The sequence below is a fragment of the Spinacia oleracea genome, chromosome 4, assembly GCF_020520425.1.
Source record: "Spinacia oleracea cultivar Varoflay chromosome 4, BTI_SOV_V1, whole genome shotgun sequence".
In the NCBI taxonomy this organism is placed as follows: Eukaryota; Viridiplantae; Streptophyta; class Magnoliopsida; order Caryophyllales; family Amaranthaceae; genus Spinacia; species Spinacia oleracea.
In genome coordinates, this window is record NC_079490.1 from 42,956,290 (window position 1) to 43,028,378 (window position 72,089).

Below are 72,089 nucleotides of genomic sequence, written 5' to 3' on the forward strand. Positions count from 1 at the left end.
CACTTGTTGCATAGGTTTAGTTATCATGCTTTGCCAATCTTAATATCTTTTTCATCGAACGATATTCGAGATAGGATGATAAGATCTTTTGAGTTTGTTTATTATGTGATCTAGTCTTTCTTACTTCGATAGTGGTTCTACGCATTTTGCAATGAAGAGCCATCAAGTTAGCAGACATGTGATCCACCCAAGTTCAATGAAGAACTCATTAATATAAACAACTCTGTTTTATTGCTTCTTAGGCAATAAGTACTTTTACTTCAACTGTTTAGGTTGCTAGTGATGCTTTGTTTGGATTTACTTATCCAAGCAGTTCACAGACATGTGGAAGACTTTCCAGCTGTATCTTAGAACATAGAAATTAATATTTTAATTTCCCACGCAACAACTCATGGTCTCCAACCCATGTTGCCATTTTCAAAACACGATGCTCTATAGCTCGTCCTTGCCAATGGTTAACTCCAAGGGAATCTTGCTTGATCCTTTGCCAGTGTTTTATGCGTGTAGCATCAATATTTAGCATATCTTTATTTCCATTAATCAAGAACTATTCCTATGTACCTTTTTAAGTACCATAAGTTTTTCTTGATCTCAATCTAGTTGATCTTCACTTAGATCAATAGAGATTGGTATATGTTCCTCATATTATATCATACATGATAAATTCTTTTGCAGAATAATTCTCAATTGAATTCTATTCATGTAACTTTAGCTCATTCAATTTCAGTAGATACTGAATCCAGCTAAATTCTTTGACATATAATATAGGTTAAGAATCTCACTTAGATCCTTTGATGTTTTAACTTAGTAAATGCTTATACATAGTTCAAACATTCTTTACCTGGATTTATTCACATGGGTCGAATATCTCCAATGGAGTCTTTCGTGTTTGATTTAGTAAATGTCATTACTTAATCTAAAACATTAATATAAGATCTTTGTAAATAGATCTTAATACCCAGTATGTACTAAGTTTCGCCTTGGTCCATCATTGATGAATAATCTCAAATCTAAGTCATTAGCATTTGAATGTTATTTCTCAATAGAGAGATATGTGTGTGATACACATAGGACCAATTAATTTTTACGTACTCCCACTAAACTTCTTATATGTCTATAAGAATTATGTACATCTTATGAAACTAAAATACTTATTAGCTTCACTAAAATACAATTCCAATTCCCAATTGCTTGCTTAAATCTGTACTTAGATTTTATAAGCTAGCTTTCCTTTTTCAAGCATTTATTTGGATCCACAAATCCTATGACATACCATGTACATAGTTTATTCCAACATTTGATTCAGGAATACGTTTTTGTTATCCAATTGCTATATGTACCAATATGCAATCATTGCTTGAATTATAGACTTGAGCATTTCGATTATGCATGAGGTTTCAACACAATCCACACCGTGAATTTGCTTGTAACCTTTTAGCAACTAATCTAGCTTTGTGTTGTGAACACAATTTCATGTTTGATGGTTTTTATCCTTAAAACAAACTTGCAACCAATAGGTGTGAAACTATTCTTGCAAATCAACAAAATTTCAATTTTGTCATCAAAACATTGAGTACGTTTTATGGCCTCTAACCATTTAAAACGTTTGAGTCTATATATGGCCTCTAACCATTTTAGGGAATCTGAGTTTCGTCATAGCTTTCTTACAAGTCACAAACTCATTAATCTACATGATAATAGTTTGACTGCAAGTTTGTAGGTTTCTTCACTATCTAATAGAAGAATTGCATAGTTTCAGGGACCTGAACTCCATGTTTCTTCACTATAGAAGAATCTCATAGTTTCAGTGATTTGAACTCTATGCCTACTTGGGTATAGAACATCAAAGAATATCAATAGCCACTTGAAAGTCCTTTGAATATTCTGTTCTCCTTGAAGCACTTGTAAAGTCTTCTAAGAGAAGTCTATTCTTTAAAGCCACTTGTAAAGTCCTTACAGAATAAGTTCGGATTTTCTGAAGCACTTCGAAAAGCCTCCAGAATGTCCGTTTATGTTTGTTGTTCGCCTCGAAAACTTTCGAGGTCTATTTTCGCCCACTTGTCATTTTGGAAACGAATCTCCAAAAGGACATTATTTCGAGCAAACAAACATTATGTTCTCAAAAATTCGTGGTAGAAACAATACCCTTGTGTCTCATTTGAATAAATCACAATGAAACATATATCTATACTTGGGCCTTAGTTTGTCGAATGACAAACACTAAGCTCCCACTGAGTTTTGCAACTCTCTAGATATATTTTATGAAAAGTTATTCTGAAATTACTTTTCAATAGCTTTGACGAATTTTGGTTTAGTTTGGTGGTAGTTGAGCATTTTGTTTTAGAAATTATAGGAAAAGTCTTTATGATCCATCATTGATCGAATCAAGTACTAATTGACTTCGATTATTCCAACTAAGATATGCCATATCTTATGGACCTAGATTGTGAAATTACAACACACAATCATTGATGATCATATTTGGTCTCAAGTAATCATCAACATGATCTAACCTAGATCTTCATGATTTCTTGCCAAGTGGATTTTATACTTCTGAATCTTTGAACTAGCCAAACAGATTCAACTTAGATCACATTTGAGTAAATAAACCTATATTCACTCAAATCCATGTGAAATAATAAAGTCATAAAATCTTTCTTTAGCTTTGAACTATACTGTCTAGGCGTTCTAACAATAGTTCATATCTTTTGTTACTTTTAACAAGTAAGACTAGTCGTCTTAAATTGATCTAGAAATCAATGAACTTTCAAAAGGTCCATCAAAATAGAGCTTTTGAATGTTAACTTGTTGATATGGTCTAAGCAACAATGCCAAAGATTAGTGGAACTCAAATCAAGGGGTTGATTTGAACCTAGTAAAGTTCTTTAAAGAGTTGTTTGTTTTAATCAAGCAAATTGACTCAACCCGTAAATGACCATTTCATTCAAATAAACAAACAAACAAGAATTGTTTTTGTTCTTCTGAATGTGAGTCTTTCTGTGGTTGAAGCAGAAATTTAGGTATGTTGATTATGGAACAAAATAGCCATTTAGTTCCAGCCTTGAAAGGACTTAAAACAACCTAGATGACCCTACATCTAATGTAGCATTGCCATGCTTCATTTCCCACTTGTAGGCCATTAGTGTAGCCTAGCTTCCATTATTTGAGTTATTACCGAAGTAAGAACCTCAAGCGGTATATGATACCAAGGAAGTTTGATTGCTAGGTCACTTCTCTTTAAACATAAACTTATAGGTAGAAACGGAATCGTAAATTCCTTTCATTTGTTCCTCGTTTTCCTATTTCTTGTACCCTTTCTTATAGTCTTAAGAATTGAATTCTTTAGTGTTGACTTTTATACTTTGTTAGACATGTCCAATGTCACCAACAAGGTTCTTTACCATTTTAATTTATGTTGAATATTTTGTTTCAACTAGATGATCTTAGCAGAAGCTTCTAAAGTTCTCTAAGTATCGATCTATTCGAATGTCTAGGGACTAGACTCATTCGAGAATTAAATGGAAAAAAGATTTTAGGTTGTTAACCATTGGTAAAGCTGAGCGTTTAAACTCAATGCTTTATGATCTCAAAACTACATTGTATTTTGAATTCACAAGCACCAATTGGTTTGCCATTCGATTTTGATATTCGAAAACAACCATAAAAGTCGCGAAAAGAAACGTACATTTTAAATTGCTCATTTTCTCTCATTTCCGTGAATCGTTCTTGGATTCACTACCAATCGAGGAAATTTACTGTTACCTTTCTAAAAGGATTTACTGCAGTGCAAGATATTTAATTATAAACAATAATTAAAACATACATTGAAGCATGCAAAGTCTAAACATTTATCATGAGTAATAACTTGAAAATTAAAGCAATCATGCAATTTCAACAAGTTATTAGCATTTTATTCGAATTTATTGTTCCGGCAGGTGTGAATAAAATGATTCCAAGATCCTAAAATCATTGAAGAACTAAGCACAGTTTGTCGACTTAATCCTAAAACATCTTAGGTAAGCAAAAACCTTTTGCTAATAGTCTAAAAACTATTCTTGGTTGATAGGTACGTCTAAGAACTTATTAGGTAAATCTATCGATTTTGCCACGACATAAAAGGACTCCTTACTTATATCGTTTAGTTTCACCAAAACTAACATGTACTCAAAATTATTTGTGTACCTTGCCCCTTTAGGACCAATAAGTAACACCTCGCTGAGCGAAAACTATTACTAGATTGATGTAAAGGATATCCAAGCAAGTGTATATTTTGGCATGGCACCTTTTAACTCAATTTTTAAGTTTGGAACTTAAGGCTCTTACTATGTTGGTTAGATTTTAAGTGAACTAAAATCCTTAATCATGCAACATAATCAAGCTTTTGATCTCATGCATTTTAAGACATATTTAAAAGCAATAAATAACTTAAAACATGCATAAGATAAATGTGATCTAGTATGGCCCGACTTCATCTTGAAGATTTAACTTCAAAGTCCGTCTTGAAAATCTCCGTGGGAGGCACCATTTTCTTCAAATAGGATAAGCTATAATTAAAACTAATTACAACTATTTGATGGTACGCAGACCATATTTGAATTGAAAAACAACTTTGGTACTTTAGACCAATTACATTCAAATTAATGGTACGCAGACCATATTTTCTATCCTATTTGGGCCATACTAGTCACTTCATAACCTGCAAAACAGTACATATACAATATATACCATTCACCCATTCATTATCATGAATGGCCCACATAGCTGGTTAGTAAAACACATTATGCATCACGTAAACATTTGCAGCAATTAATCAAGGGCACCAATAATCTACCAATTATTCAGTCCTTATTAATTCTAATCAAGTTGTTTTAACCTTAAGGATTTGTAGACCTAATCAAGAGTTTATGACTAAAAGCGCTCCCACTTAAACCAATAAATTCATATGCTTTACTAATTTTAAACATAAAAATGTATTTCTAGTCTAACCGGAAACATACAAATTTAATTAAAATTTAAAGCTCATATAAATTTATAATTGAATCCAAAAGTTTAATTTAATTTCAGTCGTATTTAAATTAATTCATGATTTTAATTTTAGTAAAATAATTAGAATAAATAAAATTTATTATAATTACAATATTCAAAATTAAAATCCAAGAAAATAATTTAAATTATTAATTTTAAAATTAATTAAAATTACGTAAACTGGAAATTTCAAATTAAAATTTCAAAACGATCTAATCGCAAAGCAACAACCCCACGCAACGTACGCCCATGGGCCACACGCACACAGCCATCGCTGGCCATGTGCGCGCAGCCCATGCGCTGCGTCGCATAGCTGCTGCTGCTGTCCTTCGCAATGCATCACGCGAGCTGGTGCTCGCTGCGCGCGCGCCAGCGCTCGATGCACGCGAGCCATCGCTCGCTGCGTTCGCTCGCCAGCGCTCGCTGCATGCGAGCCAGCGCTCGCTGCGCGCGCTCGCCAGCGCTCGCTTTATGCGGGCCAGCGCTTGCTGCGCGCTCTTGCCAGCGCTCGCTTTGCGCGCTCGATCCTGCGAGCCATCGCTCGCTGCGCGAGGCATCGACGCTGGGCGGAGCACTCGTGGCACGCGAGCTTGCGCTCGCTGCGCGCGAGGCTCCGCACGCTTTGCGCGAGGCAGTGCGCGCTGTGGCGCAGCTCGCTTGCTGCCCACACGCGACTGCTGTGCCTGCTTTCGCCCTCGCCCATTCGTCCATTGCTCACGGCCCACGACACAAGGTAGGGCTGCTGCCTTGTGCTCGTGCACCATGGCCTTGCTCATTGCATTCGTGCCGCATGGGCGACGAGCTCCCTTGCTCGTCGTCACATGCCCGCACTATACAACACCCCTTAAGGGTAACACGTAGCGTCCATTGCTTTGTGCGTGCAAGTTATATGAACGAATCGCATAAAATTTAAAAAATTTATATTTAAAATTAATGACAAATTAATAAATAATATTAATTTCATAATTTTAGGGCGAAAAAATCGAAAATTTATTATTCAATTGATTTCCGATTAACATGGATTCAAGTCTAGGTCATAAAAATTTAAAATTTATCATAAATTTACAATTTTTATGGTGGTTTTTAATCATAGGTATCTAATTAAATTATAATTAATTATGAAAATCAAATTAATTCTAAATTATTCTAATTTTCAACAAATTAATCATAATTACAAATTAGATTGCATAATTAACAAGGCTAGGCATTCAAACTTGTTAAACATATACAGTAGGTCAATCAAAAATTCAAGATTTATCAACAAGAATCGCAAATATTTAATTTAACATCTTAAATTTACGAAATTTTGCATTCGAAAAACTAAAACCTCCGAAAAGTCATAGTTAGGCTTCGAATTTGAGAATTCTGGGTTCGGCAGAGAATCACTATTTTTGTCAAAATTTTAGAATGCCTTTTACATGCGGAATTGACACAAAAATCACTCGATTTGGATGAGTAACGAAGAAACTGCCGAAAAACTGCGTACGTATAATTAAATAAACGCAATTTGCAATTAATTAACAATTACGAAAATTAATCACCCCTTTTAATTCTTGCAAATTTGTAATATTTAACCATGTTCATGCAATTTAGATTATGAAAATAATAAGAGGCTCGTGATACCACTGTTAGGTTATGATACATATGACAATTCATAAATCATGCGGAAAAACCATAAAGCCAGGAAAACATATTATTTACACATAATCATTTAGCATAGTTTAGATGCATACACTTTGTTGCGTGCCTTCCCTAGCTGCGCCCGAACCGAACAAGAACAAGTCTTTAGGACTCCAAGTGTCGTCCCTCCGTAGATAGTCCACAGCACGTCCGGATCCGCCTTAAGATTGACCAACTAGAATCGCCCTTAAGGTACTATTATTTTCGGCACTTTTAGGCAAATGTGTGACTGAATTTTTCTCTCAAAAACTCACTTTGAATACTTGAAAACTCGTTGTAAATATGTGACCCTAGGCACCTATTTATAGAGTTATGGAAAAGGATTTGGAATCCTATTAGGATACTAATTTATTTAATTATAATCCTACTAGGACTCTAATTAAATAAACTAAATCTTTTAGGATTAGATTTAATCATATGACGAATCCCGGTAGCCTTAGGATTCGAGTAACACACTTCGAGTAATACGCTAGCACCGCACGCAGGCCTTGCGGCCCACGCACAGCGCCAGCCCACTCGTCGCAGCCCCGCGCGCGCGCCCAAGCTTCGGCTGGGCCTGGCTTTTGCGCTGGGCCTGGTCGTATGCTTGGCGTGTGGTTGTTGCGCTTGGCTTGCTGGGCAATGGCCCGGCTTCGTGTTGGGCCTTCGTCTGGCAGGCCTCGTCCGATGCTAATTCGTACGATGCGCTTCCGATTAAATTCTCGATTCCGGAATTCATTTCCGATACGAACAATATTTAATATTTCCGATTCCGGAATTAATTTCCGTTTCGAACAAATATTTAATATTTCCGTTTCCGGAACTATTTTCCGATTCCGATAATATTTCCGATTCTGACAATATTTCCGTTTCCGGCAATATTTCCGATTCCGGCAATATTTCCATTTCCGATAATATTTTCCGATACGTACCATGTTTCCGTTTCCGGCAACATCTACGACTTGGATAATATTTATATTTCCGATACGATCCATATTTCCGTTTCCGGCAATATCATCGTTTCCGGAGTATTCATTTCTTGCCTGTGACGATCTCAGCTCCCACTGAAACCAAGATCCGTCGATTCCGAATATCCATAGATGGAGTATTTAATGCCTTTAAATACTTGATCCGTTTACGTACTATTTGTGTGACCCTACGGGTTCAGTCAAGAGTAAGCTGTGGATTAATATCATTAATTCCACTTGAACTGAAGCGGCCTCTAGCTAGGCATTCAGCTCACTTGATCTCACTGAATTATTAACTTGTTAATTAATACTGAACCGCATTTATTAGACTTAACATTGAATGCATACTTGGACCAAGGGCATTATTTCCTTCATACAGTTCACTTGATCTCACGGAATTATTAACTTGTATAATTAATACTGAACCGCATTTATTAGACTTATCATTAAATGCATACTTGGACCAAGGGAATTATTTCCTTCACTCTCCCACTTGTCCTTAAGGACAAGTGTGCATTTCCTAATTCCTCTGTCACTCGATGCTTGCTCTTGAACATAAGGTAAGAGTTGTCATCCTTGTTATGTCTAGAGGTGTTTCTCGGTTTCAGAGTTCAACTGATCAAATAAACAGATAATCATAGCCTATGATTCATCTGAGCACGACCATGCATTTTACTGTTTCTAGCTCTCCGAGTGGCCTTGTACAACTTTCAGCATCTCATGATTTATGGGAGGACAATCCCAATCTTGCAATCTTGAGATTAAACTTCGATTGATAGGTGATTACCTGAGCGTTGCCTTTATAGCCTCCTTTTACGGTGCAACGGTTGACAACGTCAAATTAAGCAGTTCTCAGACAAGTAATCTCAAATCACTCAGGTATTCAGGATTAGTGTCTAATAATTTTAATGAAATTTACTTATGACATATTTTCATCTCTTACAGTAAAGTTTCATAGGTATGTCCGATACTAGTCTTGCCAAAGTAAGTATCTATGCAAATGATTACGACATTGCCATGTCCACTTAGTTCAAGAAACAGAACTACTAGTCATCTTGCATTCTAGTCGTCTAACGTTTTCTATGCGTCCATCTTTATAGAAAACTCCGACCAGGGACCTTTTTCAACTTTTGGCATTCAAGTTCACTTGATAGACATTTCTTAGTCACATGACTGGTCCTGATAGTCTATCTTGAATATATTGTCAAATTGAAGAGACTCATCATTTAATACTAAACCAAGATTAAATGAAATATGAAAATACATTTCATATATCATAAATGTTCAACCCCAATGTTTTAAAACCATGGGCCTCAAACCCATCTTTAAAACAATTAATGGAATTCAAAGCTATGCTTGATTTTCAGTGCCACAGCGTGAGTGTTGTTTCTCACTTGTTGCATAGGTTTAGTTATCATGCTTTGCCAATCTTAATATCCTTTTCATCGAATGTTCTTTGAGATATGATGATAAGATCTTTTGAGTATGTTTATTTTGTGATCTAGTCTTTCTTGCTACAAGAGTGGTTCTACGCATTTTGCAATGAAGAACCATCAAGTCAGCAGACATGTGATCTACCCAAGTTCAGTGAAGAACTCTTTAACATAAACAACCATGTTTTATTGCTTCTTAGGCAATAATTACTTTTACTTCAACTGTATAGGTTGCTAGTGATGCTTTGTTTGGATTTACTTATTCAAGCAGTTCAAAGATATGTGGAAGACTTTCAGCTTTATCTTAGAACATAGAAATTAATATTTAATTTCCCACGCAACAACTCATGGTCTTTAATCCATGTTGCCATTTTAAAACACGATGCTCTTTAGCTCGTCCTTGTCAATGGTTAACTCCACAGGAATCTTGTTTGATCCTTTGCCAGTGTTTATGCGTGTAGCATCAATATTTAGCATATCTTTATTTCCTTGAATCAAGAACTATTCCTATGTACCTTTTCAAGTACCATAAGTTTTTCTTGATCTCAATCTAGTTGATCTTTACTTAGATAAATAGAGATTGGTATATGTTCGTCATGCCTAAAGTCATACGATACATTTTTGGCGATCCTCATATTATAGCATACATGATAAATTCGTTTGCAGAATAATTCCCAATTGAATTCTATTCATGTAACTTTAGCTCATCTAGTTTCAGTAGATACTAAATCCAGCTAAATTCTTTGACATATAATATAGGTTAAGAATCTGATTTAGATCCTTTGATGTTTAACTTAGTAAATGCTTATACATAGTTCAAACATTCATTACTTAGATTTATTCACATGGGTCGAATGTCTCCTAATGGAGTCTTTCTTGTTTGATTTAGTAAATGCCATTACTTAATCCAAAACAATATTATAAGATCTTTGTAAATAGATCTTAATACCCAATATGTACTAAGTTTCGCCATGGTCCATCGTTGATGAATAATTTCAAATCTAAGTCATTAGCATTTGAATGTTATTTCACAATAGAGAGATATGTGTGTGATACACATAGGACCAATTGAGTTTTACGTACTCTCACTAAACTTCTTATATATCTATAAGAATCATGTACATTTTATGAAACTAAAATAGTTATTAGCTTCACTAAAATAAAATTCCCAATTGCTTGCTTAAATCTGTACTTAGATTTCATAAGCTTGCTTTTGTTTTCAAGTATTTATTTGGATCCACAAATCCTATGACATGCCATGTACATAGTTTCTTCCAACATTTGACTGAGGAAGATGTTTTGTCATCCAATTGCCATATACCAATATGCAATCATTGCTTGAATTATAGACTTGAGCATTACGATTATGCATGAGGTTTCAATACAATCCATGCCATGAATTTGCTTGTAACCTTTAGAAACTAATCTAGCTTTGTGTGTGAACACAATTCCATGTTTGATGGTTTTTATCCTTAAAACCAATTTACAACCAATAGGTGTGAAACTATTCTTGCAAATCAACAAAATGTCAATTTTGTCATCAAAACATTGGTTATGTTTTATGGCCTTTAACCATCTAAAACATTTGAGTCTATATATGGCCTCGAACCATTTTAGGGAATCTAGGTTTCGTCATAGCTTTCTTACAAGTCACAAACTCATTAATCTACATGATAATAGTTTGACTGTAAGTTGTAGGTTTCTTAACTATCTAATAGAAGAATCTCATAGTTTCAGTGACTTGAACTCTATACCTACTTGGGTATAGAACATCAAACAATAGAATATCAATAGCCACTTGAAAGTCCTTTGAATATTCCGTTCTCCTTGAAGCACTTGTAAAGTCTTCTAAGAGATGTCTATTCTTTAAAGCCACTTCTAAAGTCCTTAAAGAATAAATGTTCGGATTTTCTGAAGAACTTCGAAAAGCCTTCGGAATGTTCGTTTATGTTTGTTGTTCGCCTCGAAGAATTTCGAGGTCTATTTTCTCCCGCTTGTCATTTTGGAAACGAATCTCCAAAAGGACACTATTTCGAGCAAACAAACATTATGTTCTCAAAAATACGTGGTAGAAACAATACCCTTGTGTCTCATTTGAATAAATCACAATGAAACGTATATCTACACTTGGGCCTTAGTTTGTCGAATAACAAACACTAAGCTCCCACTAAGTTTAACAACTCTTTAGATATATATTATGAAAAGATATTTTGAAATTACTTTTCAATAGCTTTGACGAATTTGGTTTAGTTTGTGGTAGTTGAGCATTTTGTTTTAGAAATTATAGGAAAAGTCTTTATGATTCATCATTGATCGAATCAAGAACTAATTGACTTCGATCATTCCAACGTAGATATGCCATATCTTATGGAGCTAGATCGTGAAATTACAACACACAATCATTGATGATCATTTTTGGTCTTAAAGTAATCATAGTTATGATTTCTTGCCAAGTGGATTTTATACTTCTGAATCTTTGAACTAGCCAAACAGATTCAAACTTATATCACTTTGAGTAAATAAACCTATATTCACTCAAATCTATGTGAAATAATAAAGTCATAAAATCTTTCTTTAGCTTTGAACTCTATTGTCTAGGCGTTCTAACAATAGTTCATATCTTTTGTTACTTTCAACAAGTAAGACTAGCTTGTCTTGAATTGATCTAGAAATCAACCAACTTTCAAAAGTCCAAAAAAATAGAGCTTTTGAATGTTAATTTGTTGACATGGTCTAAGCAACAATGCTAAAGGTTTGTGGAACTCAAATCAAGAGATTGATTTGAACCTAGTAAAGTCTTTATAGTTAAAGAGTTGTTTGTTTTAATCAAGCATACGTGACTCAACCCGTAAATGACCATTTCATTCAAACAAACAAACATTGTTTTTGTTCTTCTGAATGTGAGTCTTTCTGTGTTTGAAGCAGAAATTTAGGTATGCTGATTATGGAACAAAATAGCCATTAAGTTCCAGCCTTTGAAAGGACTTAAAACAAACTAGATGACCCTACAACTAATGTAGCATTGCCATACTTCATTTCCTACTTGTAGGTCATTAGTGTAGCCTAGCTTCCATTGTTTGAGTTATTACCGAAGTAAGAACCTCAAGCGGTGTATGATACCAAGGAAGTTTGATTGCTAGGTCACTTCTCTTTAAACATAAACTTATAGGTAGAAACGAAATCGTAAAATTTCTTTCATTTGTTCCTTGTTTTCCTATTTCTTGCACCATTTCTTATAGCCTTAAGAATTAACTTCTCTAGTGTTGACTTTTACACTTTCTTAGACATGTCCAGTGTCACTCCAACAAGGTCCTAACCATCTAATTTATGTTTAACATTTTGCTTCAACTAGATGATCTTACTAGAAGCTTCTAAAGTTCTCTAAGCATCAATCTATTTGAATGTCTAGGGACTAGACTCATTCGAGAATTAAATGGACAAAGATATTAGGTTGTTAACCATTGGTAAAGCTGAGCGTTTAAACTCAATGCTTTATGATCTCAAAACTACATTGTATTTTGAATTCACAAGCACCAATCGGTTTTCCATTCGATTTTGATACTCGAAAACAACCATAAAAGTCGCTAAAAGAAACGTACATTTTAAATTGCTCATTTTCTCTCATTTCCGTGAATCGTTCTTGGATTCACTACCAATCGAGGAAATTTACTGTTACCTTTCTAAAAGGATTTACTACAGTGCAAGATATTTAATTATAAACAATAATTAAAACATACTTTGAAGCATGCAAAGTCTAAACATTTATCATGAGTAATAACTTGAAAATTAAAGCAATCATGCAATTTAAACAAGTCATTGACATTTTATTCGAATTTATTGTTCCGGCAGGTGTGAATAAAATGATTCCAATATCCTAAAAATCATTGAAGAATTAAGCACATTATGTATTTAGAATCAATTCTAAAATATTTTTGGTAAGCAAATCCTTTGCTAATAGTCTAGAAACTACTCTTGGTTGATAGGTACGTCTAAGAACTTATTTGGTAAACCTATCTCATTTTCCACGACATAAAAGGACTCCTTACTTATATCGTTGAGTTTCACCAAAACTAACTTGTACTCACAATTATTTGTGTACCTTACCCCTTTAGAATCAATAAGTAACACCTCACTATGGCGGAAAACTATTACTAAGATTGATGTAAAGGTTATCCAAGTAAGTGTTATTTTGGCATGACACCTTTTAACTCAATTTTTAAAGTTTGGAACTTAAGGCTTTCACTATGTTGGTTAGATTTTAAGTGAACTAAAATCCTTAATCATGCAACATAATCAAGCTATAATCTCATGCATAATTAAGACATATTTAAAGCAATAAATAACTTAAAACATGCATAAGATATAAATGTGATCTAGTATGGTTCGACTTCATCTTGAAGCTTCAACTTCAATGTACGTCTTGAAAATGGATTGGAAACTCCGTCTTGAATTTCACCATGGGAGGCGCCATTTTCTTCAAATAGGATAAGCTATAATTAAACTAATTACAACTATTTGATGGTACGCAGACCATATTTAAAAGCAATAAAATTTGGTACTTTAGACCAATATTACATTCAAATTAATGGTACGCAGACCATATTTTCTATCCTATTTGGGCCATACTAGTCACTTTTCAATAACCTGCAAAACAGTACATATACATTATATACCATTCACCCATTCATTATCATGAATGACCCACATAGATGGTTAGTAGAACATGTTATGCATCACATAAATATTTGCAGCAATTAATCAAGGGCACCAATAATCTACCAATTATTCAGTCCTTATTAATTCTAATCAAGTTGTTTAACCTTAAAGGAATGTAGACCTAATCAAGAGTTTATGACTAAAATGCTCCCACTTGAACCAATAAATTCACATGATTTACTAATTTTAAACATAAAAATGTATTTCCTAGTCTAACCGGAAACATACAAATTTAATTAAAATTTAAAGCTCATATAAATTTATAATTGAATCCATTTAATTTATTTTCATTTGAATTAAAATGAATTTAAATTAATTCAAGGTTTTAATTTTAGTAAAATAATTAGTATAAATTAAATTTTATAATAATTAGATTATTCAAAATTAAATTCCGAGAAAACAAATTAAATTATAAATTTTAAAATTAATTAAAATTGTTTCCGAACTGAAAATTTAAAATTAAAATCAAAACGCGTCAATCGTAACAAGACGAGGCACTTGGGCTTGTGCCCAAGCCCCGTCGAGTGCACGAGGCAGCAACGCCCCTCGACTGGTCGTACGGCATCACACGAGTAGGCCACACGCATCGCAGCCAGCCCAGGCCACGCTGCGCGCAGCCTGCCTCACTCGACGCGTCTGGTTGCTTCGCTGGGCACGACAGCGGGCGATGTGGCGCAGCACGCTCGCTGCCCACACGCGACTGCTCGCCTGGCTCACGAAAATGCCCATCGCCCATCGCCCACTCGCCCACGCTGCACACAACACTCGACACAAGGGCAGCGTGCTGCCTTGTGCTCGTGTGCCATGGCCCTTGCTCGCTGTATTGTACCGCATGGGCGATGAGCTCCCTTGCTCGTCGTCGCATGCCCACACTATACAACACCTCTTAAGGGTAACACGAAGCGTCCTTTGCTTTGTGCGTGCAAGTTTTATGAGCGAATTTCATAAAAATTAAAACTTTTATTTCAAAATTAATGACAAATTAATAAAGCATATTAATTTCATAATTTTAGGGCGAAAAATCGAAAATTTATTAATCAATTAATTTCCGATTATCATGGATTCAAATCTAGGTCATAAAAATCTAAAATTTATCATAAATTAACAATTTTTATGGTGGTTTTTAATCATGGATACCTAATTAAATCGTTAATTAATTATCAAAATCAAATAAAATTCTAAATTATTCGAAATTCAACAAATTAATTAAAATTACAAATTAGGTTGTATAATTAACAAGCTTAGGCATTCAAATTTGTTAAACATATACATTAACAACAAGAATCGCAAATATTCAAGATTTAACAACAAGAATCGCAAATATTCAATTTAACATCTTAAAATTACAAACTTTTGCGTTCGAAAAATTAAAACCTCCGAAAAGTCATAGTTAGGCTTCGAATTTGGGAATTCTGGGTTCGGCCGAAATTTTTTTAGAATGCCTTTTACATGCGGAATGGACACAAAAATCACTCGATTTCATTGAGTAACGAAGAAACTGCCGAAAAACTGCGTACATATAATTAAATAAACGCAATTTGCAATTAATTAACAATTACGAAAATTAATCACCCTTTTTAATTCTTTGCAAATTTGTAAAATTTAACCATGTTAAGCAATTATTATGGAATTAATTAAAGGCTCGTGATACCACTGTTAGGTTATGAAACATATAAACGAATATAAATCATGCGGAAAAACCATAAACGCCAGGATTCCAAATTAATTGCCACATAACAATTAGCATAATTAGGATGTATACTCTTTGTAGCGTGCCCTCCCTTGCTGCGCTCGAACCGAACAAGAAAAAGTCTTTAGGACTCCAAGTGTCGTCCCTCCGTAGAAAGTCCACAACACGTCCAGATCCGCCTTAAGATTGACCAACTAGAATCGCCCTTAAGGTACTAAAATATTCGGCTATTATGGGCAAGTGTATGACTGAATTTTTGCTCAAATTCTTACCTTTGAATACTTCAAACTCGTTATAAATTATGAGCCTTGAACTCATATTTATAGGCCATGGAATAAGCAATCGAATCCTACTAGGATACGAATTAATTAAATTAGAATCCTAGCAGAACTCTAAATTAATTAATCTATCTTTTTAGGATTAGGAAATTCAATCAACAAATGAATCCTATACGCTTTAGGTTTCGTAAGTGAACACAAAAACACACGCACGCACAGCAGCCCACGAGGGGCGTCATGCGCGCGCGCAGCCCGAACACTTGCAGCCCACTCGCCACGAAGCCCACACGCTGCCGCTGCCTTGGGCGCGCGCTGGGCCTGCCTTGCGGTGGGCCTGGCGCAGCCTTGGGCTGGCATGTTGTGGCGCGCGTTTCCTTTGCTGGACGAGGGCCTGGTTTCGTGCTGGGCCTTCGTCTAGCAAGCTCGTCCGATGCTAATTCGTACGACGCGCTTCCGATTAATTTCCCGATTTCGGAATTCATTTCCGATACGAACAATATTTAACATTTTCGATTCCGGAATTAATTTCCGTCTCGAACAAATATTTAATATTTCCGTTTCCTGAATTATTTTCCGATTCCCATAATATTTCCGATTCTGACAATATTTCCGTTTCCGGCAATATTTCCGATTCCGGCAATATTTTCATTTCCGATAATATTTTCTGATACGTACCATGTTTCCGTTTCCGGCAACATCCACGACTTGGATAATATTTATATTTCCGATACGATCCATATTTCCGTTTCCGGCAATATCATCGTTTACGGAGTATTCATTTACTTGCCTTTGACGATCTCAGCTCCCACTGAAACCAAGATCCGTCGATTCCGAATATGTATTAGATAGAGTATTCAATGCCATTAAATACTTGATCCGTTTACGTACTATTTGTGTGACCCTACGGGTTCAGTCAAGAGTAAGCTGTGGATTAATATCATTAATCCACTTGAACTGAAGCGGCCTCTAGCTAGGCATACAGTTCACTTGATCTCACTGAATTATTAACTTGTATAATTAATACTGAACCGCATTTATTAGACTTATCATTAAATGCATACTTGGACCAAAGGCATTATTTCCTTCACGAGATGCTGTAAGGAGAGGATATATACACTACCAATTAAAAAAATAAAATTATGTTATGTAGAAAAAATTATTCTCAAAGTTTCTTTACAGAAAAATTAGACTTAAAAATAATTGGGTGATGTATTTTTATTACAGAGTTATTTGTTTCACTGAATTTTGTGTAAACAATTTAAATTAAAATATGATTTATTTGTGAAAATATAAAAATGTGGCATAATAAAATACTTGAAAGGAAAAATAAAGTAAGTGATTAATAAGGATTCTATTTGGTCGTGCTTAAGTATTTGATCGTAAATATTTGACTTTTTGTCGATTGTGATTAAATCTGGTTTACGAACTAATTTTCTTTTGCTTTTTTAATTTATTTTACAATTAGTGTTATATAAATGGTGAGCAATATTAAATTTGATTGATTGATTGATCTTTTTTATTTTTAGAGATTGCATGAATCAATCCATGATTTGTATTAGACTTTCTTAGTTGGTGATTTGCATTAAATAATCGCTTTTTAAATTTATTAAATTTCAATAAGCTTTTTTAATTAATTCAATTTGATGATAAAGTTATGGAGGGTATTTATATATCATAGACTTTACATTTACCTATACTCCGTACTTACTAAAATACATATAACAGTTATTCACCAACTTAAGAAAATATATATGATGATCAATTGAACAACATTAATTTATAAGTGTTTTAGTCTTTTAAAACATTTTCTACAACATGACAACATAGGAAGCGTAGTAATTGGAAAAAATGAGTAATTTTCCACCATTTTGTAAGTGATAGAGTTAATTTTTTCTTTAACAAACAAGTCTAAAATTAAATCAAAATAATTGTATATAAATTGGTTAGAATTTTATATCTGACTTATCCCTCAAATTTTAAACTACCTCCGTAATAACATTCAATTCTAGAAGGAAACATATCCCTTCAAATAATCCTATGATTTTTTTTCTTCTAAACGGTACAATTTAAATATTCAATTATATGAAACCATTTACGAAGTTACAAAGAAATATTTACGAATTACAAAACAAATTTAATTATACATGCAATTATAAAAATTCAAAAATAAAATTTAAGTTAAAAATAGTTTCATGTTTTACTTATTTTTAATTTAAATTAATAATCAAATTAAATGAAACATCCCGGAACATCGTCCGGGTCAATAACTTCCATATGGGTGTCTTGCCAGTTGTGAGGGGGTCGAAAAAGCACGAGGCTAATGCATGACCTCGTCCCTCATGGGCGTGACGTCGTCAGATCAAGTGTAATTGGATTTCCTGTGAGTTTACACCCAATCGATTAGTAATATAGGAGTCGCCATTCAGTTTTTAACGACAATGAGAAAAACTGACAAAACCCGGTTATCGTGACATAAAGGGAGTGCAATTATGTTCGACCAAGACGGCCATAGGTTCCCTTGTGATCCCTGGTGTGGGGATCGCTCAACGTACACCCGCAGGGCAGAGATTGAGAGTTCGGGGGACTGTAGCTACCGAGAGGAGTGCTCATCGATAATACTCCAGAGGCAGGTTATCCTTACTAGCTCAACATAAATAATTGAAGGGACATGCGTTAAACTATTAAACTATTCTGAATTGATTTTAGCAATATGCAACACATAACACTAAATCGATCGTGATTATCTTATTTAGATTGATTTAAGGTACCTAGCATGATAATTCAATTGTCCAAGGTATTATCTTATTAGGCGTGATAGATCAATCAAGTTAATAGTTTGACAATTTTATAAAAGGGTGATGAAAGCGATTAAATCATACGAGGGACACATTACAACGCACCCTTGAGAGGTGCGTTGTGGTTCTCAGAAAACTAACCACTTGGCTTTGCTATTTCTCCTTTTATTTAACGAATCTCGGGTTTCTAAGCATTGTTCAAGTATTTAGGCTTAATTCATCAAGCTACAAGGGGCAGGATGCGTTCTGTTCAACTTTTGGGTCGATTGCGACAGAACGCTGGATCAATTTCGCAGCGTGAGGCTTAGACTTAAGGCTAGAGTCAATACTCAGGTTATGCAATTGTGTGTCCTCTTTTCACGTCGGTTTTAGGCTGTATTTATAGGAAAATGGTATGTGGAAAGATAGATTTTAAGATACGAATCCAAAAAGAATCTGGAGATAAAACCGCCCCAGGCATTTTCAGCGCCTAGGGCTGGGCGCCAAAGATTTCGGCGCCCAGATCCAGGCGTTGAAAATGGGATCTGGGCCGAGTTTTTTGTCAGATTTGGACTCTTAGAATACGGAGCTTTTGAGATTTATCCGAGTCTTTTAGTGCGTATTAACTTTATGACGGAATGCGTCTGGGCCCGTTACGAACTCTAGGTTCGTTAGGAATTTAATTAATACGTAACTCTTATTTTCGAATTATACCAGGAATGCAAATCCTATCTCTTTTAGGATTTATGTTGGAGTGCAACATCTAATTCTGACAGGTTTCTATCTTTTATGACTTTGCCACTTTTAACAACTACCTTTTACAGTAGTTACTATTCTTAGCAGGTTTCTATAAATAGCAGTTTTGGCTGAAATGAAAGGGTGATTGAGATTCGTCATTTTATAGGAGATGCGTTGCTAAGTGGAGATTTATATTCTCATCATCGAACCTTCCCTTTCGGGAATGGGGGACAAAAGTAGGTGCCTATAGTTAGCCCCCACTTTGACGGAGTCTCGAGATGAGACGATGGTCAAAGTACTAGACGGAGTGCGTCATACAAGCCATGGCATAGGTGACCTGTTTTGCGAGGGTCTCACGAGCCCCGGAGTGATAACATTTGACTTAAGGGTCATCACTTGAAGTGTTAACACATTCCTCACGCGTCATTGGAATTTTTTAACTGATAGTATAGAAACTCCCTCACTTTGTCATTGGAAGTATCTAAAGATGTTTTTGGAATCAAAGCTATAAAGTGTAACTAGGCCTGGCCAAGCCCAATCACGAGGTAAAACGTTTTTAAAAGATTCTCATTTTCAGGGTTAGCTAAACGAGAAAACCCCCTTGTTTTTATAGGACGTAAAACGAAGGAAAATCCAGCACATCGTTCTTTTTTGGAAAAACGGAAAACCAATCCTTTGATTTTTGAAAAAGGAAAACCATCCTTTGATTTTTGGAAAAGGGAAACCATCCTTTGATTTTTGGAAAAGGGAAACCATCCTTTGATTTTTGGAAAAAAGAAACAATCCTTTGATTTTTGGAAAAGGGAAACCATCTTTTGATTTTTGGAAAAAGATAAACCATCTTTTGATTTTTGGAAAAAGATAAACCATCTTTTGATTTTTGGAAAAAGATAAACCATCCTTTGATTTTTGGAAAAGGGAAACCATCCTTTGATTTTTGGAAAAGATAAACCATCTTTTGATTTTTGGAAAAAGATAAACCATCTTTTGATTTTTGGAAAAAGATAAACCATCTTTTGATTTTTGGAAAAAGATAAACCATCTTTTGATTTTTGGAAAAAGATAAACCATCTTTTGATTTTTGGAAAAAGATAAACCATATTTTGATTTTTGGAAAAAGATAAACCAGGAAAAGTTATCGCTGTAGCGACTAAGGACCTGCGCGGTTAGTGGCGCAGACCCCGCCCGCTGAAGATGGGCGAGCCTGTCCGCTGAGGGTGGCCGCCCCGTCCGATAGAAGTGGACGAATCTGTTTTAATGTTTTGAAAATAAGGACCTACGCGGTTTGTGACGTAGACCCCGCCGGCTGAAGATGGCGAGCCTGTTTTTGTTTTTGAAGATTTTATTTTCTTTTCATTTTCGAAAACTGAGGACCTGCGCGGTTAGTGACGTAGACCCCGCCCGCTGAAGGTGAGCGAACCTGAATTTGTCTTTTCGATTTGGGACTCACGGGGTACGTGCCGCGATCTTGCCCGATTGAGGTGGGCAAGTCCCTATTTCATTTATTCTTGTGATTTCTTTTGAAAATTTCTTTTTATTCATTTTTGTAAGAGCGAATTCTTTCGAGGGATGCTCGGATTTAGTTGCAACCTGAATGTGGGTCGACAACGTGCTTAGACGGACCATTGTCTCGTGGTCATCATCTTTCATGGTTTTGAGCTAGTCTTTACGGCTCAATTCTGCCACTACCTGGGTCCTTGATTAGGGAACTATGTATAAGTATCAACTGCGACCTTTGTCTTGAGGTCGTAATCCGGTTTTATCTTTTGAGATTATCCAGACACGGGACTTCGTACAGCGTAGTCTGGGAATATTGTTTTAACTTTGCATACTCTCTTTTGAAATATATATTTTCTTTCGAGCCCCCAAGCACTCGTGCTTGACGGTCATTTCTTGTCAAAGAGGTTCCTTGGGGACACGCATTTTGTAATGTCCTTGATCGTGTTTGGGATCGTGCTCGTAAGTGCGAGCGATCTTTGTAGTGGTGTGCTACTCTTAACAAAGCCGTGAGGTGCGACTTTCAGTAAAGAAATCGGCAATTTTCGAGTCGAATGGATACGGCAGGACCCTATAGAAGTTAGGGCTTCTTTTGGGTCTGGGCTCATTTTCGGCGCCCAGGCCTGGGCGTTAGAAATAATTCACGCCCAGGTGGGGCGTTGAAAATATTGCTTGGGCTGGTCTTTTGATGACACAGTTGGCCTCTTGTTCGTTCGTTTATTTCACTTGGAAATTCTACGTATTCTCTTCTCTTTTGTTTTTCTTTATTTTTGGAACGTAGAATTTTATTAGAGATCACAGTGAGTTGAGTGATCGTGATGATTTCTCGAGAAGCCGTAGCCGATTGGTGGACTACGGTGTTTGTCGCTTTGGGGCGATTATTTAAAGGAACTGTCGTTCTTCAAGCGTACAGTTATTGCAATAGTTGGGCGAGTCTATATGGCCCGAGGAACATGCCTTGAGGCGTAAGACTTTGATCGCGTATATATATTTTTTATTTTGCTACGGTCGTTTCGTAGCTTGGAGCCCCCAAGTATGCATGTTGGGATGCTTCCTTTTGGCGTACGATTTTTGTAGGTTCTTTCGAGAAAGATGCCTTGGGGTCCCGCTCGTGTAGGTGCGAGCTATCCCTTCCGTGGTAGGTAATATTTTGCTACCTTTAATCCTTAATGTAGAAGTCGTGTGGTTTGCATTTTGAATTTGGGCAATAAGTAGTCTTTGCCTCATACTCTTGGTCGTGCCCGCATTAGTTCAATATGCCTTACTCTTTTTTTTTAGACTTGTACCGTGGGATGGTTGAACTTATGGTGCGACGTAGGCTTGTGTGGCCTAACAACGTGTCTTAGAACATTCCTCCAGGTGTTGGGATATCATTATTATTTTTTGCATTGGAGTACTTCATCACGCCTCGTTCAGGTGCTCAAACAAGTGTAGCACCTTCTGCGTGGGTGTGCACGGCTTATTATTTCGTTCGATGCGAGGATTCATAGATGTTTCTTTCTTTTTCTTTTTTTTATCCTTGATTTTTCTTTCGCTTTTGCTTTGGAACGACGTAGACTGTGTAACGGGCGCTTGTAGGGCGAGCGTTATGTGCAGTAGTTTGATCGGAGTTTTGGTGACTCGCGATTTTCAGTTACCCTTGTTAGTGGGGTGACTTTATATATTCTAAGTAGCACTTAGAATTTGGGAGGGGGTTGTAGCCATTCTAAGGTTCGTTTTACACGATCAAACCATAGGATTGTGCCCCTATGACATGTGTATAGCATTAGCGTCGAGAATTTGCGATAAAATCGTCATTTCGAGCATTTTTAGAGTGTTTTTCTCAAGCCCCCAATTGTAGCTACGGGATTGGCTTGGTGCTATAATGCTTGGCATACGTTTTTATGCATTCATGGTGACATGGATCATGAATAGTTTGAACCAGACTCGTTTAGTGCGAGGTACGTTCGAGTAGTAATTTGCTACTTCTCTTGTCAATGTCGTATTGTGCGACATTGCCATGGTCAAGGTAGTCACATGTTGAAGTGTGCCTTGACCAAAAGCTAGGTGCCTTTCTTTACCCATAAACATATTTAGAAATCTTTTTGACTCACTTGCAACATCGAGATAAACGCATACTTAGCTTAAACCAAAGACACTTTATTATGTCCAATGAAGTCTTTGAAAATTATTTGAAATCCGAGTCCTACTGTGTACAATCCGAGGTGTCCTAAGTAAGTTGACTTATAGAAGGGTTCGTACAGGATTACATGAGTGAATCAAAATACTGTTACGATTTTTGGAATGCTGTCTAAGGATTTGCTGGAAGCCAGGGTGCAGGCGTCAAGATATTACTTGTGCCCGTGTGGCACATGCTTTAGGCTTTTAGGGCCATCATTTCCAGAATTGCGGGAATATAAACCGTTTTCAAATTGACTTAGATTTACTTGGTGTATGTCGGCACAAAGGGTCAAGGTATACTTAGTTCTTTCCCTAGCTCTTTCATTTCAGTTTTTAGCCCCCAGTTGCTATTATGTCTTCTCATTAATGATGCTTTCAGATTTCGATTTTAGATGCCCGTGTCATATGTCTGAGCAGGGTGAGCCTTGGTTAAGTGCCAAGTCCTATTGACAATATCTGATTTTTTCAAAGGGGATCCGCAAGCATTTGAATTACCATGAACGGGTGCCCTGAGTTCGAAGGAACGATGGGGCGATGCCGTAGAACAATCCTCTTTATTGCAATCTTACTGCCTTTACTACTTGTTGGCGATTATGACTGTGTCTAGTGGTGAAAGAAGGTCTTTAAGTGAGTTACTTTGCTTTAGGGAGGGTCAAGTCGAGTACTTTAGAGGTCATGGACGCTCGCGCTAGCCTCCATTCAATTGAGGCAAAGCGGTCTTTTGAGTATTGGCTAAGTGCCTAGGAGTGTGAGTGCTCCTTCTGGCAAGGGTACGTGCCCTTATTATTTTTCGATGTGCGCTCATTTTGGCATCTTGATGACTTGGATTCTTCCTTTGACTTAAATTTTCTTTCGGTTTGGATTGCAAGTAATTAAATTTCAATAAGGGACTCTATTTTTTATTCTTGTTATTCCATAGGCTTTAACATTTTTGCAAATTGGTTGGACCGAATCATGGCTTGCCTACGTATCCACCTTAAATAGATTTAATTTGGAATCAGGTCTTGCGTAGTTCTTAGCAAGAAAATGGTTTCTTAGAATGCCGATTTTAAATAAGTACGTTCGAGTGGAATCGTAATGTTTGAAATAGGGTGAAATAAGTGTACGAAAATTTTGGAGCGCTAGCTAGCGCGCGTATTTTGCATATTTTATATGATCTTCTACCCCCAAGTGTTCGTTATTCTTCCGCATGTATATAGGAAAACATACGAACACTTTTAGGAATTGGGAGTTGAAAAGCGATAAGCAAGAACGGCGCCCAGGGCTGGGCGTTATTACTTTTGGCGCCCAGGCCCGGGCGTTGAAACGTGTTCTGGGCTGCCTTTTTGCGCTGCTCCTTTTCGTTTTGTGCCAAATATTTTGCGAATCTTTTTTGTGCGCTAAATGCTTCTTTTTCTTTTTAGACGAACTTTAAAGGCGCTTTGCAAAGTTTCTTTTTTATTTTTTTTTATTTTTTTACGTTAAGCGTAGAATGTACTTTTCATTTGTCTTTTTTTTATTCGTGACTCAAGACGGCTTGAAAGATGGGTTGAATGAGATAGGATAATCTGTATAGATATTAGTCAAGCATGAGGATTGGAAAGGGTAGAAGATCGTAGAACTTTTACGTAGTTTTTGTGGTATGATTTGGATTGGTTGACTCAATTCTTTTCCTTCGTTTACTTGGGTAAATTTCGCACTTTGGGAGGTACGGGCTAAGTATTTCATGGCTCGCTCTTTTCGCTCTCCCTTTTCTCTTTCTCTTTTTTTTCTTTTTTGCTTGGGACTTCTCCCCCTTTTTATTTGGGCTAAAAGGTAGATGGTTGTGGTCTTTGAGTCACGAGGCAAGACTGAGTGAGCCTCGTTTGGTAGGCCTATAGTGGACCTTTAATTTTAGCAGGCCTAGGGTGTACCTTTAAATTGTCTTACTTTGCAAGCGTATTTAGTCGTTTCTTAAAATGTGCAAATAGCGTAGATTCAAAATGTTGTTTTTACTTTATTGAAATTTAACGAAAGAATTACATCGAAAATAATTTTTTTTGCTTCTTTTCAGATTCCAGTTTCCAGGATTTAATTGGAAGGTGTGATTTAGACTCGAACTTTCATTAAATTTTCTGATTATAACCCGTGTATGAATACAAGGAGGTGGCCTAGACTCAAAATAATGACGTGGCGTAAGCCTATAATACTTGACCAAGCAACTTTCAGACTTAGGCTAATTGGACCATAACTTTCGTTGGTTGACACTTTAGATTTTAACCCTTGGGTGTTCATTTGTCATGCGCCATTTTGCTTAATGTTGGCAAGGTAGTTAGTTGGGGAGATCGAATTTTCATTTTTGTAAGACTAGAATCATTAGTGCGGCTTCCCTCTTAGTGTGTATTGCTTTACCCCGATGGTAGCCTTATGGCATGCCGATTTGGGTATTTTTGGTTCGTCATGTTGCATCCATGGAAAATCTTTTAGTCCGTACTTAGGAGTACTTCAAGGAGCGAGTGGCTCGAGAGGACTATGATAGTCGTGACCCAATGTGATCATAAGCCTTGAGGCCATTAATTTTTTTTCTTGCCAATGGTATCGACACCTTAGGCTCATTTTGGGGGTTGTGCGACTATGGAGGAACGATTTTCAGAATGTGACTGTTTTCATTTTGCAAATACTTGAATTACATAATATATTCTTTTTATTGGTGAGAGAGAGTATTGAAGCCGTAGATTCTTAGCAAGGGATGACAATTACATATGGGTGCTTATTGATTTCTTTTAAATGTTAGGAAGGGAGACTCAATATGGTTTAACCTTTTAACTTGCAGAACGACACCAAGCATTAGGACCGATTCTATGTATAAGACAACTAAGACTTAGGATTTAGGTTGTACTTTGGCATAGCTTAGTCTAGACTCGGATTTATTTATTTTTTATTCGAACGTTATTTTTCCTTGAAAATTTTATTTGAACACCATTTTTTGAATACTTTTGCCCATGTGACATTCAAGGTCATTTAATTAGCATGCTCGGTTTTGGTGCCGAACATTGTCGTCATAGGAGGCCTAATGATGACACAAGGAGTTGTTTATTTTATAAGTCGTTCTTAGAATCAAGTGCCTTTTTTCATACGTCTTCGTAGCAAATTTGTTACGAATTTTTTTTATTGCTACGTATACTTTATGCGCGGGTACCGAGGCTGCTGTGCCTGACCAAAAGGCCAGGCAGCAACTTCGGCACCCAGCTCTGGGCGTCGAAAATGATTGGCGCCCAGCCAGGGGCGCTGAAAATGCGTCCCTGACTGGTACTCGTATTCTGTTCACGTATCCTTTTTGTATATACGACTTAATTTTGCGTGCTTGCCTAATAACGTCCTTTACGCGTTGCGCAGCGTTGTGGAATCCGTTACAGGCCGTCCTGAGCGTCGCTTATTTTTGTGGCGATCGCCCGGGGTTGCGTAACACGTATTTTGGTATAACTCTTTAGCCAATTGGTGTTTATGAATGTTTGGGCAAGTTTTAGGGTCGTTGGTTCTCTAGTATTATTTGTCACACACAATCACATAATTCGCTACACATAACTAACATTACAACATGAAGCAAAATAATATGTCACGTAGTTTATGATAGGCTTCTATGGGTAATATTTGCGTCGGCTTGGTACTGCTTTTATCGTCGATCCAACACATGCCCCGGTCGAAGTAGTGCATTCACGAGCGAATTTCGTCCCAAGAGGCCAATCACGATGTAAGCCAAGGGGGCATGCACCAATGAGAGGGACCTAATGGGCGAGCGATTGGGTTTGGGACAGGTGTACTACTAGCGAAAGTGCCGAGTGGACAACATTCGAAGCGTATGCACCCCCCGGATGGCGATGGGTATCCTTATTCCCAACTCCCGAGATGAAACATGCCAAGGGAGCCAAGATTCGTTATGCGGTTCTGTCCGTTCACATTAATATGCTGATTTTCAGGTCGTCCCAACTTGATAGGGAAATAAACGCGGGGTAGGATCGTTTCACCCTTCAGCTATTTTGATTACCTACGAGCACGAGTATTTCATTAACATCCCCAGCGGAGTCGCCACTGTGAGGGGGTCGAAAAAGCACGAGGCTAATGCATGACCTCGTCCCTCGTGGGCGTGACGTCGTCAGATCAAGTGTAATTGGATTTCCTGTGAGTTTACACCCAATCGACTAGTAATATAGGAGTCGCCATTCAGTTTTTAACGACAATGAGAAAAACTGACAAAACCCGGTTATCGTGACATAAAGGGAGTGCAATTATGTTCGACCACGACGGCCATAGGTTCCCTTGTGATCCCTGGTGTGGGGATCGCTCAACGTACACCCGTAGGGCAGAGATTGAGAGTTCGGGGGACTGTAGCTACCGAGAGCAGTGCTCATCGATAATACTCCAGAGGCAGGTTATCCTTACTAGCTCAGCATAAATAATTGAAGGGACATGCGTTAAACTATTAAACTATTCTGAATTGATTTTAGCAATATGCAACACATAACACTAAATCGATCGTGATTATCTTATTTAGATTGATTTAAGGTACCTAGCATGATAATTCAATTGTCCAAGGTATTATCTTATTAGGCGTGATAGATCATTCAAGTTAATAGTTTGACAATTTTAGAAAAGGGTGATGAAAGCGATTAAATCATACGAGGGACGCATTACAACGCACCCTTGAGAGGTGCGTTGTGGTTCTCAGAAAACTAACCACTTGGCTTTGCTATTTCTCCTTTTATTTAACGAATCTCGGGTTTCTAAGCAATGTTCCAGTATTTAGGCTTAATTCATCAAGCTACAAGGGGCAGGATGCGTTCTGTTCGACTTTTGGGTCGATTGCGATAGAACGCTGGATCAATTTCGCAGCGTGAGGCTTAGGCTTAAGGCTAGAGTCAATACTCAGGTTATGCAATTGTGTGTCCTCTTTTCACGTCGGTTTTAGGCTGTATTTATAGGAAAAGGGTGTGTGGAAAGATAGATTTTAAGATACGAATCCAAAAATAATCTGGAGATAAAACCGCCCCAGGCATTTTCAGCGCCTAGGGCTGGGCGCCAAAGATTTCGGCGCCCAGATCCAGGCGTTGAAAATGGGATCTGGGCCGAGTTTTTTGTCAGATTTGGACTCTTAGAATACGGAGCTTTTGAGATTTATCCGAGTCTTTTAGTGCGTATTAACTTTATGACGGAATGCGTCTGGGCCCGTTATGAACTCTAGGTTCGTTAGGAATTTAATTAATACGTAACTCTTATTTTCGAATTATACCAGGAATGCAAATTCTATCTCTTTTAGGATTTATGTTGGAGTGCAACACCTAATTCTGACAGGTTTCTATCTTTTATGACTTTGCCACTTTTAACAACTACCTTTTACGGCAGTTACTATTCTTAGCAGGTTTCTATAAATAGCAGTTTTGGCTGAAATGAAAGGGTGATTGAGATTCGTCATTTTATAGGAGATGCGTTGCCAAGTGGAGATTTATGTTCTCATCATCGAACCTTCCCTTTCGGGAATGGGGGACAAAAGTAGGTGCCTACACCAGTCCCCATAGAGGATCAACAATACCCGTAAAATTGCTGAGAACATGAGCACTAAACCAAAATTGATCACAATGGATACTGCAGGGGATAAAAAAATTGCAATTACGTATCCAAATATTCTACATACTCTGTCAGTGAATGAATTTCATCAACGCGATAAAAATATCAAAGCCACTTCTATGAGTCAAATACGTATGTTGATAAACATCTGCTAAAGATAAATAGAGGAAGAAGAACCTGAAATAGGAAAAGGTGTTCACAATCTTACGCCCAAAATTAAGTGCAAATAGTGGCAGTCGGCTTCAGTTCAAATATTATTCAACATTAATCTTCCATTGTTGAAATTTAAATCAAACAATTAGCCTTCAGTTCAACAACAATATCTTAAAATCAAGTTAACACTGATAAATTGAGTCTATTAAAATAATAAAAACAGCATAGGGTAAAATGTTGGATATCAAATTACCAATTCGTCAAGTTCAATGAGAATGAAATCGGATCTAGATAAGATAAAATCAATAAATAGAAATGAAAAAGTTGAATCAGATGAGAGAAAAGGGAATGTACCCAAAAGATGATTCGATAATGCAATTTAGATCTCCGTCGCTCAAACCACCCGCGTTGCCGGATGCTACAAAGACTGGGCTTTTCTTTTGGGTGGCTAAGGGGGGCATGAGCCAGATAGCAGGAATTTGTTTTTCCGCCTTTAGACCATCTGTAAAATAATTTCTTCCCCATCATTCCCCTTCTCAACCTCACTTCCTAATAACTTTATTTTACCTTGTAGATTTTCTTTTATTTTTCTTTCGTGTAGAGAGAGTCACGAAAGGCAAGACAATCTAATCTAATCTAATCTAATATATATAAGGAGGCATATTTGCTGAATTATTAGAGTGCCACCTAGGATTATTAATGATTTCGGCCAATGAAAAATAAGATTTCTAATTTATTTTTGAATTAAAAAAATCGAGTGCCACGTAGATAAATAAATAGGTGCCACGTAGAAATTTTAATTAATTAATTACTAATATATACGACTCCATCCAAAATCAAACACTCTAATAATTAAAAAATAAATCTAAAATAAAATTCATCCAAAATCAAACACTGATCTAAAATAAAATTTAATCCAAAATCAAACACTAATCCAATAATAGAGCGCCACGTAGGAAATCTAATGGCTTTGGCCTATGAAAAATAAGATGTCGAAATTGTTTTAAGGAGGCATATTTGTTGAATTATTAGAGCGAGGCATATGAAATTTAATGATTTCGGCCAATGAACAATAAGATTTTTAATTTATATTTGAATTAAAAAAATCGAGTATCGCGTAGATAATTAATTAGGTGCCACATATATATTTTAATTAATTAATTACTAATATATACAACTCCATCCAAAATGAAACACTCTATTAATTATAAAATAAATATAAAATAAAATTCATCCAAAGTCAAACACTAATCTGAAATAAAATTCATTCCAAAACCAAACACTAACCAACCATAGAGCGCTTTCCGCCAATGAAAAATTAAAATTTGAAATTATTTTCGAATTAAAAATTCATTATAATTGAACCATTCCTCAAAACGTGAGTAATTATGATTGCTCGTTTGAAGATTAGTTGGCTTTGATGCTCGCTAAACGTCGCACCGTAAAAGGAGACTATAAAGCAGTTATTGAGCGTACTATGAATCAAAGTGAGTATTCATAGATTGCAAGACTGGATTGTCCTCCTATCTTTGATAGGATATGGGTTTTGTAACGTAACAAGGCCTCTCGGAGAGTTAGATACTGTAAAACAATGCATGGCCGTGCTCAGAATGGTTAAGGCTTAACCTTCTGTAAAAGTTTAACAGTTGAACTCAAAATCCGAGGAACACTTCTGGACCTAATAAGGATGGCTTAGATCTTACCTTATGTTCAGCAAGTAACACTAAGCGACAAAGGAATGTGAATGCACACTTGTCTGGATGACAAGTGGGAGACTGAAGGAAATATGTCCTTCATCCAATGTGCATTAGTCTAATACCAAGGTTTAGATTAATTACGAACAATTAATTCAGTGAGATCAAGTGATCAGAACAGCTGGCTGGAGCAATGTTTCCGATCAGTAGTTCTAATCTATATTAGGCTCACAGCTTACTCTTGACTGAACCTATAAGGTCACACCATGGTCATGTAACAGATCACCGGATTAAATGAATCGAAAATTCATTTAATAGCTTTTCGGGAAACTAGTTCGGATAAACATAAATATATGATATGACGTTGGATCAGAATCGTATATCGTATTGTGTATATTCGTAAGCTAGGAGAAACGAATAATCGTATTGTAATAGCCCTGATTTTATGTAGCTCTTAATATGATCTTATTGTCTTAAACATGTTATTAGAATTCCTTCTTAAACCTAAATTGAGACCAAGATCTTGAAATTTGATTAATTGGTGAATAAAGTTGAATTTTTTTTAATATTATATTTAAGATAGTCTTCGAATTGATTTCCGAGTTTAGCCTCGAGATAATTTATGGAATAAAATTCGTTTGAAGATTTGAGATTTTGTTACTCCGAAGAAAATCATTTAAATCGAATGATAATTGAAATTAAAGATTTTGTCTTAAGAATGAATAATATTTTTGCTAAGTTATTATCCCTAAATAAATGTATTTTTAAGTTAGTTTGGAAAAAATATATATATATATATATATAATCTTACTTAGATAAATTGGGAGTTAATATATATTTAAGCCTTTTGTAAAATGAACAAATAATTAAAATTTTCATTCATAATTTATAAACACAACCATTTCCACTCAAATTTTTGGATCCTCTTATTCTCAATAAATCAGGAAACTTCTCAACTCTCAACTCTCATTTTCTCTCTCCACACCTTCGACACTCCTCTCTCTCTGTCCAGCTTCGCGCACCACCACCGCCTCCGTCGCACTTCATTCTCCCTCGCCAGTGTGCTTCTGGTGATGTGTGTGTCGTTGTGTTGTGGTTGATTCTGGACTTCTATCTCTTCTCCTCCCTCGTCTTGCTCCGTCGCCTGCCGCCGTCGCCGCTTCCGACGGTTGTCGTGACCTTGCGTGTCATCTCTACTGCTACTCCATTTATATGGTAATATCTTCAGCCCTTTTCATTTCAATCAATTAATTAAATTTAGTAATTGAAAACCCCCAAATCACAAACCCTAACTAATTGATTTCTCTCTCCTCTTATTGTGATGCGACGACCACTCCTCCGACGTTGTCGTTGTTGTGTTGGTGGTGTGTTGTTCTTGGTGTTGGAATGTGTTTTCCGATCTCCCTGCCCTCTCTTCGGCCCTGCCTCTCCGCTCACCTGAGCCGCCGCGACCCTGCTCCCTGCCGGCGTGGTTGCTGCTTCTATTGTTGTTGATCCGGAAGCTCATGTTGCTAATTCTGCCTTCTATGTTAAGGGTATAACTCAACCCACACTTTATTCTATCTACTTTTCAGTTTATCCATTCCATAAAGTTATGAGAATTCAATTTGTTATTGATTATTAATTTGATTTCATAGAAATGATTTTCTGAATATCGAATTAAACAGGTTTTGATAATGTAGTTGAGAAATTCGGATTTTTGTTTCGAGAAAGTTTTTGAATAGCTATGTAATTAAGATTTTCCAATTAAATAATTTGATCTATTAATATTCATCAAGTATATATATAATTTAATTGTTGAACTATGTTTTCAATTTCCGATTATAATTAGCCATCCAATACGGCTTTCTTAAAATAAAATATGTATTATGTTAGTTCTAAATTAAGTTTTTCGAAAATCAATTAAGATTTCAAAAAGAATTCATTAAGTTCTAGATAGATTAGAGTGAGTAGTTTATTAATTTAAGTCTTTCTTGTTGAGGTGAATTGATGAAGAATGGTTTAAGAAGATTTGAGTCATAAAGTTAAGCGGAGAATGATGACCGAATGAGAATCATTGGAGCTAAGGTGCTTAGGAGTTGAGGTACACATTGTCCAACCAACTTCAATGTTTGAAATTATATTTTGTGTTTAAGTACTATGAATATTTGTAAATATATGTATGTATGGATTTTGAATGGTGCTTGCGAATTAAACCGTGCTTTGAAAATTAATTTGTGATTTGCAAATTGAATCGAGTTTTGCAAATGGAATTGCGTTTCGAAAACTGAATTGTGTATTCCGAATTGATTATGCTTTGCAAATTAGACTGAATGTTTTAAGAATCTTTATTCTTTTGAATGGTTATTTGTGCCAAATGGGAATTCAAGTGAGGGATGTTTTTGTTGAAAGGTTGTGTGAGTAGATAATTGTGTTGATCCAGTCATGGTAAATTATGAGACATGTGAATGATTCAAAAGGGTTGTAAATAAGGGGTTAATCATAAATTGAGGGCGTTATTGATTAGGAAAGAGTCATGTGCGTGATGGGAGTAATCTAACTCGAGTCCCTAAGAAATTGAGGGTTGAATGATTAACTTTATTGTAAAATTTAGAATAATCTAAGGCATGATTGAAAATGATCTTGAAAGATCTTATCTTCAAGGAAACATATTTATAATTTTATTAAATTATATTCTCTTTGAAATTCTTGAATCGAACGTTTTTCTTTTCTTAAAATTGTGGATTATGAGTTAAACTAATTTTGAATAACTATAAAGATCTTAATTAATATAGCTATAATTAAGTGTAATCTGTTATGCACGTGTTTTCTTGAAGAAAGTGTTTTCTTTTACAAACGAGGATGGTGCTTCCAATTAAATGTCACAAAACGAATTTTTGACATAATGATGTTAGAACACTTTCTAAAAAAAATGATTTTTGTTATAAAGAACATTGAAATGTTTTGAATTCCCAACTAAACTAAGACGTTTATGAAAATAATAATTATAAAAGAAACTGATAGTTATTTCAATTCCTTATTCAATAAGATTGTTTTAATATAAAGAATTAATCAAATGTTTTATAAATCTCATTTCAGACACACTAAGCTCACCTAGTTAAACTTAATAATTAGGAATAAATAATGATCGCAGTTTGAGTACTATAACATTGAATCATACTAGAATATAATTAATGATTAGAAGGTAATGGTATTTTTTTGTTGTTGTAAAATAATATACTAGCAAGCTAAGTTAGGAGTTATATCAAACTCGAACATAGAATTGTCTTAATATGGAGTTCGGGTTTTTCATAAGTTGAGGAATGGTAAATATAGGAATATCTAATGAGTCTAACTCAAGGTAACATTTATGGGTATTGTCTATGTGTATGGTAACTAAAATTCATGAATTCAACTAATTAAATCAAAGGCGATTGTGAGAAGATATGTAGAATTGAGAAAGAAGCTGATACATGATTGAGGGAATGAAACTTAAGCTTTGAGAACGAAATTATATAGATTAGCATCAAAGTAATTATAGTAATTATGTAAGGGAAATTAGTTGTGTATGTGTGGCGTGATGCTCACATGCGTTAGTGATAAGCATCTTAATTGCAGGCGAGTGAAATGCTCGTAGCTGCCGTCTTGCAGGCGAGCGAAATGCTCGTAGCTGCCGTCTCGCAGGCGAGTGAAATGCTCGTAGCTGCCGTCTTGCAGGCGAGTTAAATTCTCGTAGCTGCCGTCTTGCAGGCAAGTTCGATACTTGCAGTTGCCGTCCTGATTAGACATGCAAGCATATTGGTTAGTAGGAGGGTGACGACCCTTATAGTTTAGAGTCAGACGGTCATGATGATCATAATTCGTATTCGTTTTTCCCGACCGTAAATTAATATGTTATTATTGAGTGCACACTACCTGTTAGAGCAATGTTGGTTTGGTGAGTGAAATGATACCATGTGTATATTGGAACATAATGAACCTATGTATTGGAATTATGTCTGTAAGAATATTGCGAAGTAAAACTTGGCAATGTTGTGGCAATGAGTGTTACATTGAGTTAAGAATGTATATATTATGAGTTTTACTTTGTGGCATATTTCATGGTTTGAAAAAGGTACATTTGAAGAAATATATGGGTTGTCGATATGAGTAAGCGTCAGATGAAGTATGGTTGGAAATGATCAAGAATATGAAAATAATTAGATGAGTCATAAGTCATGAGACTAACTTGGGATGAAATGTGAATTTGGAAGTTATGTGAGGAGATTATGATATATGGATATGTCGTGTTCCAAACTATTGATTGAAGGATAATGGTGTTAGGTTATGATACATATGACATTACATAGATCATGCGGAAACAACCATTAACCCAGGACAACATATTATTTACACATAATCATATAGCATAATTTAGATGCATACTCTTTGTTGCGTGCCCTCCCTAGCTGCGCCCGAACCGAACAAGAACAAGTCTTTAGGACTCCAAGTGTCGTCCCTCCGTAGATAGTCCACAGCACGTCCGGATCCGCCTTAAGATTGACCAACTAGGATCGCCCTTAAGGTACTAGAAAATTTCGGCACTTTATGAGCAAGATGTGTGTTTTAATTTTCTCTCAAAAAACTCACTTTTGAATACTTTGAAACTCGTTATAAATTGTGAGCCCTAGCCTCATATTTATAGGGGTATGGAAAGGGAATCGAAATCCTATTCAGATACAAATTAATTAAACCTGGAATCCTACAAGAACTCTAATTTAATTAATTTATCAAATAGAATTAGGAATTTAATCATTAACCGAACTCTGCATGTTTTAGGAAACGTGCACGAACACAAACACTTGCACACACACGCACGGCAGCCACGATGGGCCCCCATGCGTGCGCGCGAGCAGCAGCCCACGCAGCGCCCGCGCGCGCTGCGCGCTGCGCGTGCTGTGCGCGCTGTGCGCGCTGCGCAGCCTGCTGGGCCTGGCCTTGCGCTGGGCCTGGCGTGGCTGTTTGTGCGGCGCGCTTGGCTTGCTGGGCGATGGCCTGGCTTCGTACTGGGCCTCGTCCGGCAGGCCTCGTCCGATGCTTATTCGTACGATGCGCTTCCGATTAAATTTTCCGATTCCGGAATTCATTTCCGATACGAACAATATTTAATATTTCCGATTCCGGAATTAATTTCCGTTTCGAACAAATATTTAATATTTCCGTTTCCGGAATTATTTTCCGATTCCGGTAATATTTCCGATTCTGACAATATTTCCGTTTCCGGCAATATTTCCGATTCTGGCAATATTTCCATTTCCGATAATATTTTCCGATACGTACCATGTTTCCGTTTCCGGCAACATCTACGACTTGGATAATATTTATATTTCCGATACGATCCATATTTCCGTTTCCGGCAATATCATCGTTTCCGTAGTATTCATTTCTTGCCTGTGACGATCTTAGCTCCCACTGAAACCAAGATCCGTCGGTCCCGAATATTCATAGATGGAGTATTTAATGCCATTAAATACTTGATCCGTTTACGTACTATTTGTGTGACCCTACGGGTTCAGTCAAGAGTAAGCTGTGGATTAATATCATTAATTCCACTTGAACTGAAGCGGCCTCTAGCTAGGCATTCAGCTCACTTGATCTCACTGAATTATTAACTTGTTAATTAATACTGAACCGCATTTATTAGACTTAACATAGAATGCATACTTGGACCAAGGGCATTATTTCCTTCAGTCTCCCACTTGTCCTTAGGGACAAGTGTGCATTTCCTAATTCCTTTGTCGCTCGATGCTTGCTCTTGAACATAAGGTAAGGGTTGTCATCCTTATTATGTCCAGAGGTGTTCCTCGGTTTCAGAGTTCAACTGATCAAATAAACAGATAATCATAGCCTATGATTCATCCGAGCACGGCCATGCATTTCACAGTTTCTAGCTCTCCGAGTGGCCTTGTACAACTTTTAAGCATCTCATCCCGATTTATGGGAGGACAATCCCAATCTTGCGATCTTGAGATTAGACTTCGTTTGATAGGTGATTACCTGAGCGTTGCCTTTATAGCCTCCTTTTACGGTGCGACGGTTGGTCAACGTCAAAGCAACCAGTTCTCAAACAAGTAATCTCAAATCACTCAGGTATTGAGGATTTAGTGTCTAATAATTTAATGAAATTTACTTATGACAGATTTTCATCTCTTACAGTAAAGTTTCATAGGTCTTGTCCGATACTAGTCTTCCCAAAGTAAGTATCTATGAAAACGATTATGACATTGCCATGTCCACATAGTTCAAGAAACAGAACTACTAGTCATCTTGCATTCTAATCGTCTAACGTTTTCTATGCGTCCAATTTTATAGAAAACTCCGATTAGGGACCATTTTCAACTTTTGACATTCAAGTTCACTTGATAGACATTTCTTAGTCACAGGACTGGTCCTGACAGTCTATCTTGAATATATTGTCAAATTGAAGGGACTCATCATTTAATACTAAACCAAGATTAAATGGAATATGAAAATATATTTCATATATGATAAATGTTCAACCCAAATGTTTTATAACCATGGGCCTCAAACCCATCTTCTAAAACAATTCATGGAATTCAAAGCTATGCTTGATTTCCAGTGCTACAACGTGAGTGTTGCTTCTCACTTGTTGCATAGGTTTAGTTATCATGCTTTTCCAATCTTAATATCCTTTTCATCGAATGTTCTTCGAGATATGATGATAAGATCTTTTCGAGTTTGTTTATTATGTGATCTAGTCTTTCTTACTTCGATGGTGGTTTTACTCATTTTGCAATGAAGAACCATCAAGTTAGCAGACGTTTTTCTTGCTTCAAGAGTGGTTCTACGCATTTTTCAATGAAGAACCATCAAGCCAGCAGATAGGTGATCTACCCAAGTTCAGTGAAGAACTTTAAACAACCCTGTTTTATTGCTTCTTAGGCAATAATCACTTTTACTTAAACTGTATAGGTTGCTAGTGATGCTTTGTTTGGATTTACCTATCCAAGCAGTTCATAGATATGTGGAAGACTCTTCAACTATATCTTAGAACATAGAAATTATTATTTTAATTTCCCACGCAACAACTCATGGTCTCCAATCCATGTTGCCATTTCAAAACACGATGCTCTATAGCTCGTCCTTATCAATGGTTAACTCCAAAGGGTCTTGCTTGATCCTTTGCCAGTGTTTATGCGTGTAGCATCAATATTTAGCATATCTTTATTTCCTTGAATCAAGAACTATTCCTATGTACCTTTTCAAGTACCATAAGTATTCTTGATCTCAATCTAGTTGATCTTCACTTAGATCAATAGAGATTGGTATATGTTCGTCATGCCTAAAGTCATACGATACGTTTTTGGCGATCCTCATATTATATCATACATGATAAATTCTTTTGCAGAATAATTCCCAATTGAATTCTATTCATGTAACTTCAGCTCATCTAGTTTCAGTAGATACTAAATCCAGCTAAATTCTTTGACATATAATATAGGTTTAAGAATCTTACTTAGATTCTTTGATGTTTAACTTAGTAAATGCTTATACATAGTTCAAACATCCTTTACTTAGATTTATTCATATGGGTCGAATATCTCCAATGGAGTCTTTCGTGTTTGATTTAGTAAATGCCATTACTTAATCCAAAACAATATCATAAGATCTTTGTAAATAGATTTTAATACCCAGTATGTACTAAGTTTCGCCATGGTCCATCATTGATGAATAATTTCAAATCTAAGTCATTAGTATTTGAATGTTATTTCACAATAGAGAGATATGTGTGTGATACACATAGGACCAATTAAGTTTTACGTACTCCCACTAAACTTCTTATATCTCTATAAGAATCATGTATATTTTATGAAACTAAAATACTTATTAGCTTCACTAAAATACAATTCCAATTCCCAATTGCTTGCTTAAATCTGTACTTAGATTTTATAAGCTAGCTTTCCTTTTTCAAGCATTTATTTGGATCCACAAATCCTATGACATACCATGTACATAGTTTATTCCAACATTTGATTCAGGAATACGTTTTTGTTATCCAATTGCTATATGTACCAATATGCAATCATTGCTTGATTTATAGACTTGAGCATTACGATTATGCATGAGGTTTCAACACAATCCATGTCATGAATTTGCTTGTAACCTTTAGCAACTAATCTAGCTTTGCGTGTAAACACAATTTTATGTTTGATGGTTTTTATCCTTAAAACAAACTTGCAACCAATAGGTGTGAAACTATTCTTGCAAATCAACAAAATTTTAATTTTGTCATCAAAACATTGAGTATGTTTTATGGCCTTTAACCATCTAAAACATTTGAGTCTATATATGGCCTCTAACCATTTTAGGGAATCTGGGTTTCGTCATAGCTTTCTTACAGGTCACAAACTCATTAATCTACATGATAATAGTTTGACTGTAAGTTGTAGGTTTCTTCACTATCTAATAGAAGAATTGCATAGTTTCAGTGACCTGAACTCTATGCCTACTTTGGGTATAGAACATCAAACAAATAGAATATCAATAGCCACTTAAAAGTCCTTTGAATATTCTGTTCTCCTTGAAGCACTTGTAAAGTCTTCTAAGAGATGTCTATTCTTTAAAGCCACTTCTAAAGCCCTTAAAGAATAAGTTCGGATTTTCTGAAGCACTTCGAAAAGCCTCCGGAATGTCCGTTTATGTTTGTTGTTCGCCTCGAAGACTTTCGAGGTCTATTTTCTCCCACTTGTCATTTTGGAAACGAATCTCCAAAAGGACATCATTTCGAGCAAACAAACATTATGTTCTCAAAAATTCGTGGTAGAAACAATACCCTTGCGTCTCATCACAATGAAACATATATCTATACTTGGGCCTTAGTTTGTTGAATAACAAACACTAAGCTCCCACTGAGTTTAAGAACTCTTTAGATATATTATGAAAAGATATTCTGAAATTACTTTTCAATAGCTTTGACGAATTTGGTTTAGTTTGGTGGTAGTTGAGCATTTTGTTTTAGAAATTATAGGAAAAGTCTTTATGATTCATCATTGATCGAATCAAGTACTAATTGACTTCGATTATTCCAACTACGATATGCCATATCTTATGGACCTAGATTGTGAAATTACAACACACAATCACTGATGATCATATTTGGTCTCAAGTAATCATCAACATGATCTAACCTAGATCATTATGATTTCTTGCCAAGTGGATTTTATACTTCTGAATCTTTGAACTAGCCAAACAGATTCAAACTTATATCAAATTGAGTAAATAAACCTATATTCACTCAAATCTGTGTGAAATAATAAAGTCATAAAATCTTTCTTTAGCTTTGAACTCTATTGTCTAGGCGTTCTAACAATAGTTCATATCTTTTGTTACTTTCAACAAGTAAGACTAGCTGTCTTAAAATGATCTAGAAATCAATCAACTTTCAAAAGTCCATCAAAATAGAGCTTATGAATGTTAACTTGTTGATATGGTCTAAGCAACAATGCCAAAGATTAGTGGAACTCAAATCAAAGGATTGATTTGAACCTAGTAAAGTTCTTTAAAGAGTTGTTTGTTTTAATCAAGCATATTGACTCAACCTGTAATTGACCATTTCATTCAAATAAACAAACAAACATTGTTTTTGTTTTTTTTTTGAATGTGAGTCTTTCTGTGTTTGAAAACAGAAATTTAGGTATGTTGATTATGGAACAAAATAGCCATTAAGTTCCAGCCTTTGAAAGGACTTAAAACAAACTTAGATGACCCTACAATTAATGTAGCATTGCCATGCTTCATTTCCCACTTGTAGGTCATTAGTGTATCCTAGCTTCCATTGTTTGAGTTATTACCGAAGTAAGAACCTCAAGCGGTATATGATACCAAGGAAGTTTGATTGCTAGGTCACTTCTCTTTAAACATAAACTTATAGGTAGAAACGGAATCGTAAATTCCTTTCATTTGTTCCTCGTTTTCCTATTTCTTGTACCCTTTCTTATAGTCTTAAGAATTGAATTCTTTAGTGTTGACTTTTATACTTTGTTAGACATGTCCAATGTCACCCCAACAAGGTTCTTAACATTTAATTTATGTTGAATATTAAGTTTCAACTAGATGATCTTACCAGAAGCTTCTAAAGTTCTCTAAGCATCGATCTATTCGAATGTCTAGGGACTAGACTCATTCGAGAATTAAATGGACAAAGATATTAGGTTGTTAACCATTGGTAAAGCTGAGCGTTTAAGCTCAATGCTTTATGATCTCAAAACTACAGTGTATTTTGAATTCACAAGCACCAATTGGTTTGCCATTCGATTTTGATATTCGAAAACAACCATAAAAGTCGATATAAGAAACGTACATTTTAAATTGCTCACTTTCTCTCTATTCCGTGAATCGTTCTTGGATTCACTACCAATCGAGGAAATTTACTGTTACCTTTCTAAAAGGATTTATTGCAGTGCAAGATATTTAATTATAAACAATAATTAAAACATACATTGAAGCATGCAAAGTCTAAACATTTATCATGAATAATAACTTGAAATTAAAGCAACCATGCAATTCAAACAAGTTATTAGCATTTTATTCGAATTTATTGTTCCGGCAGGTGTGAATAAAATGATTCCAAGATCCTAAAATCATTGAAGAACTAAGCACAGTTTGTCGACTTAATCCTAAAACATCTTAGGTTAAGCAAAAGCCTTTTGCTAATAGTCTAGAAACTATTCTTGGTTGATAGGTACGTCTAAGAACTTATTAGGTAAACCTATCGATTTTGCCACGACATAAAAGGACTCCTTACTTATATCGTTGAGTTTCACCAAAACTAACATGTACTCACAATTATTTGTGTACCTTGCCCCTTTAGGACCAATAAGTAACACCTCGCTGAGCGAAAACTATTACTAGATTGATGTAAAGGATATCCAAGCAAGTGTATATTTTGGCATGGCACCTTTTAACTCAATTTTTTAAGTTTGGAACTTAAGGCTCTTACTATGTTGGTTAGATTTTAAGTGAACTAAAATCCTTAATCATGCAACATAATCAAGCTTTTGATCTCATGCATTTTAAGACATATTTAAAAGCAATAAATAACTTATAACATGCATAAGATAAATGTGATCTAGTATGGCCCGACTTCATCTTGAAGCTTTAACTTCAAAGTCCGTCTTGAAAATCTCCGTGGGAGGCACCATTTTCTTCAAATAGGATAAGCTATAACTAATTACAACTATTTGATGGTTCGCAGACCATATTTGAATTAAAAAATAACTTTGGTACTTTAGACCAATTACATTCAAATTAATGGTACGCAGACCATATTTTCTATCCTATTTGGGCCATACTAGTCACTTCATAACCTGCAAAACAGTACATATACAATATATACCATTCACCCATTCATTATCATGAATGGCCTACATAGCTGGTTAGTAAAACACATTATGCATCACGTAAACATTTGCAGCAATTAATCAAGGGCACCAATAATCTACCAATTATTCAGTCCTTATTAATTCTAATCAAGTTGTTTTAACCTTAAGGATTTGTAGACCTAATCAAGAGTTTATGACTAAAAAGCGCTCCCACTTAAACCAATAAATTCATATGCTTTACCAATTTTAAACATAAAAATGTATTTCTAGTCTAACCGGAAACATACAAATTTAATTAAAATTTAAAGCTCATATAAATTTATAATTGAATCCAAAAAGTTTAATTTAATTTCAGTCGTTATTTAAATTAATTCATGATTTTAATTTTAGTAAAATAATTAGAATAAATAAAATTTATTATAATTACAATATTCAAAATTAAAATCCAAGAAAATAATTTAAATTATTAATTTTAAAATTAATTAAAATTACGTGAACTGAAATTTTCAAATTAAACATTCAAAACGATCTTTAATCGTAACGCAAACACCCTACGCGTTGCACGCCCATGGGCCGCACGCACACAGCCATTGCTGGCCATGTGCGCGCAGCCCATGCGCTCGTCGCATAGCTGCTGCATCCCCATCGCAAGCCTCCGCACGCATTGGTGCTCGCTGCGCGCGCCAGCGTTCATCGCACGCGAGCTATCGCTCGCAGTGCGCGCGCGACATCGCTCGCTGAGCGCGCGACATCGCTCGCTGGGCGCGCGACATCGCTCGCTGGGCGGGCGACATCGCTCGCTGTGCGCGCGAGCAATGCTGGCTGTGCGCGCGAGTCCTCGCTCGTTGTGCGCGCGAGCAATGCTGGGCGTAGCGCTCGTGGCACGCGAGCTTGCGCTCGCTGCGCGCGAGGCTGCGCGCTCTTGTGCGAGGCAGCGCGCGTTGTGGCGCAGCTCGCTTGCTGCCCACTCGTCCATTGCTCGTTGCACACGACACAAGGCAGGGCTGCTGCCTTGTGCTCGTGCACTACGCCCTTGCTCATTGCATTCGTGCCGCACGGGCGACGAGCTCCCTTGCTCGTCGTCGCATGCCCGCATTATACAACACCCCTTAAGGGTAACACGAAGCGTCCATTGCTTCGTGCATGCAAGTTTTATGAACGAATCGCATAAAAATTTAAAATTTATATTTAAAATTAATGACAAATTAATAAATAATATTAATTTCATAATTTTAGGGCGAAAAATCGAAAATTTATTATCCAATTGATTTCCGATTGTTATGGATTCAAGTCTAGGTCATAAAAATTTAAAATTTATCATAAATTTACAATTTTTATGGTGGTTTTTAATCATAGGTTTCTAATTAAATTACAATTAATTATGAAAATCAAATTAATTCTAAATTATTCTAATTTTCAACAAATTAATCATAATTACAAATTAGATTGCATAATTAACAAGACTAGGCATTCAAACTTGTTAAACATATGCAGTAGGTCAATCAAAAATTCAAGATTTATCAACAAGAATCGCAAATATTTAATTTAACATCTTAAATTTACGAAATTTTGCATTCGAAAAACTAAAACCTTCGAAAAGTCATAGTTAGGCTTCGAATTTGAGAATTCTGGGTTCGGCAGAAAAATACTATTTTTGTCAAAATTTTAGAATGCCTTTTACATGCGGAATTGACACAAAAATCACTCAATTCGGATGAGTAACGAAGAAACTGCCGAAAAACTGCGTACGTATAATTAAATAAACGCAATTTGCAATTAATTAACAATTACGAAAATTAATCACCCCTTTTAATTCTTGCAAATTTGTAATATTTAACCATGTTCATGCAATTTAGATTATGAAAATAATAAGGGGCTCGTGATACCACTGTTAGGTTATGATACATATGACATTACATAGATCATGCGGAAACAACCATTAACCCAGGACAACATATTATTTACACATAATCATATAGCATAATTTAGATGCATACTCTTTGTTGCGTGCCCTCCCTAGCTGCGCCCGAACCGCACAAGAACAAGTCTTTAGGACTCCAAGTGTCGTCCCTCCGTAGATAGTCCACAGCACGTCCGGATCCGCCTTAAGATTGACCAACTAGGATCGCCCTTAAGGTACTAGAAAATTTCGGCACTTTATGAGCAAGATGTGTGTTTTAATTTTCTCTCAAAAAACTCACTTTTGAATACTTTGAAACTCGTTATAAATTGTGAGCCCTAGCCTCATATTTATAGGGGTATGGAAAGGGAATCGAAATCCTATTCAGATACAAATTAATTAAACCTAGAATCCTACAAGAACTCTAATTTAATTAATTTATCAAATAGAATTAGGAATTTAATCATTAACCGAACTCTGCATGTTTTAGGAAACGTGCACGAACACAAACACTTGCACACACACGCACGGCAGCCACGATGGGCCCCCATGCGTGCGCGCGAGCAGCAGCCCACGCAGCGCCCGCGCGCGCTGTGCGCGCTGCGCAGCCTGCTGGGCCTGGCCTTGCGCTGGGCCTGGCGTGGCTGTTTGTGCGGCGCGCTTGGCTTGCTGGGCGATGGCCTGGCTTCGTACTGGGCCTCGTCCGGCAGGCCTCGTCCGATGCTTATTCGTACGATGCGCTTCCGATTAAATTTTCCGATTCCGGAATTCATTTCCGATACGAACAATATTTAATATTTCCGATTCCGGAATTAATTTCCGTTTCGAACAAATATTTAATATTTCCGTTTCCGGAATTATTTTCCGATTCCGGTAATATTTCCGATTCTGACAATATTTCCGTTTCCGGCAATATTTCCGATTCTGGCAATATTTCCATTTCCGATAATATTTTCCGATACGTACCATGTTTCCGTTTCCGGCAACATCTACGACTTGGATAATATTTATATTTCCGATACGATCCATATTTCCGTTTCCGGCAATATCATCGTTTCCGGAGTATTCATTTCTTGCCTGTGACGATCTTAGCTCCCACTGAAACCAAGATCCGTCGGTCCCGAATATTCATAGATGGAGTATTTAATGCCATTAAATACTTGATCCGTTTACGTACTATTTGTGTGACCCTACGGGTTCAGTCAAGAGTAAGCTGTGGATTAATATCATTAATTCCACTTGAACTGAAGCGGCCTCTAGCTAGGCATTCAGCTCACTTGATCTCACTGAATTATTAACTTGTTAATTAATACTGAACCGCATTTATTAGACTTAACATAGAATGCATACTTGGACCAAGGGCATTATTTCCTTCAAATGGCTTCGTGAAATCGTGAAACGAATTTCAAAAGAATTTTGATGCTTTTGTCAAACAATGTTTTGTAAGTAATGTGATTTGAACAAGTGTAAAGTGATTTCCAAAACAAAACATAAAAACATAAACTTAAGCTATTTTGAGCCACCTATCAAATGCATTTCAGGGTGGATAATGTGTACTCAGATTTCCGCTGACCTTGTTCTCTGAACCTGTCCCGGTGGGGGCAGAGTCAAAATGTTTTGCAGGTAGCAAGAGTCGAGTCTCAGTACAGGTTCAAGGTTCGTAGAGTTCTCCAGGGGCCTTCTATGTCCAAGGTTGGATTATAGATTCGCCAAATGTAATTAAAAATTTTTTAGAGTTATTAATAGGCTGTATAATTTCTTCATAAAGCTTTTGGTTTATAATACGAATTATATATTCGTGTTGGAGTTGTAGTTAAGTTAAGTTTGTTGGTTAAAGGGTAAGTGTACCTCGAAATAGCTCACTAAGTTTGGGGATGTTAATGTTACCCATGGGAATGTTTTGGAAAATATTATATGTTGGAATGATGAAGCAGGTAAAAGAAAGAGCTGACGTAATCTCCTAAATCATATTTTAGGTTGTCCATATTTAGGGGAAGTGCTGCCGAATTTTTTTTTTTTAATAATTAAAAGCTTAAAGTTAACTAGTGTCTTTAAGACAGAATAAGCCTAAGACCTTATTTTTGAAGTTGCTTGAGAAGTAAAATCTGGCTAGCAGGGTTAATTTGATTTTTGCAAGTAGCTCGTTAAGGGCGGGCTATTACAGGTGGTATCAGAGCCAAGGTTGATTTTGGGGTCGTTGTGATCATCAAATCACGACGTTTGAGTAAAGAAATATGTTATTAAAGGTTTAGGGGAATACATGATTTGTTTGGGTGATAAATTATAATTACATTGAAGTTTTGGAAATCGATTTGGAACTATGAGGTTGTTTAAAGATCAAGAATATGAGTTGGAAAACCAAGTTGAATTTAAGAATTCGTATCATGGTATGGAGATATGAATAAATATCTAGGATTAGAGTGACTAACTACGAGCATATAATGATCGTACTATGGTTATGAAATTATTTTGAATTGTGGAATAGGAGTTAGTTTCAGTAAATAATTGGTTGAGGTATATGTGTGGTAACTCTATTTTGGCTTAATTTAGTCACGGTTATGGAAGCATTACAAAACAGTACATAAGAATTTATGCTTGGTATTTGAGGAATTGAAATGGGTGATAAGAATTGAGTTAAGAAAAATTAAAATTGTAATTTGAGAGTCTGAAGCGCTTAAATCAAATCAGTGAAGAAAATATTTACTTAGGAAGTTAAGTATAGGAAATCGAGTAAATGATAGCGAAGTGTTATTTATAGAGTATTAGGAGAAATATTTTGGAATCATATTATTGTGGTGGAAATATATCAAAAAAGGGTGTGAGAATTATTATAACTAAGAGAAGTCATGTTTTGGAATTTCTAACCTAAGGATGTTGATTCCAGGATCTCGAGATATTCCACTTAGATTATGAAATGTAATTTGAGGATATTGTTGTTAGTAATTGGGTAATGGAAAATGAGGGTGGAAATGATAAGTTTGGTCTATGAATTGGTTGTGGAAGGTTTAAGGCCTGAGAATGAATTATTATCTTGAAAAGTATGTATTACAGAAGCTTTCATGAATTCATTTGGTGTTATGATAAGAAATATTGAGGATTTAGGATTTAAATTATAGCGTGAGTTAGATATTAGTAATGTATTGGGATCATGATCGGGGATTAGAGTTTGATCAAGTACAAGGTAGAACTTTTTAATGGGAAGACGAATTACTCATTATGGAAAAGCACAATTAAGGATATTCTTATACATCAAGGTCTTCACAAGACTTTGGAGGATAAGAAACCCGATTCGGTGGACAAGGACAAGTGGGAGGATATGCAACTACGGGCTACTAGTACGATCAGATTGGCTCTTACACCGGAGGAGTACAACGTCTTAGAGGATAATAATCCAAAAGAGTCGTGGGAGAAATTGATTAAGATGTACCATCTAAGTCATTGGCCAACAAGTTGTTCTTGAAAAAAGACCTTTATTCACTCGAGATGGAGGAAGACAGCGCACTACAAGATCATCTGAATAAGTTTAATGGATTGATCACCCAATTGGCGAGTTTAGATTTGAAAATCGAGGAGGAGGACAAAGCAATTTTATTGTTGACATCTCTCCCTAAAAGGTATAACTTTGTGATAACTAGTTTACTTGTAGGGAAGACAACAATTGCTTTGGACGATACTGTGGTGGCATTATTCGAGGCAGAGAGGTTCATGAAGCAAGGGGGATCATCATCAATCCATGGAGGAGCAGGATTGGTAGCGGAGGGTAGTAGCAATAACTGGAAAGGCAAGAAGAAGGCGAACAATACAAACCCTAATATCAAGTGTTGGTACTGTGACGAGGTAGGACATATACAATCAAAGTGTCCTAGGTACGAGGAAGACTTGATGGCGTTGAGGAACGGAAGGGTTAGAGGTGCTGCTACTATTGCTATTGATGAGGATATGGCTCTAATGGTGGAGGAGAGTAAAGATCCAAAAGAGGGTTGGATTTTAGATTCGGGATGCTCACAACATATTTGTTGTAGGAAGGAGTGGTTTACTTCTTATAAACAAGGTGATGGATTGTGTGTTACCTTGCCTAACGGGGAAGAGGCTAAGGTTGAGGGTATAGGTGAGGTTGAGATCAAGACACATGATGGGAAGACTCGAAAATTACGAGAGGTGAGGTACTGTAATACCCCAAATTTGTAAAGCTTGATTAATTATGCTTAATTATTTTTATTTAGCTTAAATCGTTTTAAATCCTAATTTTTAACTTTATTTTAATTAACGAAGTTTTATTTCCCGCAAAATGTTAATATCATTACACGATTTTAATTTCAAATTTACGAACTCAACAACTCTTTTTAAATCTTAATTTAATTATTTCGGATTTTTAATAATTTCGAAACGTTTTTATTTTATTCGAAAACTAAATTTTATTTTTCGTAACAAAAGATTATTTGGAAACTTGATTTTAATTAAACATTACTATTTTAATTAATTTCCTAAAATAGAAACCAAATTTTCAGAAATTTGCCTAACTAAAGGAAATTACCAAAATACCCCTAAGAGCAAAATTGGCATCTTGCTTCCTCCTCCTTTGTCCTTCACGTAACTCCTTCCTCCCTCTCTTCCCTTAAATCAGTCCATGTTCATGCCTTGGCCTCCAAGGTCTGCATTCTTCTTTTTCACTCTACTTTTCACTATAAACCACCATTTTCTTTCCATTTTTCTAAATAAATAATCAGTTAACCAAAAATATGAAAATCACCCCTCCTTGTTTTCCTTGATCTGAACCAACCACCACCGTGCCAACCACCATCGACCACCATCACCACCTACTGAACATCATCACCATAGACACCCAGCACCACCATCGCACCACCGTCTCCCCTGCTCTCTCTCCTCCTCGCACTCCCCTGTCCCTCCTCGTTCTTTGCCCGACCGCAGCCACCACCATTTAACCACCACGCCGCAATGACCGCACCACCCCTCTAGTAAATCTCCGCCCCCAAATACTCCGGCAAACCATTGTGCCGCCGCCCAGAATCGCCCATATCACCACCCCTCCCCTGCTTTCCCCTGTTCGCGCGACACCCCCTCCCCTTCCTTGCTGTTTCGCCGCCGCGAACACACCACCACCATCTCCTTACCGGCGCGATTCCACGCCTTTGCGCCGTCCAGAACCCGAGCGCAGCCCCACCTCCTCTCTCTCCTCTCCTCTCCTCTCCTCTCCCTCCTCCGTTTCGAGCCTCCTCCCCCTGCTTCCCCTGTTTTTGTTCGAAAGCCCTAGGAAACAAAACAAAAGAAAAGAAAAAAAAAGAAGAAAAGGGAACAAACCCAATTAGTTTTACTGCTTTTAAACCCACCATCCAAGCCAAGCCCAATATCCTTTCCTTGACCCAAAACTTCAAAGTGAGTATCATTTCTTTAATTAAGTATTAATGTTTTATGAACATAAATTATTACATAACTTAATATTGTGATAATATAGATTTTAAATGATGATTTTAAATATATACTTTGACTGAAATTTTAATTTAAATAATATTTTCGTTAAATTATGAAATTTAAATAATATTTCATGTAAATCGATTTATAAATATTTCGATTGAAATTTAGATTAATAATATTTTCATTAAATTATGAAATTGTATTTTTATTCGTTATTTACAAATTCATTACTTGCAATTTATTATTTATAAAATATTGATTTTAAAATTATGTACCGATTTGATACTAATTCAATAATTCGATACTTTGAAAGAAATTGGACTCGGGGCTCTGGAAGGACGATCCATCAGACAGGAAGTATAAAAACTACGGTTAAGGTAACGGTTATAACTAGTACCCGCAATCCCTTCGAAATGTATTTATGAATAATGTTATGAATGATTGATGTTTTATAATGATGTTTTATGATTTGCGGGATTACAAGTATGATTTGATTGAATTGTTTTACGATAATGCAGCTTTATGCAAAGTACTGATTTAATGAATTATTATTCCTGAAATAATGATTTTATGAAATAACGAGATTTAATGATTTTATTGAACTATCCTGATTGAATGAGATGTTCCTGATTAATGTTCAACTAAAAGAAATGTAAACATGCTAAATGAAAGTGTAAGAACTGGTCAAGTTCCCCTGATATGGAGCCCAGGCTCCCCCTGATAAGAAGCATTGGCTTCCCCTGATATGGAACCAAGGTTCCCCCTGATAAGAAGCACTGGCTTCCCCTGATATGGAACCAAGGTTCCCCCTGATAAGAAGCACTGGCTTCCCCTGATATGGAACCAAGGTTCCCCCTGATAAGAAGCACTGGCTTCCCCTGATATGGAACCAAGGTTCCCCCTGAAATGAAGCACTGGCTTCCCCTGTTATGGAGCATTAACTCCCCCTGTTATGAAGCACTGGCTTCCCCTGTTCGTAGGAGACGTCCTACCATGTTTTCCTGTAAAGTCCTGACGACCAGAAAAATACTGTTAAAAAGGAAAAAGATTAATGAAATGATGTTCCTGAAATGATATTCCTGGAATGATATTCCTGAAATGATATTCCTGAAATGATATTCCTGAAATAATGTTCCTGAAATGATATTACTGAAATGATATTTCGAAATGATGCTTCTGAAATGATGATTTATTAAATGTTTTACTATATTCTATTCTTCTTGTTTACTAAATAAAATGAATTCAAATGATGTTACGATGCTAGGGTAACTCGTTACTGAGTCTTCGGCTCACCGTTTTTTTTTCCGTTTTAGGTACTGCTGGGGACCACGGAAACGAGTAGTGGCGAGGAATTTCACTTTAATAAAATTCACCTAGTTTATGCTTAAAGTTATAATAGTTTAATTAAAGACTTTTAGTAAGTTATGTACTTTTATTTTTAGAATATAAAGGATTATTATATTAATTGGAGGTTTTTAGGGCTTATGTATAATGTTGCCTTGTAATTTCCAAAAGGGAATTATGGCAGGTAATGTCCCGACCAAATTAGGTTAATTCCGCTGCTAATTATGCTTTAATAAGTGATTTAGAGGTCGGGGCGTTACAGTTTGGTATTCAGAGCCAAGGTTCTGGACCATAAGTGCTAAACCTTACGGGTTTTGCGCGTTGTAGAATTCAATAGGCTTTAAGTAAAGAATTTTAAGGAATAAGTTAAAAAGAATATGTTAAAATCATGTTAAGTTAAAGTGAAATGAGTGTGAGTGTAGGAACGGGATTAAAGGGATTTATTCTCCTGTTATTTATGTTTTCCTGATTGAATATGTTATGCGAAAATATCGATTGTCGAGGGTACGCGTGATACCACGAACGAAGCTCACAACAAGCGCAATATTCACGATGACGTCGTCCACAATGATGTTTTCCATGATGATTTCTGTAACGACAATTTATAGAAGACCACGAGGAGATGATGAAACGATTAGGAACTGCAAGTACGATGTCAACTTAAACGGTCAAATATTCTCGAAAAACGAAATCGAACGAAAATGCATCACTATTTGAGAAAATTTCACCCTGGAATCCACCAATCTATGACGGCAAGCCGATTCGATGGAATTTGAAGATTGGACCAACAAGATGGATCAACTATTGGAGACTTTTCAAATGCCCCGATGAATAAGAAACTAATGTCGTGTAGGAACGAATACGTAGAGGGAAAGAGCATTTCGTCAACCTCGGCCAACCATGAACGAAACAACAACAATTCTAGGGTTAATCATAATCCAACACGATCACGACGTATGTAAGAGCTTACATGATGAAAGACGAAGATTACGGCAAAGCTGATATTATTTTAACCGAACTTCCCTTGATTCCCTATTTATCGTCGCATGTCATAAGTTTTCTACCCTAGACAGATAAGGCAAAGTTTAAGCATTACTGTTTTCTTGGAAGAAGTTAAGGTAAGCACGGCTCGAACTCAAGAATTTGTGGATATGAATCGTTTTGAGGAATTTTTATGGTTATAAAAATTTTAAGGATAGTATAAATGTTAAGAGTACCAAGCGAGCATAAGGTTGTATTTCATGAGTGGTTGATCACTAATTAAATTAAGATTATTCGAAGTTTAAAGTGTTAAAGTAATGAATAAAAGTTATTCTTTGGTTACCTTTCCGATGAATGTTTTGATACGAAAGTCTAATATCTGAAAAATGATTGATATGCCTTTATTAAGGAAGCTAAGAAGTTATACATGAATGTTATGAACCCCATGAGTTATGGTAAAAACCCCGTTTGAGTTGAAGCATGAATAAGATCTTGAGGATTTTACCAAAAGAAGTTATCAAGAATTAGTTATCAAAAGATTGAATAATAGAGTATCGAAAGAGCATGGGTTTGTATTTCCTAAGTGGCGAATCAACAATTAAATTGAGGTTTAAAGTATTGAAGTTATGATTGAAATCGATTCTTAGATTACCTTTCCGCATAACTTATAAGGATTGTTTTTATGTATTTATGTGAAAGGATGTTTGATAATCTCCATAAAGAAAGCTAAGCGAAAGAATTTAAAGTTTTGCGAAATGTTATGATTTATGGTGAAAATATGGAATTGAGTTTGCATATAAAGCTTTGAGGAACTTACCAAAATAAGTTATCGAAAATTTGTCTGTCTATGAGGTTGATGATATCAATGAATGTTATGAAGTTCGAAAATAATTATGAATGATTGAGGAATGCAATGGAGTTAAGGAAAGAAATCGACGAAATGACATGTCTGTAAAACCAGGTAGTCTGAGCTAAGTTTCTGGAATCTAGATTGTTTCTGATAAGGGCACGTGTGATGGCTTAGAATTATCCGCCAAAACCCAAGGTGTCGACTTAAAATACTAAGGATAAATAACGAAGTCGTATGTCTAATGATGTAGTTCCTGTCACGTGATTGGACTCAAACCCCCGCAACGAACGTGGTCAACGAAGTTGTTTGACGCATAAGAAAAGATCGGAGATCGAAATCGAAACGAATCGAATAACGGAAGTCAATTCAACGACAAGATTCCAGCAACAAGAGACCAATAGAGAGTGAAAGCGAAATATCCCTAATTATTCTCCCACGAACGATATGATGTGCAAATGACTATGTTTTCTATGAATGATTATGTTATGGTCAACCATGATCGTGTGTTAGATCAAATGATTATGAACGTTATGCTTAATTTGAATTTTCATATGAATTATGTCTCTATGATATTGATTATGTTTATGCTGACATGATTGTACTGGTAATCTAATTGTTATACATGGAAGTCGCCTCCGATGGAAGTTCTCATGAGCTCAGAGTACGAGATTGTGTTAATAAATAACTTTTACAAATTATTTGAGTATTGCAATTGATAGATAAATATTTATTTTAATTATGTACACATATATTTTCAGAATTATAAGTTTGCATTAAAAGTTACTATTTTTTGTAGGAAATATTTTCAAACAAGATCTCGCAAAGTAAAATAGGAGCCTAGTCTATGCTAACAAGTTTGCCCCTTTTATGTTATTTGCTCCTCGATCCTATTTTAGGAAGTAGAGTGGAGATACGAAAGACGATGGCGGAATGTAATTGACCTTAATGACGATTAAGGATCAATATATAAATTTTGCCCCTTTTGTGTTCTCTACTCTTCGTTTCTAGGTCTCGGGTTGGAGCGGAGTCCTAAAAGATGATGGCGGAATGAAAGCTAGACATTGTCGGAATTGGAATAAAACTTGTGAGATCTTGGTTTTAAAATAAATATCATACTTTTAATCGAATGTTTTTGATTTTCAACAATCATTTTATACGTCTAATTTTCAAGTTTCGAGGACGAAACTTTTTCTAAGGGGGTAAGAATGTAATACCCCGAATTTGTAAAGCTTGATTAATTATGCTTAATTATTTTTATTTAGCTTAAATCGTTTTAAATCCTAATTTTTAACTTTATTTTAATTAACGAAGTTTTATTTCCCGCAAAATGTTAATATCATTACACGATTTTAATTTCAAATTTACGAACTCAACAACTCTTTTTAAATCTTAATTTAATTATTTCGGATTTTTAATAATTTCGAAACGTTTTTATTTTATTCGAAAACTAAATTTTATTTTTCGTAACAAAAGATTATTTGGAAACTTGATTTTAATTAAACATTACTATTTTAATTAATTTCCTAAAATAGAAACCAAATTTTCAGAAATTTGCCTAACTAAAGGAAATTACCAAAATACCCCTAAGAGCAAAATTGGCATCTTGCTTCCTCCTCCTTTGTCCTTCACGTAACTCCTTCCTCCCTCTCTTCCCTTAAATCAGTCCATGTTCATGCCTTGGCCTCCAAGGTCTTCATTCTTCTTTTTCACTCTACTTTTCACTATAAACCACCATTTTCTTTCCATTTTTCTAAATAAATAATCAGTTAACTAAAAATATGAAAATCACCCCTCCTTGTTTTCCTTGATCTGAACCAACCACCACCGTGCCAACCACCATCGACCACCATCACCACCTACTGAACATCATCACCATAGACACCCAGCACCACCATCGCACCACCGTCTCCCCTGCTCTCTCTCCTCCTCGCACTCCCCTGTCCCTCCTCGTTCTTTGCCCGACCGCAGCCACCACCATTTAACCACCACGCCGCAATGACCGCACCACCCCTCTAGTAAATCTCCGCCCCCAAATACTCCGGCAAACCATTGTGCCGCCGCCCAGAATCGCCCAAATCACCACCCCTCCCCTTCTTTCCCCTGTTCGCGCGACACCCCCTCCCCTTCCTTGCTGTTTCGTCGCCGCGAACACACCACCACCATCTCCTTACCGGCGCGATTCCACGCCTTTGCGTCGTCCAGAACCCGAGGGCAGCCCCACCTCCTCTCTCTCCTCTCCTCTCCTCTCCCTCCTCCGTTTCGAGCCTCCTCCCCCTACTTCCCCTGTTTTTGTTCGAAAGCCCCAGGGAACAAAACAAAAGAAAAGAAAAAAAAAGAAGAAAAGGGAACAAACCCAATTAGTTTTACTGCTTTTAAACCCACCATCCAAGCCAAGCCCAATATCCTTTCCTTGACCCAAAACTTCAAAGTGAGTATCATTTCTTTAATTAAGTATTAATGTTTTATGAACATAAATTATTACATAACTTAATATTGTGATAATATAGATTTTAAATGATGATTTTAAATATATACTTTGACTGAAATTTTAATTTAAATAATATTTTTGTTAAATTATGAAATTTAAATAATATTTCATGTAAATCGATTTATAAATATTTCGATTGAAATTTAGATTAATAATATTTTCATTAAATTATGAAATTGTATTTTTATTCGTTATTTACAAATTCATTACTTACAATTTATTATTTATAGAATATTGATTTTAAAATTATGTGCCGATTTGATACTAATTCAATAATTCGATACTTTGAAAGAAATTGGACTCGGGGCTCAGGAAGGACGATCCATCAGACAGGAAGTATAAAAACTACGGTTGAGGTAACGGTTATTGCTAGTACCCGCAATCCCTTCGAAATGTATTTATGAATAATGTTATGAATGATTGATGTTTTATAATGATGTTTTATGATTTGCGGGATTACAAGTATGATTTGATTGAATTGTTTTACAATAATGCAGCTTTATGCAAAGTACTGATTTAATGAATTATTATTCCTGAAAGAATGATTTTATGAAATAACGAGATTTAATGATTTTATTGAACTATCCTGATTGAATGAGATGTTCCTGATTAATGTTAAACTAAAAGAAATGTAAACATGCTAAATAAAAGTGTAAGAACTGGTCAAGTTCCCCTGATATGGAGCCCAGGCTCCCCCTGATAAAAAGCACTGGCTTCCCCTGATATGGAACCAAGGTTCCCCCTGATAAGAAGCACTGGCTTCCCCTGATATGGAACCAAGGTTCCCCTGATAAGAAGCACTGGCTTCCCCTGATATGGAACCAAGGTTCCCCCTGAAATGAAGCACTGGCTTCCCCTGTTATGGAGCATTGACTCCCCCTGTTATGAAGCACTGGCTTCCCCTGTTCGTAGGAGACGTCCTACCATGTTTTCCTGTAAAGTCCTGACGACCCGAAAAATACTGTTAAAAAGGAAAAAGATTAATGAAATGATGTTCCTGAAATGATATTCCTGGAATGATATTCCTGAAATGATATTCCTGAAATGATATTCCTGAAATAATGTTCCTGAAATGATATTACTGAAATGATATTTCGAAATGATGCTTCTGAAATGATGCTTTATTAAATGTTTTACTATATTCTATTCTCTCTGTTTACTAAATAAAATGAATTCAAATGATGTTACGATGCTAGGGTAACTCGTTATTGAGTCTTCGGCTCACCGTTTTGTTTTCCGTTTTAGGTACTGCTGGGGACCACGGAAACGAGTAGTGGCGAGGAATTTCACTTTAATAAAATTCACCTAGTTTATGCTTAAAGTTATAATAGTTTAATTAAAGACTTTTAGTAAGTTATGTACTTTTATTTTTAGAATATAAAGGATTATTATATTAATTGGAGGTTTTTAGGGCTTATGTATAATGTTGCCTTGTAATTTCCAAAAGGGAATTACGGCAGGTAATGTCCCGACCAAATTAGGTTAATTCCGCTGCTAATTATGCTTTAATAAGTGATTTAGAGGTCGGGGCGTTACAGGTACATTTCGAGACTTGATCGCAATCTTATATCTTTGGGTCGTTTGGATGGCTTGGGTTATGCTATTCATATTGAGGGAGGTCGTTTGGAGGTCACCAAGGCTAGGAGTGTGATCTTGAAGGGACGACGTAACAAACGAAATCTCTTCATACTTGAAGAAGGTAATGAGGGACAAGTTTTGGCTCAAGGTAAGGCAAGCTGCGAAAGTTGTTCGTTAGTTCGCGAAGAGACTAAGTTGAGTTTAAGGGAAGGTTTGTTAGGAAGTAAACACAACTTAGTTAAGTTGATAAAAATACGAAATGGACTTGTTTGATTTAATATCTTGTTTGCTAGTTTAATTAGAATTGTATTTAGGAAAGTAGATATATTTTGGTATGTAACAATCTCTAGAATTATTTAGACTTGGGGAGCAAGTATAATTCTAGTAGACGTGGATTTCTAGTTTAGCCTATAAAAGGGGTTTAGGCCTAGCTAGAAAATAAAAGAGGGAAAATACATTGGTGAGAGCAATCATCAATTGAGGGGTTATTGTGTTATTTTGCTAGAACTTAATAATTCGATAATATTTGAGGGGAGGAAATCTAAATGTCCTCATAAACACTTGTGTCTTTTGTTTTTTTTTTTTTTTTGCCATTTGTTCTATATTGTATTTGCAGGGTTTGTTCCTAATCGTTCGTGACAGGCGTTTAGTTATAACTATATCGTTGTTATCTTATCCTATACTACCTCCGTTTTAAAATGATCTTTACAGTTTTCGTTTTAGTATGTTTTATATATAATGTTCTTTAACACTTGCTTTATTCTATTTTTTGAAACAATAATTTACTACGTACCTTGCTTTTCTTACCTCATAATATTTATAATTTTTCACTCACTTTCTTTTACTTTATTCATTTTTTTCTTACACCCACCCCCATTTTTTATGTATTTCTTTCACTTTATCCATATTTTATTATATTCAACCAACTTTTCTACTTTTTTCTTAATATTTGTGCAAAAAGTAACCGTAAAGATCATTATGGAACGGAGGTATTACATTTTAGAAACAAAAACGATTTACGGTTGATGACAACATCATTTACAACTTTAAATTGTTGTTGGCCTCTATATACTCACTGTCTCACTCTCCTTCACAACAATTGTCGCTGTAACATTTACACAATAGTTTAAGGGAGTAAAGTAAGATATTTATTTTGTCTTTTAACTAAAATCATACTCCCTCGTTTTCTTTTTGTTCTTTACGTTTGGCATTTTACACATTTATTAACGACTAATTAATGTGCATTAAGATTGTTCTAATTTTTATTTAAACAAGAAAAGTTACGTTTATTTATAATATTTTCACTCTTATCAAAATCCTAATATTGGGAAAATAAGAAAAATTTAATGTCCCAATAGTAAAGTGTGAAAAATTAATTAACCCAATAAATCAAATTGGTAACAATAATCATTTGACACAAATTTTGATAGAATGTTAAAGCATTTATGTAATGATATAAAAAGAAATGTAAAGAACAGTTTGAGACACCCAAAAATAAAAACGTAAATAACAATAAGAAACGAAGGGAGTAATAAAGACATGGATTCCAACGCATTATAATATATTAACTTCACATTCTTTTGTATATATTATTAAAATTCCCACATGGTTTCTTTATCATAAAATTGTACTTTCACCGATCTGAAAAAAAAAAAAAAAAAAAAAAAACAATAATATGACTTACCACTGTGAAAAAAATTAATTCTCCCCAAAAAAAACATTTATAAGAACAAATTAAATCAATCGTAAAAAAGAAAATAAAAATTTAATGTGATTTATGCCTCGTCAGTCATCAGTCATCAGTCATCCCATCATAGGCCCCCAAAAGCCTCATGTTGAAGGGCGTATAAATCCCCTGATGAATCTAGTAAAACTCCCTAGGTAAGAGTAAGTTTTACAATCCACCTCATACATTTAGGGTGTGTTCTGTTTACTTGATTTTCACTTCTTTTTCTGAACTTTTCTTATTTGAACTTATTAAAACTTATCAAAATTTATTTTAGTTATAAAATGTACTTGGTCAACCCTTAATTTTCCTAAACTTATCTTATCTGAATTTAACTGAGCTTATTTATTCTTCTTGAGATAGTTGGAAATAAGGTGAACATAGCAGAGTCTTATATACTCATACACAAAGAGATTTATTGTCTTATAAGTTATTATTTATCTTATTCGAAACTTATGTTTAACTAAAGTTATCTCTTATCAGAATATAATTTTTTTTACGAACAACAACTTTTTTGTAAAACTGCCTTACCGAAAAGACCCCTTTGATTGCTTAACTAATTAGTTTCATTATTTAACTAATTGGTTTTAGTGCTTAATTAATTGATTATTTGTTTAACTTATATGACACCAATGTGGTTATTTGCGCAAGATTGTCCTATATAAAAGTTTGTATTTTACGTAATACACAAAGAGGTTTATTGTCTTATAAACTCTAATTATTTATCTTATTCGAAACTTATTTTTAACTAAGGCTCTGTTCTATTCGACTTACTTTTCTGAACTTGTGTTATATGAATTTATTCTGAACTTATTTGAATTTAACTGAACTTATATCTGAACTTAATTTATCTGAAAAAAACTTATTTATGTGAAAATGACTGAAAAAATTTATTTTTTTCTGAACTTAGATTATCTAAATTTATTTTGTCTGAAATAAGTCAAAATAAGTCGAACTGATTTGAGCCTAAAGTTATCTCTTATCAGGAAAGATATTTTTTACGTAATATACAAATAGGTTTATTGTCTTATAAACTCTAATTATTTATCTTATTCGAAACTTGTATTTAACGAGAGTTATCTCTTATTAGAAAAGATCATTTTTACGTATATTTTAAATTTATTTATAATCTTCTATCTAAGGCCCTGTTCGATAGTAGCTTTTGGAGTAGCGGATAATGTTTTGGCCTAACCAAAACACTAGTTGGAAAAAGTCTGAGTGTTTGACAAGGTAGTGTTTTAGATAGAGGTAGAGTTTGAGGAGCTTTTGTCAAACCTTAGAAACATTAACGTTTCATCCTGATAAGTAGTGTTACAAGTTATTCTCATCATATTCCACGTATATCAAGCCAATCCATCTCCTCCAAAACCCCCCATCTCCTCTACAACTCCACCATCTCCATTAAAAATTTTCTATAGCCCATCTCTCTAATCCCCTCTTTAGGTATATCTTCTCTCCTTTGTTTTTTTTTTTTTTGCCCCCTTTGTCTATGTAAATTAATTTTATTTTCTATTGTTTGCATTACTTTATTAGCAGTTTTTGGGGCGAAAAAGAGGGGTATATTTTGTAATTTAGGTTTTTTTCCGTTTGAGGTTTGCGGTATACGCTATACGAGAAGATTTCTAATTTTGCTTCTTGGGTGTTAATGATGCAGTTACACATTGTTTTAATGGTTTAACCATTACTTTGTTGCTGAACAATTGAATAACTCGATTTAATTAGCGTCTATGTTATAGCCACTGGAGTGTTGTTACAATTGGACTATCTTGTAAGGGTTGTGGAACATAGTGGTTATTTGAGAATATTGTGCAAAGGCGTCTGCAATGTTAATGTATACGAAGTATAAATTTCCTTTGATGATTTTTTGTATCTAAGTATGTATCATGCTTTGGATATGGGTATGAAGTCATTATTTTCATATATTACTTCAATATTTAAGCATGGTTACCAAAAAATTAATCACGTTAATGAATTGAATTTATTTAATATTTTAACTAAATATATTATTTTTATTATCTTTTGTAACTTCAACCGCTGCTACCTAGTTGACAGCTATCCGCTACTCAACCGCCAAAAGCTACCGATACTCAACCGCTAAAAGCTACCGAACATGGCCTAATTTGTCAGCATTTACTTACGTGGCACCCGAACTTTTTAATTCTAAAATAAATTGAAAATTTCTTTCCTCATTAGTCGAATTCCCGGCTTTAACTATATATATTAGATTAGAGATTCAACTAGCCTACATTTTAATTTGTGTTAGAGAATCTTTGGCTAGTTTGGGCAAAAAAAAATAACGCATCAAAGAACTTCTTGTCGGACATAAAATATGAAGTGCATAGTTTTGCTTCAAATAAACATTCAAATATACCAATTGTATTTTGGTTAAGTGGTAATTGAGGCTGAATTTGGTAGGGGGACCCGTGTTTGATCCCCGCAACAACAATTCAATTGGAAGGGGACTGAAAACTATCCAACTAGAACTCGCCCCGAATCCAAATTTAGCCCTAAGGGTGAACCGGGTGCTAACACCAAAAAAATAAACATTCAAATATACTACCTTTAACCGATCCTGATTCGACAATACTCTTAAATATTTTCTCCTTACCTTTCAAAAAAAAAAAAAAAAAAAAAAAATCGACAATACAAAAATCAAACATTATTTCCGATATGTACACATGCTATATAGCAAATTAATTATCGATAAATGTGGAACTATGTAACTTGACTAATATCTTTATTCGCTATTTCACTACCATCAAAAGAAAATATCTTCATTCACTCTTGAATCAATTCTGCTCCTCCTTGTGAAAAAAAAAAAACTCTGCTCCTCGAATTTAAATAATAAATATGTACAATTAAAATAATTAATATTGATCTAGGAAAAACGTCGGCTGCATATAGAAGGCGAAGACCACCAATAAATTAGAGTTATCAATTAATCGTCGACATGACCTAAAATCAGTCGAACTCAGCCGAAAACGACGAACACCGTACGTCTTCAATTGTTGGCGAAGTTGTTAAAACGCCAACAAAGAAGCATCCAAATACACTTCCTAGCAATATAAAATCTAGAACGTTGCTCCTTTACAACAGTCCAATACCCATTATTATTATCATTATTACGATGTGATCTCCAATTTACCTTGTACTTTTGCATCTCAGATCCTCTTGATGATATACATTGACCCATTCCACTCTAATTTAGCTGCACCTTCATGCAGACTATTTCTCCGATTTCCGCCGCTGTAAGCTTTTCTGAATTCTGATCTTTTATTCTTATTTTCTCTCTCCTCATAAATTCTTTATCTATTTCTTTCTTCTATCTTTATATATATCCCATAATTAATTTTTGAAAATTTATTTAATTTGGAGTTTTAAATTTGAAGGAAACACGTCTTTTGGACGTGTATTCCTTAACAATGATACTCTGCCGTCTTGGAAATGGTTTTCTTTGCTATTTTTATTTTGTGAAAAGCCAAACAAGCTCTTATAAGATCCTATTTTTTTATACTAATTTCTTATTGGTAGTTGGTGCTGACGTGGTTTTCAAGCTGCTTTGCTTTTTTTCTTTCCCTTCTTCTTGACAAAGAAAACAAAACCTACTTGTATTTATCAACCAGGCTTTTCCGATTTTCCCCAAACTCGTAATTGTACTAAATCAAAACTTCATAACAAAATTTGAGGAAAATCAACACTTCATAACAAAATTACGCGTAATCCGCTACTCCACTCCAGAGCATATTTTAAGGATAATAAGGTTGACCTCAAATATTGCAATTGGGCAATATGAGTCGGAGGGAGTACCTTAATTTTAGGATAACAAGGTTTCTATAAACTATTCTATAAAAGATTGTGCTATTGTAATTTTTTGGGTCAATCTTTAAAAACTTTGACCAGCAATTATCATTAGCTTATAAGAAATAATATAAGGATGTAAGATCTGGTTAGATTCGTTTCAATATATATTTTGGTATGGTGGAAACCGTGCAAATAAAATAGACATTATTTTAGGGAGTACACGAAGTATAAAATTATGAGTAGTTCGCTATTGTTATAATAATAATAATAATAATAATAATAATAATAATAATAATAATAATAATAATAATAATAATATACTCATCAAGCAATGTCTTTGCCTAGTGGAAAGAATATCACCTTCCGGTTGGAGGTTCAATCCCACTAGGGGCACATTAAGGGAGGGTTCCCCTTATCATCCCCATACTCTCAAAGTGTCTAACCTGCTAATCCGAGCGGGTTGACCCATGTGGGGTTCCGACCCTATAGACCACTTCATCTTACCTTCAAAAAGAAAAAAATAAATAAATTATACTCAGTGTTTGGTGATACTCCATAATATACGGAGTATATCACCAAGTACCATTTAAGATTTATTGATTTGATCAAATGACTCGAATATTTATATTTTTTAAGATTGGAAGTACTCTGTCATTAGTTAAAACGATTATGTTCTAGATCAAACAGAGTTTGAAAAAATTTCCCTAAAAAAAATACAAACAGAGTATTTAGTACTCCACTACTCTGTATTAGGAGTAGGATAATTTTTACCATTTTAAATTATTATAGTGTGATTTTGGCCCTGTTCGGCAAAATTAGCGGTAGCGGGTAGCGGTAGCGGATAGCGGTAGCGGTTGAGTCGGGTAGCGGTTAAAGTAACGAGTAGCGGTGAATAGTAGCGGGTAACGGTTAGCTGTCAAAGTAGCGGTAACTAATATGAGTGTTCGGTAAAAGTAGCGGTTGATATTATAAAAATAAAAATAAAAGCAAGAATAGTATTTAAAACTTTATTATAAATTTGTCAAACGCTACCCGCTACCTTAAACGCTACTAATTTTAACGTTTGACAAAAGGTACCCAACCGCTACCTCAACCGCTAACCGCTACCTAAATCGCTACTTTACCAAACACTTACAAATTTTACAAGTAGCGTCTTGACTAGGTCAAACCGCTACCCGCTACCTCAAATGCTACCGCCAAAGACGCCCTTTGAATAAACAATTTTTATTAAAATGGAAAAATTTATCACTAAAAAAAAAACTTTTACATATATAAGGTCATAAGGATAACCTTTAAACATTATGAATTAACTTTTACTTCGATGTACAATATTTATTGTATACCACTTGTCAATAAGAATTTATGATTAGTAGCAACTGATTTGGGGTGTGATTAGTAGCAAGTTAGCAACTGATTTGGGGTGGGTGACCCTACGTCCCTACCTCTTGAGTTATGTAAAACAAGGTTATCAAAATTAAGATTCTACTTTGAATCGGAAGGGACTGTTAGAATTGAATCGTAAAATCAAATAGTTGAATCGTAAGATATTACGAACTATCAAGATTTTTCTCAAATTTCATTTAAAGTGTTTATATTATAGGTGAAAAACTTAATAAATGAAATATATAATTGTTTAATAGCTAAATAAGAAATAATTAATAATACTTATTTATTAATAACTTTGTCAATCGGATTCAAATTTACGAGGCCAATTTTCTCTAGTCTAGAAAAAAGTGTTTAGTTGTGTAGAATCATAAATCGAATCGTAAGACCATATTTGAATCGTAGAATCGTAAGATTCTACAATTTGAATCATGATTTTAATAACGATGATGCAAAATAGTATCTTCGTCCCTTTTTGTTCTTTACGTATCCTGTTTAGGGTGTTTCATTTTGTTATTTACATTGAAAATCATTCCTTTTATATTATATCACACTAGTCTTGTATGCACGCAACACGTGTGAGAGTATATATAAAATTTAAATTTGTATTATTACAACTAATCACCACAAACAATTGGCAAGAAAAACTACTCACAAAGTTCATCTAAAGAAAAATTAGACATCATTGATCTCACAATATTTTTTTTGAAGGTAAGATGAAGTTTCCTACCGGGTCGGAACCCCGCACGGGTCAAACCGCTCGGGTTAGCAGGCTAGACACTTTGAGAGTGGGGGGATGATAAGGGGAACCCTCCCTCAAAGTGCCCCTAGTGGGAATATCCACTAGGTCAAGACATTGCTTGTTTCATTGATCTCAATAAGAACCAAACATCTAAATAGTAAAATAATGTAATACTCATGCCTTAACACGACGAAAAATCTAAATTGTAGTACTAATGTAAAAAAAAAAAAAGTAAACATATAAAATATTGTGTTTCACTTATTTCATTTTGCTCACAATATATATTGCCTAACTACGTGCACTTATTCACGCAATAGATTTTTAGCACATAACTAACACTATAGGAATGTTCTGGATTAAAATATTCAATTGGTGTAGGTAGCACCCACGAAAAAAACTTTGGTTCCATGAGCTAAATACGTCTATTAGGCTACATAAACGTAAAAAAATTTCCTTTCAATCTATACTATATTAAAAGGCGTTGCGAAGAACGTTTATGTGTCACGTAGCACTCTCCTGTTTACGCCACATCGTCTACTCACCAAGGTTATGTGATGTTATTTGACAACCAATGATCAATACAATAATAAAGGTTCGAACAGAATACCTCAAGTTTGGAGAATAACTTTTATTACAATATTAACCAACCACTAATTGTTGTTTATTCATGAACATTAATCTATAGTACATGTTAACATGAAGTTTAAAATTACAACTAAATTTTTATGTTACCTTTTACTATTTTTCATGGACTACATTGGAATAAAAATAACAATTAAAGCATTAGGAAAACTATTAATTAAACATGATAGCATAAGTCTCATAATTAAGCATCAACTATAAAAATGTCATACATATATCTAATTTGGTGTCTATTAAATTGAAGCACTTTGTTCCATTTGAAAATAAATCAAACGAATTGTAAGATGATCTAATTGAAAAATTATTTGGCATGATAATTGACTTAGTGTACATGTGTGGTTGATGAATTTAATGATTCTTTTCACTTTTATGGGATTACATGTATTTTGGTCAAATATTGAGCTGAAAAAGAATCTCAAATTTTAATTATTCAAGTAACAACATGGGAATTGCTCGGGCCACACACTAGTTTTATATTCAATATGAGCTAATTAAAATCAGAAGAGTATAGTATTTAGTTATAGTAGATTAAAACTTGTTGAAATACTTATCTATTACTATATACTAAAAGAGACACCAGGAATGACACGTGTCATTTCTTGGTGAAAAATTTTCCCGCCAAAAACTCTTTCCTAAAGACATATTTATTTTATTCTTTTTATTTATTTATTTATTATTTTCTCTCCTTTTGTATAAATGTTTATACATGGGAAAAAATATAGGATTATGGAATATGACATTATTAAAATTTTGGTAAAATTTTAGTCAAACTGTCATGTCAATAATAGAAAATATTCTTATTCGATATTTTGGTCAAATTAGCATACTATCAAATGTTTAGTCAGATCATCATATTAAACTTATAAAATATATAATACGTAGTATGTTAAAATATGATAAAATGAGTACATTCGAGATTATTAATTACGCAATAGATTTAAGGGATAAATAATTCAATTAAATATTTTATAAAAAAGATGGTCAAATAATAATTTTTAAATATCCGTGCGTGCACGGGACCTAATCTAGTTTTATTTCAGTAGCTAAGCAGCCTAAAATGTGTTATGCAAGGTCGAAGCAAAACCTATAAAACCAAATCAAATGTCGTTTTACCTTAAAAAAAATCAAATATTAGTTTTGACCTTCGATCTTGCATATCTTAATATCCGTTTTCGTCCAATATTAAACTCTAGAACTACACATTATTTTACCAACATTATAATAAACCTTATTACTATATTTTTTTTGTTGGTCCTACATCTTTAGTGTATAACTAAATATACTGAGTGCCTTTAGTACTTTTTATTGAACATTAATCTTTTACCGAGTAAAACGTATGCTTTTTCCCCTACATACTTTGTGCATAATTAATACTCATATTTGTTTTGTCACTAATCTTGAAAAGTGAATATTACTTTTTAGTGTATAATTTGATGCATTTTAGTACTTTGTATTTACTCCATCTTGAAAAGTAAATACTTATATTATTTGCATATTTTACCAAAAATTTGTTGTCGGTAAATAATATTAGTTTGACCTTTTTACCAATCAGCTTGCTTCTCTTAAGAAATAGCATGAGTTATAAATTTTTACTCCCTCCGTCTCTTTTTGTTTTTACGTTTGACATTTTTCACGCGTTTTAACGATTAATTAATTCACATCGAGATTTCCAAATTTTGTTATTTAAAAAAGATAAATTACCTTTATTTATAATGTTTTCACTTTTATCAAAATTCTGATATTGAGAAATGAGAAAAATTTAATGTCCCAATGGAAAAGTATGAGAGATTAAATGATCCAATGAATTAATTGGTTAAAATAATAATTGGACACAAATTTTAATAGAATATTAAGTCATTTATGTGATTATATAAAAGGAAATATAAAGAACATTTTGAAATATCCAAAAAGGAAAACGTAAAAAACAAAAAGAGACGGAGGGAGTATTAAACTTTTCATAAATCTTGGAATTAATTATATATTTAATACTCCCTCCGTCCCATATATTAGTGACTGTTTGACATTTTTCACGGGAATTATGGAATTTGAAAAATGACATGATTAACTATTAATGTTGTTTACTTTACTACTCATAAAAGTACATCATTTATTTTATTTTTTAAACAAAAAGACAAAAGACAATAAATTATGGAACCACGTACATTTTCATGGTACAAACATTATTATTGGACTACACTATTTTTCGTGGTACAAAAATTAATTATGGGACCAATTTTTTACGTAAAAGTAGGACAATTGGGGTATTTAAGTTGTTTGATAAGGGTATATTGGAAAAAAAATCAATTGATTAAATAGAAAATTGTAAAAGTACGCACAACATTTAGGGACACCCAAAATGAAAATTAAGCACCATATTTTGGGACTGAGGAAATACAATTTCATTAATTCAAATTGTGAATGAGGGTACTATAGATTATTATATAGGGGGTTTCCAAAAGGTCATTCACTATAATGACTTCAAGAATTCCCTTATAAAATAGAGATAATAAACATTCACTTTTTAACGATGTCTAGTTTTCTATGCACACGCGATGTGTGCTTGTCATATTTTTTATTATTTTTCTTTTATAATCTGTGTGTTTGTCATTTAAAAATGCACGTATAATAGTACTTAATTGATTAATTACTTATTTTCCTTTTAGCTAATTTAAGTTCTTCTGTAATTAGATCCTGTAAATTTGACAATGGTAATTAACTCCATTTTCTCCCCTCTTTTCAAACATTATAGAATTTATCTGCATTGAAAAGAGTATTCTTGGCTTCTTAAAATTAAAATGTTATTGCTAATAGACTTTTAGATGTTACGGAGTAGTGAATAGCGGTCAGGACGTCAGGTATGTCAACAAATATTCAATGTATAAAAGATCAATCAATTTGGTATTTTTTTTGTCACTTTGACTTTTAAAATTTGGCTGATTGCCAATTAGCATTAACTGCAAATTAGCATTTATTGTTTTTTATGTAATAGTATTTGTTTAATTCAATTATAAGCGAGGATAACGTAGACTAGTCTATAAGGGTACATCAAAAAGTCATTTATTTAAATTCCTTATAGAATAAGAATAGAGATAAATGCATTAATATTCTGTCAAAATTGTGCTAAATGATTATTTTAACCAGTTAAATTTATTGGGCATTTAATCTTACACACTTTTCTATTGGGCCATCAAATTTTTAACATTTTCCCAATGTACATTAATTAGTCATTAAATTGTGTGCATGATACCAAACGTAAAGAAAAAAAAATAAACGAAGGGAGTAGTCAATGACGGATCATCATATTTGTTGGGGGTGGACCAATATAATTGAATAAATTACATAGTTGAAGATCCGTCACCGGAAGTAGTTATAAACTACTCCGTAATACGTAGTATGAACGAATTTAATTTATAAATGAAATGAATACAAACAACACTTATTTGTGAGTCTAAGGGAGTCGAACAGCCTTATCAGAGTAAAGTTTTTGTTCGTACTTTTTTTTAATCTATGTACGAATAATTTTTTAACCTACTACATATGTTCATAAATTGTTCATAAACGTGATATCTAATTGAGATCCTTACACACAGAATTAAGGTTGTTAGAAATGTTTTTATAAAATCATGTCCACGGAGTAGCATTTATTTGGGGTGGGTGACCCTACCAAATTGAGTTATACTAAATGGTTAACTTTTAATTTGTTGCAAAAGTACATGAGTTATGCTTTAATAATGAGTGTATGATCTGAGTTAGTTATAGTGCAACCAATAGCTGGAAAAGAGTTGGATCTTGTTAACAAACAACAAAATAGTACTACCTATCATAATGATAATTCATTTTGATGGAAGACAGATAATTAATGGTGTTTGTTTCCACAATAATAGTTGCTTAGCTCAATAATTAAAATAATTAGTTGCGATGACATACTCCATAAGTCATTTGGAGTATGGGATGAGTTGAGTTTGAGTTGTGATTGAAGTTTTTTTAAAAAAATTTACGTAAAATGATGAACCTAACCATTGCTCTACTTTTGTTTTTCTTTATGTTTAGGAATCTAGTTAAACTATATCTGAAGTTTGGGAGCCTACTCCGTCAATCACCTCGTGCTCGTCTAAAACCGACTATGAGTTGTGTTTATATGAAGACAAAGGAGAGGATTTTCCATGCAACCTAATCTCTACAATATACAAACCAGGTTATGAGCTAATGGTTCCAAGTTTCTGCCATCTCATTCCAAATGTTCAAAACTGGGTGATCCCCGAGCCTAGGGTAACCACCGACATTCAAGAAAACATTTGTCCCCTTGCCACCCTGAAGGCTTTGGGCTTCTCCGATTATGATCTCATGCTAACTACCCATCAGACCGTCAAGCTCCAGGGCGTTACATACAAAATCCTGGGGGTCCTCGATTTGGTCTTTTCCTTCGGCACCTACTACAACAATGCTGAATTTCTAATCATCGATGTGCCTGCCAACTTCGATCTGCTATTTGGAGAACCTTGGTTCGAGGATCTATTGGAAGGCCCTGCCTGTCTCACCCTCAAATGTTCAAGCTTCCATGACACTTCTATCAAGCAAAAGTCGGCCTTGCTCCAAGAGAAAGATGAATGCATCCAATGTAACACCCCGACAATTCTCTCTTTTCTAAAATAACCTTTTTATATAAAACGTAGAGAATTATCAAGGCATTATCGCCCGTGTGAAAACGTAACGGCTTATTCAGAATTTTGCAGCGGAAAACATAAAACTAACTTTACGTTTATAAATAATCGATTAAAGATTTAATCCCAAAAATCATCCAACGAAAATAAAAAAATATAAATAGTACGACAAGTTTAAAGTCCCAATTAACAAACCCAAGTCAACTTAGCAAATCAAAACTAAATACAAGCTCTCTATTCCCGATCCCAATGATGCAACATCTTCAAACCTGCAGATGGACAATGCTTATTGATCCTTAGAGACTGCTCACCAAAGATTGGGTCATCACAGGATCAATAAGGCATAGCCATGATCAACATGCACAAGCAAAAGCACGTAATCAGCAAAGCTGAGTACTACATACTAAATCAATAATAATCCTAACATGATTCTATTAAACGAACAATCCTAACATGGTACTAAATAAAACATAAGCAAGAATAATCAAGATATATTGACTTGAAGACTATACTTGACTGAACTAGACCTTTGTATCATTAACATTATTTTAATTTAAATAGTCAATGGACTGAGTTGTCTACTAGAAACTTCTTCTTCTTCACTAAGGAAGACGAGGTACGGGCGCGACTCCGTAAACCCCAATGACCTGCGATATCGAGGGACTTTTTAAATAAAAATAGAACCGGTGATCAATCCGGCCCCAGAAAAAGCCATAGGCTACCCATGACCCCAACTCCTGATTGTCCGTCACTTTAGACGTGCACAGTCTAAAGCTATTGCTACTCTTTTTCACTTTACATGACTTAACTTTTAATATTGGTTATGACTCATCAAACATAAATATTATATTCAACAAGTAAACACAACTTCTTTTATCTTTGAATTAAACCAGTGATCACAACATTCAACCAAGAGCCAATTCCAACTATTTTAATCCTTCCTTTATCCATATTTAAAAACCTTTATTAGGTATAAGGTTCAACTACCAAACAAGGTCCTCGGCCCTTATAAAGTAGTGAAAATCTAAAGAGGAACAACGATCAATAAAGATCTAAACCGATATTAAATAATATAAATTTCCACAAAACCAACATGCTTGCATCAATATTCCATGCCAACATGATTCAATTCTTATAAATAAAGTTCTATGCTCAACGCATTAATTCAACGACATTGAACATGAAATTCCAACATAAACAAGTTCTTAAATATATTCATCATATTCTCAATACAACACACATCCAAGCACACGGTATGTACGTACCTTGTGTAAACAAACTGATAGGCCACTTTAACGAATTCAAAAGTCGCCTACAAAGAATTCTCCGCCTAAAAACAACCAATAAAATTCCCCAATCAATAGCCAACAATTTACAGCAATACTAAAGTACTCTAAATACACCCTAAACACATTTTGAACCATCCCCAATATCGAAACTTTACTAAATAACCTCCAAGAATAATAACTATTAAACTAATGATCCCAAAACGTTCTAAACTCCAATAAAACATTCCTTTTAAAATTTCCAGCAATATAAAATAATTTCAAACGTCCACAAAACATAATCAACGTTCTTAAGATCATAAAAATAATAGCTTTAATAATATATAGTCATTCTATTATGATTTTAGAATATTAAAACCTTAAAAATCCATGCTTTAATAATTAAATTCCTTATTTCAATTCGATTACATAACCTGAAAATTAAATTTATTATTTAAACATAATATATAATCTGAAAATATAATTTAATCATAATAACTTATAATTTACATTCAATAATCATGAATTAAATCACTAAACTAATTAAAACCCTAACTTATATATTAATCAACCAAAACTGAAAATAATTAATTAATAACATCAACACCAAATCTGAAAATTATAATTTAACTATAAAGATTAATAATTTAATTTCAAGAAACATAATTTCAAATCAATAAACTTAATTAAAAGATTTAAATAACTTAGGGTTTAAGAAACAACCAAAAGGAGGAGGGAAAGGGCGCTGGCCGGCGGCAGGGAGGCACGGCAGCTGTGGAACGGCGTCGGGGTGGAGCTCAGCGGCGCACCGACGGTGGTGTTTGGCTGTCGCAACGACATAACAGGTGAGAACTGAAATAGGAGAACGAAAAATAACCAGGAAACGAAATTGAAAGGCGAGAGGACTACCGTACGCGGTGGTCGGGGTTAGGCTGACGGCGAGCGGAGTATCGACGGCGGTGAGCTCACGGTGGCTGGTTCGCACAAACACACTAGTAAGGGGGTTTGCAAGAACCGAAAAAAAAACAAAAACAATATGAAGGAGGAACGAAAATCAAGAACGAACAAAAGAAGGGGAACGAAGTATTACCGGCGTTATCGCCGGTGGCTGTGGCGGCTGGGAGGGCGCCGCGAAGAGCAAGGTGGAGAGGAGGGCACAGCTGTGTTGTCGTGCGTGAGATTGGAAGAAGGATGGAGGGTTTCTTTTTCTTTCTTTGGTTTCACGTGAAAAATAGAGAAGAGGAGGGGGTGTTTTGTTGGGTTTATTGGCTTGGGCTTTGCCCAATTGGGCTAGGAGTAGTATTTAGTTTTAGAATTTGAATTCAACACTGTTTAGGATTGTTTCCTAATTTCAATCGAACGGAATTTCGTAATTCAAAAGCGTTTTAACTTAAAATTCTAAAATCATTTTCGATTTCGTAAATCGTTGAAAATATTAAAATGTAATAAATAAATATACGTTAATTATATATTTATTACTAAAGTTCATAAATTCTATTTAAATATAAATAATATACGTTAAAATATATTAATAAAATTTATAAATTTACGGGGGATTACAATCTACCCC